The sequence below is a fragment of the Seriola aureovittata genome, chromosome 1 (genome assembly GCF_021018895.1).
Source record: "Seriola aureovittata isolate HTS-2021-v1 ecotype China chromosome 1, ASM2101889v1, whole genome shotgun sequence".
Classification (NCBI taxonomy): Eukaryota; Metazoa; Chordata; class Actinopteri; order Carangiformes; family Carangidae; genus Seriola; species Seriola aureovittata.
Window position 1 is genome coordinate 33,722,024 of NC_079364.1, and position 72,089 is coordinate 33,794,112.

Here is a 72,089-nt window from a genome sequence, read left to right on the forward strand (position 1 = left end):
AAGAAACAAAACTATATTGTGTGTTTACAAAACTAACCAACTAACTCAGATTTAGTACTCTCTACATGCTGTACACTCACTGGCACGGTGCATGAATTTCAACAGGAAAGTTGTCTCAAATTGAACAGTCACTGAAAATGACAATGGCAACATGTGACTGTCTCCCATGTGCTTTGCTCACTTGACTTGAAAATTAACATTTCACTTCCCTGTGTGTCCCTCCTTTGTCATGTGACATGGCAATTAAGGCGTCATCGGCACAAATGGAGTATGAAAGTTTGAAAATATGTTGGTGGTCTCTCTCTTCTGCCGAGCCGTTCATCATTTTACACTTGAGTGAACCATATTTCCATACTTACATACAGTATGTTGCTGTACTTATCAACATGGATCAATGTGAACGCACTTATGCATTCAAAACAGTAAATATGAGTAAGAAGGTGCATTAAACTGAGACACAGCTTTTGTCTTTGTCCATTTATGTCATAAGCCTTGTATTCTGGGTGGATACGAAATTATCTTTCAATCTTTTAGCTGTGCTAGTTTTACACAGTGTCACCATCCATCCACAGCTGGCATCATGGCGGTGACAAAAGTCCAGAATCCCATTTGAGATAACTTTGAATATGACTGTCACAGATGAGAGCGAGTGCCTTGTAGTGGAAGGTGAGGAAATATGTGGAACGTTTCTCAAGAGGAAAAATCCCACAAATCTCACAGTCCATTTGAAAAACATAAGAAGGCTAACCTAGCTTAACTTGATAAGGTAGGGGAGAGGAGAGAATGCTCATCACTGCATAGCTTAGAACACTGGGATCACACAGGTACTAGGGAGAAACAGGTACAAAACAGTCAGCACTAGATATTTATATATGATGTCACTGTTTACAATAGGCAGGGACCACATTTTTTCCATGTGTAATGAATAAAAAGAAGTGAGAGTGGACAACACTGTGTTTAGAGACGTGACATCCATGTTATCTCATGAAACAAGCTGTGAAAGAGAAACAAACACTGGTGATCACACAGCAGCCTATGCAGAGCAGACAGACACACAAACAGGAAGTGGCAGGTTGACATTTATCTCATGCACATGGGAATCATTTCACAAGTAATCAGATATGATGACATTTATGTTCCCCTGCAGGAGCCGAGACACAACATGAGATATCCTCTCTGCTGTGAGGACACAGGAGTTATACTCTCAGTTATACACTAACTGTCTCATGTGTGGCCCAATCTGTGACTCAGATGCTGGTCTAAGGTCACCGCCAACATGAGATAGTGTTTAGTGACACAGATATTATGACTTATGTTATAGTCTGAGACAACTGGAAGGAAGTTCCACTGGGGACGAGGTTTGGTTTACAATTGCTAATTTAAACTGCAATTTGTAATTTCGCAAAACTTTTTATTCACCTTAAAAGCACAGAGGGGCAGGAGGCACCAGACTTCTATTTGAGACAGGCCTTTGTTTGTGATACTCCCACCTTTTTCCACAGTGCAACAACAGAAACATGTCTTGCTGTCCTGCTGTGTTGTCTTAAACTTTCTCTTCTCGAGAACAATACTGTTTTCATTTATTAAATACCCCCAGTTACTTCAACTTGTCCCAAGCTCCCATCAATAAAACTTTATCCTGCGGAGATATTTCACATTAAAATTGGTCAGTGGCATAATACCTCATTTCCTTTCTTGGCTTTATCTTTAGATATCTACACGGAGTGTTGACTTTCACTGATGGTAACCTCACAGAAATCACAAAACACTAAGAAGTGATGTGAACTAAAACTGTTCTGCTATGAAAAAGATAAATCAGCATGACATGACTCCATTGTTGTCGTAATGAAGCTTAGTGAAAGTTCAGTCAGTAAGACGATCTCCTCACACGTCTTCTAAGTCACAAGCACCGTTTCCCGCTCATAAGCTCCACCAGCTCATTCTTGTCTTCATCAAATCACAACCTGGCACGCTGGCCTTTAGCCAATCACCTGTAAGCTATCAAACTTTAAAAGTGTTCTCTCTCTCTGCTGTCATTCAGAACCTACCTCCACCCTTCACCAACTTGCCCATGAATGCCTGACCATCTCTAATTAAACCATCCAATGAGAAGTTTGCCTCTCATGAAATCCTTCCATCCTCAAGCGCCATCCATCATCACCACCACCAGTGTCTCGTCTCTGGGGGAAGTTTTCTCTAATTGGAAGGACCTTAAACCTATGGACTGCTTTCCATGATGATCCACTTCCTTCCGGGGTCTAAGCGCCAAAGTCTATTCTTGTTGTTCACAATGAATCCCATTTAACTTCAAATTTCTCATCCTCTTTTGTTCCTTTATAAGTCTCTCCTGATTGAAATAGAATCAGAACTGCGGAAATGTACATTATGGTGAATGTACTGTAAATAGGGATGGTTAAGAGAGCTGGATCCATTTTTGCCTTGCTCTATGACTCAACAGGCACTGGACTAATAACATATACTAGAGGTGCTCCAATCACGTTTTTTGCCACCGATATCGTTACAGATCATCTTTGAGTGAGATCGGCCGATCTACGGCTGACATAGATCATTTTTAGGGAGACACTGCAGGGCTCCAAACTGTGAATATGTAACTATTTTTTGTGAGTGTGCGAGTTAAAATGACACATGGTTGTTGCATGATCATTATTCATTAGGCTGTTTTGGTGCCCTGCGTGTACTGCATTGTAGGTGAAAGTAGTTTTTTTTCCTTCACTGGCTCAGTCAGTCTGACTACCTGACCTTTCATCAGAATGCCGCTGCAGACAGGGACGGACTGAGACACTGAGCTAACTCAGTACCCATGGTTGCGGTATGAGGGCAATGCTATGTTGTGTGCGTAATATAAGCAATGTGGCCCTTTTCATTGCAGACAAGTCTAAACTTGTTACCAAGTCAACGCAATTCAAGCGTCAACTCTGCAAGGACTGAGCCCCTGCCCTCTCTTTTCAGGGGGATAACAAAATGGTCATCAGATTAAACTCTGCCTATAACAGAGCCAGGGGTTAAACTGAGCTCCGTCCTCTTCAATATCATATTGTCATATCACACTAGTAATTTCTAAATCTCCCAGTAAACCTAATAGCACGTGAGTAGCATACAGTCTCTAACAATGTGAATAGCGTAATTAGATACAATTAGACATAAAATCATTTTGCATTTTGCTCGTGGTGAGTTCAAAGTTGCTGATGACAGCAGACAGAGACAGACAAGACAGAGAAACAGAGTTCTTCAGACCATCAGGGCAAAGTGAGAAATATACATAAATCTATTATTGTCATTTATTCCCATGATGATGTGTGTGAGTGGGTTACTATGGTTACCACAACGCTCTGTGTAACTCTGAAACTTTGTCATGATTCAGTAACAGGTTTTTAGGTTAGTATGCTTTTACAAAAATCATGAGTCTTATTGTATCTCATTACTAGTGCTGACAGATTAATCTTATTTTCATTATCATCGCGATATGAACATGTGCAATAAAGACAGAGTTTTCAAGGCACAGCGCCTGAGCCAAAAGAACCAGAAAAAACAACCACATTTAGGTGTCGGGCTGCAGCCTCTCACACACACACACACACACACACGTTGGCGGGTGGAGACCAGTGAGGAGTGAACTTTTTACTGGAGCTGACAACAACTACAGTCGTAGCTCTGTGACTGTCATCAAAACAAAAAGAAATTAGCGTCCTTCATCACACCCAGGGTTATTCCTGCATGGAGAATTGGGAGGCAGCCGCTTCCGTCAAATTTCGTGCCATCTCTGCCTCCCGACAAAATTCAAATACTTATTTTCTCGTTACTCGGTGGATTTGACGTTTGTAACTGCAATTGCAGCTGTACGCCATTACGGTAATGTAGTGGCGCTGTATCGTAATACGTGTAGGTAGAGCCATCCGAAATTGCTGGAGAAGAAGAATATGAACGCGCTGGTTTTTCTGCCTGCGACCTGATTTTGCAGCTCTGCAAACAGGTGAATGCCACCGGTCACCTGCCATCCGGCCACAGGTCCCGTATAATACGGGATCGCTCCGTATTTGAAAATAAAAAGATTCTAGCACTTGTTTTCTCGGTACTCGGAGGATTTGAATCAATACTGGATGCAATTTGTACCGTATTTTCATTCATGTTATGTCCTCAAAGTGCTGTGAATAATGTAATGTCAAGTAAAACTAAACCAGTTGACACCTTCTTTCACATAAAAGGTGGCAACCCTACAGATGAATATTATCTCTTTTACATCCAATCACACCCAGCTTCTTGAAAAGTTTCCTCTAAATCAACATTACATCCCATCGTGTATGTTTTTTTTTTTCTTGCAAAAATGCCTCTTTGCTCTCTTCTGTTGTTTGCCTTTTTTTTTCACTCAAAAAATGCTGTGATGTAGCTTTGTAAGAGATGGCAGGATTAACCAAATGATATGCCAGACAGCTGACATCATGTATTGCAGAAAACTTCTGTTAATCTTACAGCTTGTGTTGCACAGAAAATCTAAGTAACCACTAGTTATTTTCTTTTGTACTTAATGATTAGACTGCTTTTGCAATGTGACAAAAAAACAGTTTTGAAAACATGGTGCCATGTTGTGTCAAGTGTACATACATAATGAGAATAGCTCATAGCTCGAGTGTCAGGAAACGTGGCCCCCTGAATAACATAGTTGAATAGCCCTGGCATACGTTATATCAGTCTCAAATATTTTGTAAAAGTTCCACGCGGCCGACATGTTTTGATTTGGTAGCCTGTTGCACACTGGCGCATTGAATCAATGTGGGAGGCAGGACTACACTACACACCGTATTAACCACAGGTGATCGGTTTTAAGGTGATCGGTGACTAGGAGCATTTATGCCGATCTACCAATCACATATTTTTTATGAAAATCGGGGCATCCCTAACATATACAAACATGATAACTCAGTGGTGCTCAGTGACATGACAAAACAACTGCAAAATGTAATATTAGCAGGAGTATACTGATGATGAAGTACAAGTCCTTCAGCCCTACCCCATCAGGTTCTGTGACATATTCACCTTCAAGGGGCATTAAATGCATGAATATGCAAAACATCAGCAGTTTATTCTATTGATATTCACTGAATAATAAAGTAGAAGTCATTTTACTTTCACAGCGTTTGTAGTTTGTATTTGTACAGCTTCTGCAGCGCAGCCACAGAGCAAAGACAAAGTCTGGAAGCTCTACTACCCTTCAACACAGCACAGTGTCCACAGTTTAGGTTTGACTGTTAATTACTGTAGTTTCTATTAGTGTCAGCGTTATAATAATATAATTATAATAAGTTATAATAATTTGATTGGCTGAGACCTCACCCACTGGAGCCAATAGAAATATCTGATTCAGTCACGTGACGCTAACGCCACTGGCAAAGAATGCAGGTCAGAATCAATCAATAAACACACAGACAGAAAGCAGCAATGTGCCAGAAAAATTGTAAAACTACTCCGAATACTTAGTAACTTTTAACGTTAGTGTCTAAATATAAGTCAGTGACGATCAGGGGCTTGATTGAAAGCGCCGGTCGTCTAGTTTAAGGAGAAAAAACAGCACGTCTCCAGCACAAATGGTTGCCATGATGCTCCACAGACAGCGTAAAACTTGGAAGCGTATATGCTCCCACGGGCTTAAGGGGGGGTTAAAACAAACAAATATGACAAATTATGCAATGCAGGGCCTTATTCCCCGACAAAATGTGGCCCAGTCTTAACTGGTAATCTGTGTTTTACAGTCCAATATAAAGTCTCTAAAAGTGCTGGAGCATCGCGGTAGTACTGCTTTGATAAGCCATTTCTAATTTGCAGAGCACCATGTTCTTCGGTCCCTGCTTAAAATATACATCTAAAGTATGATATATAAAAATACTTTAGATGATCGTGGGTGAGGATTTTTCGCTTCAGCTTGCTCCTCGGTGGAGTCCATGCTCTAACTAGGTGCAGCCATGTTACTTACTCCTTGCAACGTAATCCGTTATGTAAATACGTCGGTATACATAACGTGCGTCAACGCGTCGCCCCAGCCCTAATACATTCTGTTTGACAGCAAAGATTCTCTATACAGAAGATACCACATTACAGGCAGCGCCAATGGTATGAAAAGGTACACAGTTCCGGCCTCCTAAGTGGGCGTTGTCCCTCAACCCCTCAAGTGAAGGCAACTGGCATGAAATGTGACAGTAGCTAATATTAAACTCTATCCCTGTATAGACTTACCTCTCTGCATCCTCTGGGAAAGAAAAGACAGATCCGTTTTTCTTGTTATTACAGCCCATTGCTGCACAAAGCTCTGGCATTTTTAGTACTAATCTATGGATTATTTATCCCTGCCAAAAGATTACAACAATAGACAATACAAATACAAATTTACGTCTTTTTTGCTGCTCTTTTGTATCTACTAACATCTGATCAGCCCAGTACAAAGTCATGTCAATTTAATAGTCTAATAATCTGTTTTAGCAATTGTTAAGCAACGAAACAAGTTTTATTTAAGTTATAAAGTTTAATCCATGGTTTCATGTCAATCAAAAAATAACTAAACTATAATGGTCCATCTAAACATCTCATTATCGGTTGGCAAACGATGTCGGCAGTTGACAGATCTTGCGAGAGTATGGCACTGAGACAGAGGCAGGTCTCCAATAAAGTTAATTTCTCTGGATTTGTTGATCTGAAAAAATGTCATTTTGATGTCAGAATGTTCCGAAGACGTGTGGCTTGTGAAAACTGGGTCCAATACTTAATTTGGTGACTATGAAGCGAAAATATCTGTGACAATCTGTGACCTGCTGCTGGTCTCCTAAAGGGGCAGGAGGTGGAGAACCGCATGTGACACAGATACAGGAAATAAACGGAAATGAAGCATCTTAGTTTCTCTACTGTCTCTGTTAAGTTAAATCTAGAAGATTCAAGAGGCCCTGTCTGAAAGTCATCTGTCACTGAAACTCAACAACTACCTGCTGGCTATCTGTCCGAACCTGACATGACGTGATCTCCTAAATCATCTGCGTAGAGACAGTTAGCCTTCTTGGGCAGCAAAATAACTCCACTTTCTTCAAACACCAAAGTTCTACAGAGGGGTGATTCTCCTTCAGCTAAAAAATCTTGGGCCAAGCATAAATTAGGGCTGAAGATGCGGGCGTTCAGTTACACTGTGGTACGGATGACCTGACTCACCTGCTAGCTGACCACTTTACACCTTATATACTGCATTCTTTAATACTCATAACTCCATAACTCCACAGAGCAAACATTGGTATGACAACAGATTAACTAGGTAATGACAACAGTTTATCTCATTTGCAGAATCGTCATTAATTAGCTACAGCTCAGTAAACATGTCAGGGATAGTTGTAATTGTAGTTGGAAAAAGCTAAAACTTAATCACCCCCTACAACTTGTTGAGACAATTCAAATTAGTTACAATTAAATTCAATTACAATTAAACAATTTTAACTCTTGCAATTTGAAACCTGGTCTAAGGTTTGATCTTTGATGATTCCAGGCTGAGCTTTACACGTTTTGCCTGTTGTATATTTGTGGTTACAGTTATTCATGACTTGTTTGATGCCTGCAGTCACACAGGGAGTTGAAATCTTTCAGAGACTAATCATCATGTTAAGACCTGTCAACCCTGGGAAAATATTGTGAAAATATACTGCTGTGTACACTGTCTGTGTACACAGCAGCCTTCAGCCTGATAGGCTATTACTTGTAACGTGTAGCCAATCAGCCGGACATTGCTCCAGACCAAAGAGTGGTGACAACAAATCGAGACAGACGGCTGCATTACAGCCAAAGTAACACAACACACAAAATGCTGAATATTGCCACTGATAATCGGCCAGGCTGATAATCAGTCGATTTCCATACATTGTCAGAATGAAAATACCCAGAATGAACTCCATAAGCAGACGACTTGATTACAATAAGCTAATTATTTAAACAGTATTTGTATATGAATGATTCTGTCCCAGACTTTTTGATCCATCCATCCAACGGTTGATCACATTGTAAAACAAAGATTCTATGACATTTATATATTTGTTCATGTTTTACAAAGGGCATAAACTGAGCCATACAACAATGACATCAATTACATCCATACAGGGTTAGTAGCATACAGCTGATAAAGCTGTTAAAAATGTATTTGTATTAGATCTCTTGGATCGCGATATAACCGCTCTTGCGATAATAATGTGATAAATAAATAATATGATAAAACACGATTTTCTAACCGTTAAGGCTGGGATTACACTCTGGTCACGTGACATGCAAGCGAGAGTAAAGCAATCGGCTAAAAGAGGGAGAAAGAACTTGGCACTGCAGAAACATTAATGTCAAGGAAGAGCAGTACGTTGGTTGTGTGGAACTATTTCAGCTTTCAAAAAGAAGATGCAGCACAGCGTCAGGTAATGTGCAGAACCTGCCTTGCTACCGTTGCTATGTCACGGGGCAACACTACTAACCTGTATCAGCACAACAAAGTCATGTACGATAGTTACATGGCTAAAATGCCAGAATCACTGACCGAAATGTGTGAAAGCATATGAAGCACCTCCATATGAACGTAATTCAAACGGCACGGGGAAATTACAGAGTTCATAGGGAAGCATGGTGACCAATTCTGGGTTTATGGCTTTGATAAATACACTGGATAAGCGGTACAGCATGCCCTCCCACACATATTTTAGCCAGGTTGTCATACCGGAGCGATGTAAAAAAAAAAAGCAAGATGAGAGTCACAGCGGAGCTGAAAACAGCGAGTTTTTCGCTACGACAACTGACATCTGGTCAAGCCGTACAGCAGAGCCGTATCAGAGTCTTACAGTGCATTTCATTAATGAAGACTTTGACCAGCTGGGATCTCCATGAAGAGAACCATGTCTGCATAACAACAGACAATTTTACATACTTACAAGACTGTAAACAAATCAGTCAATACACTACTGTGATTGAAGTAGTTAAATAAAATTATGTCATTCATTTCAATTCATGCATCATCTTATTTCATCATGACATATAGGCCTGGCCTACAGGAAAGAACAGTTTATGTTTCATCTATCTAATATTGTGTTAGTCATAATATAGAATGAATTATTGCTTGTGTTTGTTGAATAATACAGAAGATAAGGAACTCTAAAAAAGAATCGCATATTAAATCGCAATCGCAGTCACAATATTGGTAAAAAAAATTACAATTACATTACTCTCCCAAATCGTTCAGCCCTAATCAGTACCCAGTAAGCAATATCTCTAGTGGAAAAATGTAGCCTATTCAATTGAACAGTGAAGAATGAGGCTTTGTAAAAAGAGGTTAAACTACATTATTTCCTGAAGCTCCTCTGTGGCCAATGTTGAAATCATAATTGCACAATGTGCAAAATGTAACATTTGGCAGTTTAGAGGGGCAGAAACGTGGACACTGCTCCTGATACCTGCTCTAACTCGGTCAGCGGGTACAGCACTTGGATCACAATGTGGTCATCTGGGACTCTAGACTTATACACAACTCTTAAAATATGTGTATCCGACTGTGCTTCTGGTGTTTGGGGTTTCAGTCAACATACAAGTTCTAACACTACATCACAGAGCTTTTAGATTTATTGGAGCCCAAAGATGTCCTTCAGCTCTGCTCATTAGTGGAGATGTGTGAACCTCTACACATCAGACATAAGCAGGGCTGTAAACTAACGGTCGCCACTCGCCAAATGCGACTAAAATATTCCCCTGGCGACTTAATTTTGGAGGGCTACATGCCATGGGGCAGGTAAGTGTTTGTCACAATATAGCAAAACATTGCTGCGATAAAATGCGTAGACATTTTTGGAGGTGCACGTTGACGGACGCAGAGGCTCTGTGTCGGGGGTTCACGTCGACGCAGAGGCTCTGCGTCGTGACGGCGTCGACTTGACGCAGTAGTATAAATCAGCCTCCATGCGTCACCACCAGCCCGCGCAGTGTTGTTCCGGCGCAGCAATGTGGAGGCACATACCCGGTGTGAGTGACCCAAAAAGAAAGAGTATAGAGGAGAAAGCAGCGCACCAATTAATTTGTGGTTGGCAATAAAACGATGAAACTCGAGACCATCCGAGAGCACGAAGGAAGAAAAATGTCACGCTGTTTGCAAATCAGTGTCTCGGGCTCAGTCCGAGCATCTCTTCACTCAACCTGCCGTGACTGCTCTGACGTCTTTATCAGAAGAGACCAAAGATCATGCACTGATCCACTTTGTTCTGTTCTATTTTTTTTTTTATTTTCCTTGAATTTTGTTATTATCATTTGTTATCAGAACAGGAGGTTAACTGGTACTGGCACTGCCCATGTTCGCAATGTTTTGAATATTCAAAATATTAAAAATGTATTTTGAATAATATTTTGGTCTCTTTCCTAATATATATATCGCTATATAATACTGTTATCTCAATGAAAAGTACTGAAACAGATGTATATGTAACAAAAAGAGGCAATTTATTACTTGGCTGGTAAAAAATTTACTTGACCGGTAGATTTTTTCATCTACCGGTCCCCTTGGCGTCGAGCCAAAAAGTTAGTTTACAGCCCTGGACATAAGTATTAAATACTTCGCTCTGGAACACACCTGTGAATACGTCTGACACTTCACTCGGCTGTCTCCTGGCTAATAAAATGAAAATCCTTATTTTATTTGAACGATTTCTCTTTTATCCTTCAGAACATGTGACTTTGTGAAATGGTCTGTTGATATGTGGTTTTAACAAAAGATTTTAAGTTATTGTCTCATAAAGAAAAAGTACAGGGTAGAAGCTGATGTGAAGCATAATTCAAACAGAAGACAAAGATCATTATGTGCACCATTACATTGAACCACCATCAGCCCAGAGAGCTGCAAGTGTAATGCCAATGAGGAGGACACACTGGGTTTGTTGTGTGTGCTACAGAAGGTAAAACAGAGAATAAGGCTCACTTTATGTTTTTCTGTCCTGCCTCCTATGATGTAAGAGCTGTACTTTTTAGTAAAATGACCTCTATCTATGTTCATTTTTTTTGGCCTGATGTTTATGAAAAACTTGAGCTGTGCTTTAGAAGGGGAACTTTCTTTCTTCTTTTCTTTTCTAGGTTATTTGCCCTGTTTGGGAGAGGAGAATATTTTGTTTATGACCAGGCTGTAAAATATCATGTCATTTTGTAATGAAATGAAGTGTGTGAGAACTGCAACTATATTTTGGTGTCTAATGAAGGTTGAACTAAATAAATTATATAGCTTGGCGGCCCGCCCAAATGAAGTCTCTGTGTGGGAAACACTCCAGTGTCTCCCTGGGGGTATTCCATCAACATCGCTAAGGAAATCTGTGCTTTCTTGAATAAGCCGATTTAGAATTAACTCACTTCAGGCTCAAGCCGTTCCATTAACAAAATTTAGCCGAGCCTAGTCAATGTTAACTTAAACCACGCTTGAACAAGCTGCATTACGCTACACTATTTAAGCAGTCCAGAGCAGTCGATTGTCCAAAAGAAGGGAAAAGAAGAGACGCCTTATTCTCAGCAGTGGAGCAAACCCTACTGATTAGGGTTACCACCCATCCTGTATAATACATGAATAATCTAATGTATGCAAGTAAAACTAAACCAGTTACAGCTACAGGAGGACTGGAGAAGTTTATCAATGAGCAGTAACTGACGAGCGCTGCATGAGAAAATACATATATGCTCACCTTCGTCAGGTGAAGTCAGTAATACAGTGCTCCTATAGCTCACCTGGTAGAGCGCATATAATCAGTTCACACAAAACTCCAGTGGCATGGGTTTGAGCCCGACCTGTGGCATTTCCTGCATGTTATCCTCTCTCTCCCTGTGGCTATCAGAATAAAGGCAGTGAATGTTTAATTAATTATATATTGCTAAACGCAGCTGATATTATAGTCTTTGTTAGCCTATTTTACACAATAACCAATGTAGATAACGAGGCAATAATCAGCGGATTGATCATGCTAATATTCCATCCATTCACTTCGATTTTGGAGCTGAAGGTTAAGATAGTTATTTATTTTGTAATTCCAAATTATGATTGATAGACTATTAATATGACAATGAACAATTTCAAACCTCTACATAAATAACCATATCAATCTATCCTGTATAATTCATAAACATACAGCTACACATTTAAAGAAAACATGTTTTTTGTTACTGAGGAAAAAAGTATAAAGTATAAGTAACTATCCTTTTGTATTTAAGAGCCACATCTAATGTAAATCTAATGACTCCTTTGCTTTGCTGCTAACAGCTGCGGGGTTGACCCATGTATATCAATCACACTGTTAAGTGACTAACCCTAGTTTCCAAACACGGACATGAAAAAAGTGATGAGAGCGCAAAAAGACACTTGATGGAACTGTCTTTTGAGATTCTGTTTCCGGTTGTTGGAAATTAATTAAGCAATATCACATGATAGAGAGTGATGTTGTACTGAATATCAGCATGGCTATGATTCAGTTGTAGGTACGAGGCTGCAGAAGACAAATGCTTTTATACAACAGTTCTACGAGTGCCATATTAGTTAAGCATCAACAGATTATGATTTGTTTGTTTATTTCATCATTTATTTGGATACGCCGACACAAATAGTTCCGCAACTGGACTGGTACTGGACTGTTGCTAAGCAACACATAAACATTTTCCGGACTAGCACAGTTCACACTAGCTTGCTGATTTGTTTACATGTTACCTCAGGTGTGCGCTGAACTATCCAGGCTTCTTCCCTTCATCTTCTCCTGACAACCAGACATCATTTAATACAAATATTATTTCTGGAAGTATTTTCATCTTTTCAAAGTTTGTTACAATCTAAGACAGATAACGACCATGAATGTAATGCTGATTAACAGTTAATGGAACACCTGTAAAGCGGAGTGATACATGTAGTTCAAATAATAACTCCCTCTTTCTGAACACCTCCAAGACCAAGAAAATGGTCATGGACTTTCAGAGGTCTGGGCCCACCGTTCAGCCAGTCAACATTCGAGGGAAGGACATTGAGGTGGTGCACAATTATAAATACCTAGGTGTGCACCTGGACAGTATGGACAGTATCCCTGAACACGGATGCCATCTACCTGAAGGGGCAGAAACGGCTCTTTTTCCTCAGGAGGCTCAGGTCCTTTGACGTCTGCATTGAAATGCTGCACATGTTTTATCAGTCAGTGGTGGTCAGTGTACTTTTTTATGCTGCAGTCTGCTGGGGCAGCAGCATGTCAGACATAAACACAAAGAGACTGGATAAGCTGGTCGAAAAGGCTGGGTCTGTGCTTAGCAGTAGTCTGGACTCACTCAGGACTGTTGTGGAGAGACGCATGCAATGTAAGATGGAGGCCATCTTGGACAATACCAACCATCCTCTCCACAACATTCTGGCAGGACAGAGAAGCAGCTACAGCTGCAGAAAACGTCTCATCTCACTGTGCTGCAGAACAGAGAGGTTCAGGAGATCCTTTGTTCCCACTGCCATCAGGCAATACAACACCTCAGCCAAAGGAAGTGGACTAATCTAATTATTATTGTTTATTTATTTTTAGCTGTTTTTTATTATCAACAATGAGCTAATGGACACATGAATTTCCCCTAAGGGATAAATAAAGTATCTATCTATTTATCTATCTATCTATCTATCGCAATCAGGATATTTGGCATAGATAGGTTTGAAATTTTGCAAACGTATCAGGAACACCTAACAGATGGACCAGAAGCCTGGAAGAAAAACCTCATGCCAAACTCCAGTCTAATCCAATCCATTTCCACCTGAAAATCTGGTGTTGGCTCACCAGCAAATGTTCTTAAAGGTTTAAACAACGCTTGAGACCCTGTGATTCTATGAGAGCCAGTGCTCATTTAGACAAACCGATGATCCACCAGGCAACATTTGTCTCCAATGACATGTTATCTAAATGTTAGAGCTGGTTCACAGTTACTCACGGCCACCCACCCTGGTGTATTATGGGGCAGGAGACTTTGGGAATAACAGGCCAATCCCTACCCAGTGGTATTCTCATAAGTAACGTTAAAGTGTATTGAATTGGACTGAATGCTCAGTAAGTACAACCTCTGTGTTTGAAAGTGTTATGAAGAGGAGTCTGGGTCAAAATTTAGAATGGTCCTACGTGTCTTAATTTGAAACACTTGACTGTCTACAGAGGGCAGCTCTGTAACTACTCCTCCAGAAGGCGAACAATATACACCTTCAGATAATGAGAGACCTTAGATAACATCTGGACAGGTTAGCTTAAACCGACCGTATATAAACCGCCGTTAATAGTTACTACAGCTTACATGTGGTCTGAAGGTCTCAGATTTAGAGATTCAGAAGCGGTTATCGCTCCTTTGGAGATCATGATAAGTAAAACAACAACAACATGTTAATGCAGGTGTGTTAAGTGTTGTAACATAGCTAAGTAAGAATATTATCATTAAATAAACAAAGATTTTTCATTTAATACACTTTTCTAAAAGCTTTCCCCCTAATGGTATAACCACAGTATTTCCCACTGATTCTAGTTTGGGAACAACTAGAACCAGGTCAAACGTGAAATGTGACGTGCTGTTAAATTGAGAACTTAGAGGTCAATAATAGAACCGAAACATCCATGGGAGTTCAGTTTTTCCTAAACGCTGTTGAATTATGTCAAACCACGAATGTGTGATTCCCTGTGTGTGAGAATCCGTTTAATTTTGAGATTTTTCAACGGAGTTTGGTGTGACGTTGCCTCCGTACAACACCAACTTATCCGAATGAAAAAAGTAACGATACACAGAGGGCTTAAAATGCATTTCAACTGCATCTGAAATGGCGATACAATGTCACACAGTTAAAAGTAAGAATTCAAAGTTGGTTACTTTTAACATTTTCTAATCACCTGAAACCTGATTTCGTTTACCGTTAGCTACATGGTCCACATCCAATCAATTGTTGTTATGAACGAGCAATAACAGGCGTCTCCATACCTGACTGGCTTTGTGGAACTGCTTCTTTAGTCCGGCCACAGACATCCTGTAACGTGTGACGCTTCACTTCTGCATGAAATGTTCCTCAAAATACGAAATAAACTGGTGATATCTACGTTAGAGAAAGCTCAAACCCAGTACACAACACCGCACTTATCAGTCACCACCGTTCAAGATTGCAGCAAGACCTGAGTCAAGTTCTCGCCGCAAAGCTTGACAATACCGGAAATACTTTTATCATCTTCAAAATAAAAGTTTCATCTCAAACACTGAAAATTGGCGCCTTACTTCCTTAATGTTATTGCTAATTTTTTGCTATTGTTTTACTGTGTGTCAGTGCGACTGGTTTTGTGACCAATCCACTTTTACTGTTTTCCACTATTCTCTATTCTCTATATGGTTGGATATATGTGATTTCTATACAAAAGCCCTTTTTTGTAATGTGAACTAGAGATACAGTAATTACTTCCTCAATAGAAGGTCCAATTGGCTGAACATACTCCATACACTAACACAAATAAGTCTGTTAAAAAACTACACTCTTGGGCCTCTCCAATAATTGCAGAGTAGCCTACATACTACATATAGCATTTAAATATCATTGTGTAATTTTCGCAAGGATACGTAACTTTTTGAAAGATTGTCGAACACTGGCCCGTTTCGGTTTTATTTTGAAACTACTGACCGGAAACGTGATGTACGTAGTCTTGCTTCATTTATCGAGTGGCGGAGGAGCAGAGGGTTTCCTGAATCGCAGAGATGTCGCCACTTCTAAAAGCCCATTGGCTGACAGCTGCTCGTGCGGAGGAAACCGCGGTGGAGAGGAATGATGACTTCAAAAGCGTCGGAAATATCTTGACAAACAACAACTGCTGGAAAAAAAAGACAGGGTTAAGCTAGCTCTGTAGTCGATAAAAATGACTTTTTACAGAAATAAGTGCAGTCTACTTGTCAGTGAAGTAAGAGACTCTGTTTAGTTAAATTCACAAAGGGTGGAATTGCCAGGCTCTTTAAGAATTTGTAAGTAGTTCATTAAACCTTTTTTTTGTCAAAATCCTATCAGATGGAACACCACAGCCTCATAGTTATGCTGCATACCACATAGCTGCAATGTCCTTTAGGTGCAATTTCACCTGCAGATCTTTGTTGTATGTCATGCCTCCTTCTTTCTTCCATACTTTCCAACTATTGTATATGATCATAGAGTACTTTCAACCTTCACAATACTCACACATTTTTGTCTTAATGTCCCATTTTCTTTATGTCTTCTCATAAGTTAAGACACTTAATAAATATACATTAGCTGAGCTCTCACACAGTTTCAAATAATAATGGGCCAAAATTTGGAGAATAAACCATTCAATTTGTCCACCTGTCGTGGACATACATTACAATATTAAGATGAAAATTGTTTCTGAAAGCTATGATTTGTTAAACAGCATTATTTGTTTTCTTTCAAGATATAAAAAAATAAAATATTGTACGTAAACCATCTGTTTTTAATGTTTTATTTTGGAGAAGATTGATGCAGTTTTTGATTTGCATATTATTGCCCCCCACTTAGCTACTGAACACACTAGATTATAGGCTACAGATATTTCACAGGATGATTGAATTATTTTAAAAATGTCAATATGACAGGGTAGACCCATGCATGACAGGGTGGGCACAAAAAGAAAACAAATTATGAGAAAATATTAAACTGAAACATTTATTCAACTATTAAAATGGATGCATTCTCAATCTATTTCAAATAAATAATTTCCCCCACAGAATTGAATTAGGTATATAAAAAATGTGATGATTCACATGAACACACATTCTTGAACAAACATCTTAGAAACTTAAAAACAAAATTTTTAAATGTGATGATTTGACTATATGTTACACACACTTTTAATAAGCACTGCATGGACAGAGCAAAATGTCATGTATCCTCTTATACAAATCTGAAGAAAACTAGAACATACACTGTTGCTCATGAAGTTGGAATTAAATATTTTTTTAGCGCCAAACAAATGTTATGCATGAATTCATTTCACCTGGGTAATTGGGACACATAATGTAATCACTGCACCTGGTCAAAAGTGATTACTGATGCATTTAAATGGAATAAACAGAGGATTGTGTCTGAAAACAACATTATTCCAACTTTATGGGCAACAGTGTATATCTCAAGAGACAAAAGCTTTTTATTCCTCCGTGCCTGCGACTGCCAGAGCTAGAGACTCAAAATGTCTGCAGTTAAAAAGTCCTCTGAGTACCTTATATGTTAATGTATGCTCTCATACAATAGATTCTATCCTTATCCAACATATTAATTTTCCATGTTGTGATTAAACTTGAGAACATGTTCATATTTTGTCAACATTGTCTTAGAACATTTTTCATCTCCCTGCATGTACATTGAGATAGGTCCTGGTGGTTGTAAAGCAGCCTCAATGCAACAGCTGGAGGACAAACAGTCCTCATTTTGAGTAAAAATGACTCCTGAAGTTCTGCTGAGGTTAATTTGACTTGAAGCCAAATCAAGTTGATAGTTGATCTTTCAAACTTACAGTAATTTTAGTCTGTTAATGGCAAATAGCCTGGTGACATGGCAAGTGGTGTATACGGAGGGCAGGCAGGCTCTGAGGTGGAGACTGGCAGCAGAGTGGGGTGGCAGAACACACAGAAGAACACAGGAACTCTGGAGACTCTGAGGCTGGCAAAGCCGCGAGGCCCACTGGCAAAATCTGAACACAAGAAAAAACGCAGGTAAGGAAAGCTCAAAAGCTGTATCACTGCAAGGCCTGCGCACTGGCAGCAACAAAACCTGCAGGCAAAAGACACACTAAAGAACACTGGAAACTAGAGCATGAGTAGCACTACCGTCGGACAGAACTATCTGGCACAGGAGTGGAGTCAAAGCCTGTTCCTCCTGTTCACAATAATTTCCTTTTGATTTCAAACTTCTCATATTAGTCTCTCCTGATTCAAATGTCTAAAATGATAATCGTCTTGAGTCCTCAGCAAAAAGAGGAACAGCTGGGCTTCTGTTGTAGACAACAGAAAATGACCAGACTCCATATTATTTGTTTCTACAGCCAAGAATGTAAAGGCTCCTAACTAATCCACAACCTGCCCCTTTACTTCCAGGACTTTAAGAAGAGGGTGGGTGGTATTGCCAGATGTTCCCTCACAACAGTTTTAAACATCACAAGGGCTGTGTCATGTATGTTTTAACATGTTTAGTTTAACTTAAGATCTCATGGTCTAAATGTATTTTATTTATGTTCTGTGCCACTTGCACCGTGTCAGTATTTGGTTGTGTTTTCTCACTTTGCTGCATAATTTCTAGACACTGTGCCTGTTGTTGAAAAGTTTCTTTTCTGAGAAAGGTTGTAACTGAGTAAAGGGACCTGAAGTATGAGCAGCAGCCATGATAAGAGCTGCTCCACTTCTCTAAATAAGGAAAGGAGCTTCCTATTTTATCTCCTTTAGCGTAAGAAACGCCTCACCTTCCTTTACAAAAGAAGAGGAGAAATGCCGTCACACAATTCCTTGCTGCAAAAATTTAAAGTGACACACTGTTGTAGTTTCACCACAGCAAACCCACGTAAATGCAGAAACAACAGAGCAGCTGTTTTATGTTTCTGACACGATCCAGAACTGATGGAACTCCTTGTCTGAAGCCCAAATCCATGATTCATTCTCTTTTAATCATTAAGGAGTCATCGTGAAGAACAAGCAGGTTGAATCTATAGTTAATAATAGCAATTTCTCTACTTAACAAATGTATAGAAATGACAGGACAGTCTGTACTTATATCTGAATATAATTTATTCTGATCTCTTGCTCAGTTCATTATTTCGACTGAATTATTATTTTAATGGCTCAACCTTTATTTGTATTTTTCCTTCATAGTATCTTATTTCAACATTTCAATCCTCACCTCACCTAACCTTATCAGGAACATGTGATTGGCCTTCTGCACCAGCAGGGGGCAGCACACGACTGCAGAGGAGCAGATATCAGAACCAGTGCAGGTCTGGTTCCCAGCAGCAGGGGGCAGACTTGCAGCAGGTCCCACTGTGGTGAAGCTGGATGATTATTAGATTTTAATTTGTGTACACAGCTGAATGAAGGCTGCAGGCCATCAGACTGGTTATCATCAGTCAGCTGAGATTTTATCTGTGAATTGAATGTTGAATTTTGAATTGAATTTAGTGTCTCTTCTTTATTGTATAAAACTTCACATATTAACTAATGGTGGATGTAAGAGCTATGCACAAGATATAGTGATTTCATGGCAGGATGTATTGGGGGGGGGCACTTTATCTCCTCTCCTCCTCCAGCTCCTCTCTTCCTCCCTCGGCCTGCAGAGTATTTCGAAGAACAAAAGTCATCTGCTGTCCATCTGGCTGCTGAGCTGTTAATACCCCCTCATATTCTTCAGCTTCCCAAGCACCAAGCCCCCCCCCTTGACAGCTTCATCCCCATCCCAGGACTGAGAGGTGGGATCCGGTGTCAATGCCCCAAAAAGACCCCTCTCTCTGGAACATGTGGCAGGATCAGCCTCAGTGTTGTTCGCAGGGCTCAGTTTCACTGTTTAGGTTCTCACAGTAATGTGCACATATCCACATATCATTCCAGGTGCTGCTTTAGAATCTAACTTTCAGGAAAGCAATCAGGTGATGTGTCCTCATGTTTGGTTTACATCACACTGAAGACTGTCACACTGAACTGAAGAAGTTTGAATCTTTTCCTGCTTTCCGCTTTTACCTCACAGACACTGCAGCTCTGGGAATGATCAATAATGAATATTTTTTATATTAGCAATAGATCAGTTGACTATAATAATGTAATGTAATGTGAAAGGTGTTGACTATAGAGTTATCAAACAGCTCCAGCCTTTTAGCCCCTTTCAGCTCATTGTTTTGGTTTTACCGCTGCAGCTCTGACCTCTGACCTGCACAGCTCCAAATGCAGATCAAGTCAGGAACATTCTCCACTTTCAGGAGCATTCAGCAGCTGAAGACCCAGATGTTTTTGATGGAGACCAATAAACAGACGAGTGGAGAGTTAACACTGGATAGAGACATGATAACACTGCTCCATGTCTGCTGGATGTGTAATTAAGAAATTGTTCGGATTGAAAAAATAATTCAAGACAGGAAATTTACTCCCAGACCACAACTCGGGCGGCTGTGGCTCAGGAGGTGGGGCGGGTCGGTAGTTTGATCCCCTGCTCCTCCAGTCCACATGTCGAAGTGTCCTCAGGCAACATACTGAACCCCAAACTGCTCTTGATGGCTGTTCCATCAGTGTAGGCGTGTGATGTGTGATGAGTGAGTGAATGGGTTATTACCCAAGGAAGGCTCCGTGCTTAAAGATGGCGGCAGCAGCACTGGCATTGTGGATACACAAAAACATGAGCAGTTCTGTAAGGTCGACATAACAAAACAGGTGAGGTAAGTGATGTGGTCTAGAGAGTCTGACAGGCGTGTCAGCTCGTTCCTGCCTTCTGTATTATCGCTGGTCAAGCTGACTGTTCACAGACTGAAATGAGCTCAGGCCTCCAGGAAACGTCCTGCTGCTCTTGGCAGAATGTTCTTTTATTTACAGCTGGTTTCACTGCCCCAAGTGTACAAAAATAAATAGATAAAACTTTAAGACATTTAGTCTAATATTTATCTATTGTTTAAAACAAATGAATAAAGCTGAAGGATGAAAGGATTTTTTTCTCACTTCTTTTAAGACAATGACAATAAATTCTACAAATTTGAAAAAATCTTTGCACACTGACAAATATCTTCAGTCATTTGAAGATAAAAAAATTTAAAAGAGGCTCAATTAGATTAATTTCTGTCAGTCGAATCTAATCCTTACAAGAAAAGAAGAAAAACCCATGTGTGCAGATCCTCCACAGGTAGAGCAGCTGAAGCCATAGATGTCTGTAAACAGGATGGATGTTCACAACGGACAATTCACTTTTGTTTCCTCTTCCAAATAATTTTGACTGAACCAGTTTGAAGGGATCTCAGAAACCTGTTTGCAGGTCAGCCCAGTGTCATCACATTCAGTCTGAACTCAGCTTTAGGACAGAGGTAGGGTCGAATAGGATCAAGACAAGATAGTGATGAACAGATTCAGGCTTCAATGTTCCTGTGTATCTTCTAAAAGTTTTACATGTTTTCTTTGGTCTGTGGTCAGAATCAATCTGTTCCTAAACACTGCAGGTTTATTTCAGCAAACTGTTGCAGGGAAGGATCCATGCTTCTTAAAAATAGCCATAAAGATGCAAGTCGTTCCAGATACAGATACAGCTCTGTGGAGGAAGTTGAGCAAGTGCACCACCTCTTCAGATGAGCCAGGTTCTCTGCTGAATATTGTCGCCTACATACAACACACAGGAGGGACTGAAATAACCCATTGTGCCCTCTCTGAGTGGTACTAGATTTCTGCAACGTACCAGAGAAAAAGGATGGGGGCCACTTGTCAGAACTGGGTTTTTCAGCTCATAAGTGATGAGGAACAGCTCTGCCGGCCTGCTAATGTACAGTAAATGTGATGGGTGGGTTGAATTGTTGAGTTATGCAAGGCTTTCAGCACTCTGTAATAGTGCAATACTTTGGCATGTTGTGTAACAGATTTGTCCTCCTCGCTTTTTCAATATGGGTCCAACAATACTTCCACTGTCCCTGGTCCATTTTCATCCATGCCCTTTAACTTTGCATAGCAGCATCGCAGCGATTAATTCAACTCTTCAATAACCGTGAGAGCTTTTTTCAGGTCATGTAGTGTGATACCATTTTGAGGCAATGCAAATTTTACTCTCTGCTGAATGTGACTACAGTGTCTCTTCCATTTTATTGAGCCAGAAGAAAAGATCACAAAATCAAAACACTAGTAATTCAGTTCCAACAAATAAACTCGTGCCTGCTGGAAGTTTCTCACCTTCACTTCTTCTACGCTCTATGTGGGTCTGTGTTCCACTCTCCTTTTAGAAACAGGTGTTAAAAACAAAGAAGTGTATTTATTTGACCTTTATTAGTGCCACGGTGGGGAAATTTGCAGTGTCACAGCAGCAAAGTGGACAGTACAAAGTAAGAAAAACAGATTTCCAAATGATAAATTTATTGACGATAAAATCATCTGAAGTCTGTAGTTAATGAAGCTTTAGAAGCAGCTGAACATGTCTGATGGCGAACTCTTCTGTTCTTGGTCAGTGTGTTTCAAACACTCATAGAAAGATGATCTGCAGTGAATCACTGTCAGATTCACTCAGTCGAGTCAAAGTTGATAAAATAAAAAGCTGATGACTCCATTTGATTCCTGCCTCAGTTTTATGACCTGATGTGACCTGTGTGAGTGTCAGTGGATCCACTGCTGATTACAGCTGTAGAGTTAGCTCGTAATTATACTGTTGGTTTTAAATTTTAATGGTCGACATGAAATGCTCCAAATTTATGTTAAACCATCTGATTCATGCATCTTCAGAAATAAAGTCACAACGTGGACACATTGTCATCACTGCCTTCCTCAGATCAAATGAGTGTTCAATATATGTGACATTGTGGGTGACACCATTTTATCCTGTAGTGATCACTAGTCTGCAGTGAAATACAGGCAGGGGGTGTATTATTAATAAATATAATGTTCAGATGAAGTGTGTCAAGAATCTCAGTGTAATAACTGTAGGCTTTGTAGTTTACGTGTGCAGTCTCATAATATAAAAACTGCCTGTTTAAGTTTCTGTTTTCTGTTGGTTTTATTTTTTGTTATATGAAATAAATGAAAATCAAAGCATTTTTTTAAATTTCACTCATCACTTTTTGATCATGAAAAATTCCTTTATCTCAATTTTATTTTTTGTGTTTTAAAATGAAAATCAAACTTTTTAACACCTGTTTTCTGAGAAGGACCAAGAAACACTGTGAGCAGCAAGGCCTGATAACTTCTGACAACAAGTCCTGCTTCATGAGCCATTTGCTCTCTTCAGTTATAAATCCTGATTTTTCTTGAAGCTGATGAAGTATCCTTGTGAATCTGTGGGAAAATCCCACATGTTTTCATACAATGACATGACTGAGTTTTCTCTTGTAATTCATCAGAAATCTTCATTCATTTTAAGGATCAGTTCAAATTGCAGCAAAGTATATTTACTTACACACCGTGCCACCAGTTTTCATAGGAATATTACTTCTACAATAACAGAGACAGATGTTTTAAATGTTGTTTGTTCCTTCACCTCTACTACAGAGCAAATATTTTGACATTTAAAACCAAAACTAGCTCATGGCTTGATCCTGCAGAAAATATGTGAATTTATACTTTAAGAAAATGACAGTTGTATTTTCGACTCTGTTTTAACTGACGTGTTAAAAAGGAAATGTTTTGCAGTTGAGCCTGTGTGTTATCCTGCCAGCAGCACTGTAGCTTTCAGTGTGTGTTAGAGGCTCATCAGTGTTGCTCCGCCTCACGCTCCATGTTACAAGGCCTCGAGGGAGTTGCCTGGATCAGATGATACTGCTGCCGTCATGAGCAAGGCAGCACCAAAATCCTTTGTTTGCATCAGCATACTTAAACACACTCACACATCACATGTGTATAATTTTGTATGTATATATATATATATATATATTTTTTATATATATATATTTTTTATATATATATGTATATAAATAAAATTATATATAAAATTACACACTTATTTAAACATGTACAAATAAACACAATCATTAGATTTATCATTACAAGTGAAAATATACACTATTTGTGTGTGTGTGTGTGTGTGTGCGTGTGTGTGTGTGTGTGTGTGTGTGTGTGTGTGTGTGAGTGTGTGTGTGTGTGTGTGTGTGTGTGTGTGTGGAGCTCAAGCTCTGTGTAATAAATTTCACTCACTCATAAATGTAATGATTATGTCTATGTTTTGATGGACAGAAGATTGAATAGAAAGAGACTTGCAAACATATGGCTTTTTATTTAATTGGAATGAATATTGTAACATTAAATCAAAGGAAACATGAACACCATCAGCATGGGTTGGTTTTCACTCCTTTTTTTCTTTAACAAATCCAAACAACAAACAAGTGGGATCTTCAGTCTAGATCCACTGCATTTAAATACAGATGTAAAAAATATTCCAATTACAGAGCAATTCTAGAACAGTAAACCATGGTGAAATAATCAGACATGTACAACACAATGTTCTTGTTTGTTCATTTTTGGGGAAAAAAAGAAAAACATGTAATGTTAGTGGTGAACTATTTTATACAGTATATTTTTTGGTTTCTTTCAGATAACAAATTACTCTATTCACAGAATATACAGCTCAATAAACATTTTGTTTACCAGGTCTTTTTAGGGTGTGATCACATGTGGGGCCATTATCTACTATCATTTTTTTTTCATGATCATTTCTCAGTGTCTGACTTATTCATAGTATTTATACACCTCTAGTCTTTTCTTCGGCTGTTGGTCCAACAAGAGCAGGGTCTTCATCAGGTCTGGTCCCATTAGCAGATTTTACAAAAACACAGCAGAACATTTTTTTTCACCCTGATCAGTCAAAAGTTGTTGTTGTTGTTGTTGTTTTGTGAATCTTATTTCATTTAGATCAGAGCCCAAGTCTGAATACTGCTGTGAATCACACAGTGGATGAGAGAAGACTGGGTGGGCCCTCTTAATACTGCATCCCCCCTCACAGTGTGAAAGGGTTTCTGTACACACTTGTGGACTGAAGAAATCTTTGGTAAACATCAGCAGAATGCAACAACCACAACAGTAAAGACAGATCAGACAGATCAACACCACACAATAACTTATTGGTCAAGCTCACAACACAATAGCTTTTTAACACAGACTCTTTTTGAACTGTCCAGATGATGAGATGATGAACAGATGTTTCTTCACTCTGCTTCTGATCAATGCACAGCTTCACAGGGAAGATTTGACATCTGACGACAAAACACCAGATAATAAATCAGGTTCATGACTCAACTCTCACTTGGACGGCACACAGAGAAAATCAGTTCCTGCACTTATTTTTCTTTAAGGTCTAAACTGGGCTGTAAGGCAAACCAACACAGAGAAATCAGCTTCACAACGAAGGATGGAGACTCAGCATGGCTCCACTGCTCAGGCCTGAAAATGAATTTAGTGACAGCTTCAGTTGTTCTTTATGCACCGTGTTGATATGGAAACACACACAGATGCATGATGTCAATGAACTGAATCCTGATTGTACTTTATTTTTTTCTATTTCACAAAATATAACAACGAGGATGGAATAGAGTCCAGACTTTAAAAAGTGCTAATTGGTGAGCCTTTTCTGTGCCCAAATAGAAAACAACAACAACAACAATAAGACAATAAGAGTGGAGGAAATCAGTCAGATCCCTACTCCTGGTCCATTGTGGCCCCTGAGCTGAGAGCCAGGTTCCTGTGGAGGTTTGGGTTCTGGCTGTGCCTGTTTCTGCTTCTCACAGAGGAGAAGGACGTGTCGCAGCCTGGGACTTTACACTTGTGAAGCAGTCGTAGATGGACAGTCTTGTAATGGGCTCTGAACGTGCCCTTGTTGCTGTAGACCTTTTGGCAGACATGGCAGGTTATCGGAGATCCACCCCCACTTCCCTGAAGCCCACCTTGTCCTCCCCCAACGCAGCCAAGAGTCTTCTCTCCCACGAGTGCCAACTCCTCACCCCCGGGCCGTCCCACGCCAATCCCATCGCAGCTTTCATCACTGTCCTCCATGGGGAGCGTCTCCTCACCCTCTTCAATTCCTTCCCCTTCATCGCTGCCGGCTCCATCTGAGTCCCAGGAAGATTGTGCACTGCTGCTGCCACGAGGGGGGGCAGAGGAGGAGGTGCTCAGGTCAAGGACTGCCCCATCCTCCCCAGCTCCACCACCTTCTCCTCCTCCTAATCCCTCCATTTCTCCTAAGGGTGACACCTCAGCACTGTCTAGTGCAGTGGACATTTTGCTCATAGGGAAGACCAGGCCCATGCGGTTGTGTCCTCGGAAGATGACGGAGGTGTGGCTGGTTGGGTCTCGATGGGGCAGGTCTCTGTCCCGCTGGTCCTGGCAGTAGTCCAGACCAACAGAGTCTCTGTCTCTGCAGTGAGATGAGGGCGGGTAGAGGATGTTGGCTGGGCTGAAGGATTCTTTGGTCAGTAGCTTGTGGTGCAGGTTCAGATTTGCGCTGTGTCTGCAGACAAAAACCAAATCTGTGTTAAAACTCTATTCATAATATACACATCATGTTTTACCTGATGGAGCTTAATGATCAGCTGACTGAGGCTGTCCACCATAAAACACCAGAGCAACAGAAAAATGCAAGAAACTCAATCTGAATACGTTTATCAAGAGAAGAAACAGTATGAGCTTCTCTTTAAACAGTGTTCTGTAAGTCTGTTTCTGTGTATGAACTGGAATGATCCAGATAATCTGATGTGAAAAGCAGCTCTGCTCATAGTTGTGTCTGCATATGCAGACATGTCTACACCTGTGCAGACTCAGATTAGGTGAGTTACCATTAACCTGCTTAATGCACAATTTGACTATTGGACAAAGTAATATTTCACAAAATTGAAATGGAAAACAAAACTGCAGTGGACACCTGGCTTCTGTCTTTAGGACATCTGCTCAGAGTCTGTGAGGACCTGGGTAGATGATAACATTGACACACCGCCGGTGTCGTGTGGGCGTGGTGACTGGCGTCGCTGAACTGCTTCAAAGAATCTTTTATGCGTGTTCACACTGGCTGCGTCATAGAGTTTGCAGGTTACTTGATTTCTCTTCATTATAAATTCATTTCTGATTTATTTTTGACAGAAAACATCACTAAAGTTCTCTGTCTCCACATACAGCTCCTTAAATGGTTGAAAAATATATTTGTATTTTTTCAAGTCTGTGGCATATTCAGATTCAGACTAGACGTAGAAACCATAGTGGAAGGTGTTAGTTTTATGTGAAGTTACTGGTGTGATGTTAATATGACATCAACAGGTCTTTTCTCTGTCTGTTTAGAAATCAAAATGAAAACGAAGACGTTTCGCACACGTATTCCTGGACTTACACCATTCTTGCAGCTACATGAAGGCAGAAAGTATAATTTGATTTTAAAGGTCCAAACTAAAGTAGCTGGTTCTAGCTCCTCATCCCTGCCTGCGCATTCCACTGGTCTGGTGCTAGATTGCTTATCTCCAGGGTGTTTTACCTGCCAACTGAATTAGGATATGAACACTCACAGCACTGCCTCTCACCTGTCACGGCTCCTGCGGGATGGGAATGTAGCGTTGCAGCCGTCCACTGTGCACATGTGCATCTCCTTCAGGTGGACATTTTGGTAGTGCATCTTGACGCTGTATGGGTTCTTAAAGGTCTTACTGCAGATTTCACAGTGGTGCGGTAGATCAGCGTCGGGGTTGAAATGAGACAGCCCTGAGTCACTGTAGTCCTCTACGCAGCCGTCAGATCCCTCCTTATCACGGTCTATGAGCTGGAGAGCGCCCCCGTTTGTCAGCCTATGCTCACCCTCGTCCCATTTGTCATCTGCTATCAATGAGTTTGTGCGCATCCTGTTTTCATTGTCGTTGAGTTCCTGACAGAGTAAGTTGTTGTCACAGTGGTTCTCCATCAGTCTGTTCTCAAAGGGGGAGGATGCACAGGTGATGACCCCTGCTTCAGGTTGCTTCAGCCCGTCATCTTTGTTGTTCCTCTCTGTCGTGTCTCTATCTAGAGTTTGGTCTCTTTCCCTCTCCTCCCCAGTGTAAGCACCTCTCACCTCCTTCTCCTCCCCAGCTGGTTGTGTGCACCCCTGCCCCTCTGCCTGGCCGCCGTCACACTCTTCCTGGTCCCTGCCCTGTAAAGGACCATCATCCTCAGAGCTGCTCCCATTATCCATCTGCTCATCTCGCTCCACTGCCTCCTTCTCTATCTTTATCGGCATGCTTGACTTCCGCGACTTTTTCTTTGGTATTGGTTCTGTCATGCAGTGTTCAGGGGCTGTGATGGGTTTGACGGGTACAGAGGAGGACAGCAGGGGAAGGGAGGGGAGCGCTCCTGGGGTGTTGGCTAGCTCTGCTGGAGTTACCAAGCTGCGGTAGAAAGGCAGGACTGGCTGTACTGTTTTTAAGTTGGGGAAGAGGATGCCGCTCTGGCCCATACTGGGGAATGAGCTGCTGTGGAGCTTCGAGCCAGTGTCCACGTGGCTCACCATGTATGAGGGCACTGATTTATGGCTTTCTGCTGAGCAGACAGGGATGGGGGTTCCATACTCAGGCCTCTTCTCTCCTTGAGAGTTCTCATCAGCAGACATGCTGCCCCGCAGGTCTTTGTCCCGGTTGTTGCGGTTCATCGGCATGTGTAGTCGTGGGTTTGGGTTGGCACTGTGGCGATTGCGGCTGCGCAGCGAGCTGAACACCATGTTGCAGCCCTCGATGGTGCACTTGTGCTTAATCTTCAGGTGCACTGCATTGTAGTGGATTTTCAGCGTGCCCTTGTCATAGAATGTCTTCTCACAGGCATTGCAAAAAACACGGCCCTTTTTCAGAGAGCCCCCCGCACCTCCTGAGACCCCTCCACCGCTGCCTCCGTTCCTGTCCAGTGAGCGCAGTTTGCCATCGGGTGACATCTGTGTGACATCAGAGCTCATGGATGGTGTGCATGGTGTAGAGGGCCCATCTGAGTAGTTGTCGCTGGTGGAGAAGTCCTCTGCCTCCATCTTTGTGGTGGTGGACAGACTGTCCATTGGCTTGTCTCCACTTCTGTCCAGATCAGTGAAAGAGACAGAGCTGGAACCAATCAGGCTGCTCTCTGGAGGTCGTGACAGAGGGAGAGGGTTATCCCTCCCCAGACCGTCCCGCCCTTGATCATCTCGTCTCTGACTCTGCTGCTCCACTGACCCGCAGCATGGCTGCTGGTGCTGCTGGTGCTGGTGCTGCTGCTGCAGCGTCCCTGTTGGCGAGCCCAGGAATGGTGTGGGGACAGAGCCTAACAGCTGGAATGGCAGCATGAAGGCCATGCTGTTTATGAAGTTCTCAAAGTGGTGCATGCTGTTGCCACTCAGCTTATCCACTTTGGATGTGGAGAGGTTGGCAGCAGTGCGTGGGGTGTTGCGTTCAATGAAAGTGCGGATGTCTGAGTTGGTGCGGGTGCTTGGAACCAGCACCGCCTGGCCCTCCTTGTCCTGCAGAGCCATCAGCTCAACTATGGACTTGGTCTCACCAAAACGCAAGAACTGCTGCAGCGTGGCAATCTCCTCCTCGAACGTCATGATGGCCCACCGGTCCAGCACCTTCCCCGCCACGTCCTGCAGACAAGGCAGGAATACAGGGAGAGGCAGCACGGTGTAGGATGGGGGAGGGAGGGTGTGAAGTAGATTGAGAAGGAGAGGGAAAGTGATAAAAAGAGAAAGGAGAGAGAGCAATTTCATCATTAGCATCATAAGTGTCTGTTGGGTTGCTCATACATATTCAGTGGGTTAGATGACACACCCTATAAAACAGAATGGCAGGGCAGCTAAATAAAGGAATCAGATGGAGTGTTAATACAAGCGGGCAGCACAGAACCCTGAGAATCCTCATTACACACACACTGTTTCATCTCGCAGGTCATTTCTCTTCATTTAAATCATGTAGGTTTACCCACTGCATTAGAAGCAGAACACGTCTCAGTGAGAACATGCATACCAGCATGCCAGCAGACACGTACACTGATGTACACACTCCCAAAGGCAAGCAAAAATAAATATGTGCGCAAACATACCACACACATATACACCGGTAAGGGAGGGGTGATCAGAAGCAGCCTGACATTGATCAAGCGTCTCCTCTCCCCCTAAAACCAGCAGTAATCACATGTGAGTTCAGGCGTCTTTGAAAGTGAGGAGCGGCTTCGTGCCATAACCGTGATTAATATTTCATCACAGAGCATTCATTGGGCGCCTGTCGAGGATTCTGACTCTACGTTTGCCATTAGAAGAGCTAACATGAATTAAACGCAGCCCAACTTGAATACTTGATGATGTACTAATCGAAATGAGAGCTCGCGCTGACACGGCGCCTGAAGCCCGGGCCTCAGCCGGCTCGGCTTTGGCTTGAGACGAAATCTGAAGGAGAAGACATCATAGTTAAAATGTGGCCGGCACAGTCTGAAGAACCCGCCGAGCTGCTGGAGCCACAGCAATAAGCGGCCACATCACTGGGACACCAAGAGAGATCACCCCCATTCTCTCCTGTCTTTAGACGTGCTCTCCTGACCCATGTTCTCCTCAGAAATTCCCTCTGTCACTCCCATCACATACTCTCACCCCGAGTTTTAGGCTCCCATGTCGGCCTCTGGGCTGTAAAGAAAAAAACTAAACACTTTGATGGAATTGTTTTGAGATGTAAATGAATAATTCAGCTTTGTGGGGAATTGTTTGTTTGTAGCTGGAGACAGAATGTGTTAAGGTTAGCTTAGCATAAAGACTGGCAAAACAGCTAGCATGGCTACGTCCACTGTCCAAACACAGGGCTCCCAACACTTCTGAAGCTGTTCTACATGATGAATCATGAACCTGCGCAAGAGCAGAAATGTAGCAGCAGTTTGTGATTTTATGTTGTGGAACTATTTCTTAATGAACAACAGTGTCTGTGGATCTTAGCACTTTTTTGTAGTGTCTCCAGCTGTAGCTCACATTGCCCGATATTTGACTGGTGAGTTCAGATTCTGGTTTTGGTCTCTGTACAGGCACAACGCCCGGGTGTTGGTCTAGAGGTTTTCTCACCTGGAGCACGTATCCTCGTATGTAGTCCTGCAGAGTCCAGTCGAGGGCGTTGAGGATCTGGATGACCTCCTCCTGCTTCAGGACAGAGAAGAGACGGTCCAGGAGGATCTTGAGGCGAATGGGGATGGCTTGGGTGCCATACAGCATCAGGCTGCAGATGTCGAACACCACGTTGGAGTGCACGATCTCCACCTGGCTGCTCTGGTACATGTGGTGCACCCTGAGCTTGCTCAGTGCTGGAATACACACATCAGAATTTACTGGATTAGATTACATGAGTCTGTTCTGATGCCTGTGTTCACAGAGAGGGGGGGAAACAGCAGCTTCTCAAAATGTGAGTGAGAGGAAGAGGAAGTATATAATTTATAAATTCAAGTAATACAGAAAATGTAAAAAAAAGAAGTGGTACAAGAGCAAAATTATCCATCACTGTTGTCTGTTGTTGGTGTGCTTATTTACAACATTTAAATTTCCACTCTGTCTCTGAAAACAACACACGGAAATAAGTTTAAATATTGGAAGACTGTATGAGCAAGAAATAATAAATAAGAGAATATTATCCGAAAAAATAAATGACACTATAACTGTGTTATACTATACACTATAACTCCTTCATTAATATTATAAAATGTCAGTGCTTCACAGATTCACTGATACTTTGACTTAACGCTGCTAAAATGTGTGTGTTCATCATCATCAGTGAATATTTTTAGAAACAAAATTAAGGTGATGATGATTTCATGCAGCACCGTCATTAAATGAGTTGACAAATTACACAAAATGTTGGAGACATTAGTGTAATTACTGTAAACAAATGAGCCTGTTGCAGCAGCTGTTTTACTTCCTGTCTCTCAGAGAATAAACAAGAAAGAATCCTGTTTACGACTGAAAGCAGCTTCAACACAGTGGAGCCACATGATGGGCCTCTTTGTCAGTACAAGTATGCATGTACGGAGCAGGTAGGCTGGGTGTTACAACGAAAGTGACACTGATAGAATAAACGTTTTAATTGTCCTCAAATTTTGTCCTTATTTGTCATCAAGTCACAGTGAAGGTGAACCGACAGTCATGGATCCAATGTGGACAAATAAATCTGATGACTTTAAACTTCCAACCTGAGTTTGGTCGTATCACCAATGATAGAGTTACGACTCTAGAATGACCAATGATTGTGTTACAACAGTAACAAACTCAGACGCAGCCTGTCACTCTGATTTTGAATCTTATTAAATCTATTTGAAAGAAATAAAATACAAATCTGAAGCAGAATTCATTATTTATGTAAATATCTATTATTAACTGTTGCTGTGTTTAAAATTTCAAAATGGTGCTAAAATGGCAAATGCTGCATAACAACCTTTTAAGAAGGGATTTAATAGAGGAGGCTGAGTTTGCCTGTGTGACAGTGAGTCAACAGCTCAGGGGCCCCGTAGGGCCCCGTCAGAAGATCTCCATCAGCCATCAGGACCATAAGGAGATCAAGGGAGCCTGACCATTCAGCAAACAGTAAAATCTTCAAATTGGCTTTCTCCATAAAGGGCTGACAACTCTGGAACACATCACCAGCTGAAATAAACTCCACATATAGATTATAGAAGTCAAGAATTAGCAACAGCGATAAACCCTCTGTGCAACACATTAGTTTCTATAAATTATATTAAATTGCAACGTCCCTATCAAATAAATAAATACACACAAAAAAAAAAACTAGAACAAAAACTTTCTAAAACTCACAGGGAACCAGTGAAGGGCAGCAAGGATCGGTGTAATGCTGACGCTTTAATGAGAAGGAGCTAAAAGACCCCTTTAACACACAAGACTTAATTGTGAGAGACTTGCAGAACAATAACTTTGTCTAACCTGTTTGCTCTGGATAATCCACAGAACTCCTGTCAACAGTTTGTATTGAATCTTTCCATTGATAAAACAGTTGCTGTCGAGTCATTTCTCTACATTGTGGGTGCAAATTAAAACCATCCACCTCCATTGTGATGGCCTTAGACCCTGGACACATGAACAGTGAGCTCTTACCGTGTGCAACCCAGCCATGTTTGCAGTTTTCACACTGTCTTCTCTTCAGCTTCCCAGGCTTGAAGCTGTCACAGTTACAGTTCACCAAGGTGCAGCAGATAGCCTGTGAATAAAACACATACAACAATCAGTAAGATAAGAAGAGTCAAACAACCAGTCACACTTACTGCCTGTAAGAGTCGCCAATTAACCTAAACCTAACCTGCAGGTCTGTGGATTGTGGGATTCCTCCCACAGTGGGGACCCCGACTGAACAAGGGTTTAAACCCACAACCTTGTTGCTGTGAGGCCACACTGCTCCACCCCAAAATGAGAATATTGTAAATGTCTTGTGTCATTTTATTCACATTTCACCAAAAGTCACTGCGATATACAGTATATGGTATTTTTGGAAAGTGTGAAACCTTCACAGTGTGAGCGGCTGGTAGAAAGCGCCGCTCTGTTTAGGCAGAGCTCTTCTAAACATCTGACAGAGACTTGACATTATTGATGTTCAGCCCACTTTATATTTTGTATATATTTAAAGTTTTAAAGTCACATTTCTATATGTGCAGGACAGTAGCACTCTCATCCTCCTGTAACTGTGTGTGTGTGTGTGTGTGTGTGTGTGTGTGTGTGTGTGTGTGTGTGTGTGTGTGTGTGTGTGTGTGTGTGTGGTTGTAGCTCTGCTCATCAGACACAGCTATATGAAAAATGTAAAGTCTACAGTCAAGATCGCCACAGAAACTGAAAGAAAGAGCATGATTGCCTTAAGTATTTTTGCTCTCCCTTTGTGTATCACTCAGCACTCAGTGCCTGGTTTACCCTCTGAAAGAAAGAGTATTCTGACCTGTGTGTGTGTGTGTGTGTGTGTGTGTGTGTGTGTGTGTGTCAGTAGTGCTGCAGGGCAGGTCTTCTCTACAGTAACAAGAGGTCTCAGACACACCTGGACCAGCAAAACTATCTCAATCAATCAATGCCTAAAGGCACACAAAAACAGACACACACACACACACACACACACACACACAGGTCAGAATACTCTGTCTATTAGCTCAATTGCTAATGGGTTTTATCTTTTGAGGACGAACATGCAGAGGAGCAGAGTGGGCGGAGCTGAGCTGGGCCTCAGACAGAGACTTGGGGTGAGCGACAGTAACGGGTCAAGTTTTGTGTGCAGCTGCTGACTTGGCACCGACCATGCGTAGAGGACTCCGCTGCAGTGACACACTGAAAATGACTCTGCTTCCCCCGTCTCTCCGCCTCGGACAAAAAAACATTTACACACCAGGAATTGAGGGAAAAGCATCATCAGAGTCATGATCAAAGCCGCGTTGTTAGCGCCACATGCTGAAAACCTCAGAGTGGCTGCGCTGCGGCGCCGCTCTCCCTCTGCATCTATAATGCATGATCAGTGGGGTTTTAGTATACATGAGCAGCATGCTTAGCTCCTCGCTGGAGCTTACTCCCTCTCCACGGGCGGAGAAGGAGCAAAAGTGTGGGTGGGTGGATGGGTAGGGGGCCTCCTCCTCCTCATTTAGTCGTTTTCTGGGTTCTGTGCTCGAGGCTGGACTCGTCCTTGAGATCTGGAATCACATTATTTCACCTCACAATAACCCCTCATCATTAGGACATATAAACTGACTGCAGATGAAGGTGGCGGCAGTGAGCTGGCCTTGAAGCACAGTGTGGTAGCTCTGGCCTTCAGTCCCATGACATCCGTTTCTCTCTATCACCCTTTCTGTCGGGTCTCATCTCCAGCTGGGCAGCTCGGCCTCCTCTGGACAGTGGTAAGGTATAAAAACCCTTTTGCTCATCTCTGGGCTTCATAATCCCATCATTACAGAGCACCGAGAACCAACACGACCCAATTAGGCTAATCCCATCCCACTGTGGGCACATACACACCTCCTGCTGCTGCTGCCTCTAATACACATCTCAGTCAAATCACGTGCACACACACACTGACACACACACACACACACACACTCACACAACAATGTACAGAGTACTCGTGGACATTTATCTTAATTAGCAGTTAGAAGTTAGCAGAGAAGAAGAAGAAGAGGAGGCCAGCACTACAGTGGCTCTTGGTGACCCACCCCCTATCCCACACCCCCTCACCACCTCCTCCTGACTGTTGTCACACCAAAGCTGTGGCTGTTAACACACATCAGTGAAGTCAATGACACAAGGACTAATTGTACAGAGCGATGTGGCTGGTCAGTGTTTCTGAAGCCAAAGCTAACACAAGGTCACCTCCTTTATTTCTGTGATGTACAACAGTGTTGCCACAAATCACCTCACCACCACCTCTACACTCACCTTCAATACATTACACATGCCTCTAATTAGCATTTTCATAGTGCACCTACATGTTGTTAAATAAAAGACAAATGGTGCAGGTTTGTTTTCGGACGAACAATTAGAAATGCTATTTTAAATGGCTGTATTATTAATTAGAATCATTCTTTACATTTATGACCAAATACACAAATAGACTGGTGTGTTGAAACTGGGACTGGGAGTTAGCGCAGCGTTAGCATTGTGCCTGAAAGGCAAAACCCGGGGCACAAGAGATGAATTTTAATGCTGCTGCTAGAGAGTGTGTGGTGAAACTTAAAGGCAACCAGATGAGCATTAACATTTTTATGAACTCAGAGCTGCTCTCGTCTGTGAGGTCAAAAAAAAAAAACTTAACTTCAAGTACTGTAGGTTTACTCAGGTCATGTGAAGAGACAACTGAGCGAACTCCAAGCAGAACTGTGATTTTGTAACGTGCAGGGAGGAAATAAATGCTGTTGAAATCACATCCATCAATATCAAAGAATAAAAATACATTTTGAAAGTCACTGCATCTGATACTATGAACCTACACTACACAGCCTCGGTTTCTCTCCGTCTCTTAGTCTATAGTGTCTCTGTTTGTATGAATTTGTTTGGTGCTGGCAGCTCCACTTTGTGAATTCACATATTCAGTGAATATGTTTACTGAATATGTGAATTCTGCCGTCAGTCTTCAGTGGCTGTGTTTGTGTGGTTGTTGTTGTGGAGCGTGTGCAGTCGGAGGTCAGGCTGTGTGGGACGGATGGAGGTTAAAGAGGGAGAAGGTGAGGTTAAGAAAAGAGAAAAGTATGAGGTTAAGTGAAGTGAAGGCAGGGGCCACATGAAAACAGCATCTGTATATCATGACAACTCCTGAGTGATAACACACAAACACACACACACACACACACACACACACACACAGACGAGACACTGGTGATGTTTGTGATGGATTTGACTGGCTTCATCAGGTTTAACTATATGTTAACATAATGATTTCTAATTGAATTATTCATGACATGATCACTTTTGCTCCCTCATTCCACTCTGTGCGGTGTAACACTACTATCTAACAATTCTGAAAACACAGTAATAGAATGTAAATGTATGTAGTGACTGGTAGATGCACAACTTCTGGATCTAATGTAGAAAAAGCACAATTTACAATCTGAGCCAGAATCAGACAGAAAGAAAGAAAAACAACTATGTTCTCCATCCCACCGCTGGGATAACAGCCATAACATCCTTCAGACACACTTGCACGCGCGCGTGCGCACACACGCACATACACACACACACACACACACACACACACACACACACACACACACACACACAACACACACACACACACACACACACATACACAAGCAATAGAATGAAATAGTCTTTTCTGGCTCTTAAAATAAAGTCCTGCCATATGTTGTGAGCAGCCACAGAGCTTTAGAGACAGAGCAGAAGTGAACAGCTGCCTGGACAGAGACGGCTCAGGGATGGACAGGACTTGTTGGCCTAATGCGGTGGAAAACTAATCAATTAGCAGCAGCCCTGCACTAACTGACACTCAGTGGGGAAATGAGCAGTGCTGGTGCCAAAGAGTGAATAACAGCCGAGCTCTCAGCAGCTCTGAGGACGAGCGAGCCTGATGGCCGACTGAGACGGGATCAGATTTTACTATCAGCCATTAATCAGTTAACAAGACAATTATGGCTCATGGGAAATAAAAGAAGTGAGAGTTTTCCTGCCGGGAAATAGAAATGGCTAAGATTATTACCATTCACCTGCAACTTAAAACTGACTTTTTGAAAACAGGTGACTTTCCTCAAAAAAACACATTCTGAGATCAGGTGTCATCAAATTAACATTTTGATTTACTGTTATTATTATTACTAATAATTGTTTTCTTTAGGATTTTGGAGAGTTTGTAATATTCACTTTCCCATAAACACTATGCACATAAACATTAAAATCAGTTGATACCATTTTTTACAATGGCACCTTTATGAGAGTTTAATAAGATGTAAGTAATGATTAATAAATAATTTACTCATGTTTTATAAATAAGGTATAAGACATTAATGCGAAAAAAAATCTGAATTTACAGGTTAATGGTTTATGACTGATAAAGCATCAATAAATTATTTATTAACCATGAATAAAACAATTAGTTACAATTTATGAAACCTTTATAAAGGCTGATTTATCAGATAGTGCAGTCTGCGGAATCAAATAGTCATTTAAAAAAAAAAAATAGATTAATGGATGAAATAAAAAAAATCAAATTTTCACTGGTTCCAGCTTCTCACGTGTGTGAATCTGCTCCATTTTTTTCTGTTTTATATAACATTAGAGTTGTCTTTAGATTATGATTTGTTGAACAAAAAAGTCACCTTGGAAACTTGTTACTGACATTTCCTCTGTTTTCTAGCTTTTGACAAAACACATAATTGATTAACTGCAAAACAATCAACAAAATAATTTATAATAAATTAATCATTGTATAAAATATGACATTTACAAAAAAAAATTGCTTTTCATCCATTTAACCTATGAATTTATTTTAGTCATTACCCATTTTAAAAGTTATAAAAGGGACATGACGTGAGCAGTTTACAGAATATCAATTGAACTGAAATAAATTTAGGATTGTAATAAAAAATCCAACAACAACAGCAACTGAACAACTAAACCTGTTCAACAGTTTCATTATTCAATATTAAAGGGCAGCATATATTGAAATGGTCAAACTGAAGGAAAACAAAAAGAAGAATAAAAACTGATCAAGAACAGCTGAACATTCACACACAGCAGAAATAAATGTTGTCTCCAGCCTGAGCACAGAAACACTCAGGAATGTGGAGGGAGGACGGTGCTGCTGGTACCACTCTGATTTCCTGCTAATAACACAGACCTCCACCAATAAAACCTCCTTCCAACTGCGTCTGCACCATGTGTGTGTGTGTGTGTGCGCGGTATGAGTGAAGAACATAGTCTCATGAATAAATCACGCCTTGGAACAAATTGTGTGTGTGACAGCGAAGTAGTAAAATGTTAATTGATGACAAGTGTTAGTAAAAGTGAGGTTAGAAAACATGAGCAACTCAGCAGGCGACGTGATCCCGCCTCAGCTGATGATTTAACGCCATTGCACTGAGGAAGAGGAAGCAGCAGATCCAAACTCTTCACTTGTGATTTTCTCTAAAATCATTACATCAAGTTTCAGATGAAACACTTAGCTTTTTATATACAGACCCTGAGCTATGAAGTCGTCCAGCCTGCGTCCATTTAACAGCTGCCTTTAAAGTAAACTGCATTTCAGTAGTAGTTTTTAAAATTAAATTAAATTAAAAAAAAACTGTGTGAGCGTTCCTTCAACACAGCACTGAGGCTGAAAAGTAGAAGACAAATCCAGGAAAAACCTGTGCGAGTGCAAGTAGTGACAGGCTGAGTTTGAGCCTATTAAGAGTCCATACAGCCCAAAGACAGCGTGAAAAACTCATTATTTCAAACTGATCCAGCAGTCAATCACCACACACACACACACACACACACACACACACACACACACACACGCACACACACACACACACACGCACACACAGCAGAGAAAACAAACAAAAAGGTAGCAGATCTTTACCTGAGTGTCCATGAGAAAGTGGTTGTCTTCTTTAAGGAAAAAAAACCTTAAATGACAAAGAGATGAGCTTGTGGGGTGGAGGTGTGGGGGGTGGGTGGTGGAAAAGTGAGCCAACGTTTGGTTGGCTTCCTGGTGTCTGTGGCTCCCTGTTAGGAACTTAGAGGGAGTGTTTGGCTCAGAGAGGGAGTAAATGAGGGAACATGTTAGTACACTGAGTCTGAGAGAGTTTGGCTCCCAGCTACGCTCTGATTAATATCAGATCTCCCTCTCTGCTCACCAGCCTCTTGACAATGTTGTCACATCTGGCTGACAAATCCTCACAAGCCTTTTTGGTGGCAGCGCAGAGCAGGCTGCTGCGTGTGTGAGTGTGTGTGTGTGTGTGTGGAGTTTGGGGCTGTTAAGGGGGTAGGTTGGGGCCAGGAGGGCGGATCACAGCTCAAGGAGACACTGAAGGGGGTAAAAGGCTGGAGCAGATACACACACGCGCGTGTGTGCGCGCGCTCACACACACACACACACACACACACACACACACACACACACACACACACACACACACACACATCCATCCTCTCATGGATGGACCATCATGAACCTAATGAAGCTGACGAGGTTGGCAGGCTACAGTCGCGACTCTGACACACAAACACAGCACCCTGGGGCCCTGCAGCACTAAAGAAGAGCAGAGAGACACCCACAGAAAGAGATGGAGGTAGAAAGAAGAAACAATAGACAGACAGCCTGAGCTGCAGCAGGAATGAAGATGGGACATGACTGTGTTAGAAGAGAGCTACACAAGGCCATTCAACTGTCTCTTACACACACACACACACACACACATGCGCGCGCATCTACATCACTCTCATGGATTGGTAGAGTAATGACCTCACTCATCAGAAAATGGAAACGGCGACTTGTTAGAGGAAGAAAATACAAACCTCACTTGTGGCAGAGCTCAGTCATGATTCAATACATTATTAAATGTTCAAAATATTCGTTTCATAATGGAGATTTTTAATCTGAACTTAAACCTTATTTACCTTAAACCACTGATGAAATATTATAGAATCACAGCAGCCAATGAGATGTATCAGTGCAGTCTTATGAACATCAAAGTTAATAAATGTCATCAAAAAGTCTGAAAAAGTCAGTGTCTCAGATTTATATGAATTAATATAAAATGTGGTAAAACAATTCAGTCCTTCTTTCCTAAATGAAAGAATCAGCTACTGCAGCTTCACAGCTCTGATCATCACACAGTTTCTGCTCAACCTGCACTTAATTCATCACATTTATTTTCACAAGTTAAACTGCGGCCTGTTCAGATGCTGCTCCGCTCTGACATGCAGCCATCTAACAGGGAATACACCACAACTGTTTCTCCTCCAACTGTTTAACACACACACACACACGCACACACACATACAGGCACGGAGAGCTTGTTTTGCTGCTACCGACACCACCACTACACAGACAGCTCAGCTAATTGTTACATTATGGCTGCAACAAAACATTAGGCTATTATTAAATTACATTCCAATAGGCTGTGGCCAGAGGCTACAGGAGGCCAAAGAAGGCTACACAAGGCCAAAGGAGGCTACAACAAGCTACAGGAAGCCGCAGGAGGCTACAAGCTGCTCTGCTTTCCAAAACTAATGACAGACAGATGGACAGATGTGTGGATGGAGAACAGGCCCAGGTAAGACCTGGGCTCTCTCTGCTAAAGTTTACTAAATAGAGTAGAAAAAAGAAAGATAAATGGAAAAAATACAGACAATAATTTAAGAAAAGAGGATGAAACAGAAGAGAAAAGAAGCATTTTCTAAAGCGAAGGAAGCCTGAATGATTGTCAGTTTTTATGGACATTGTCTGTGGTGTTGTTGGAAGGCATGTGAGGACAATCGCACAGAGAAGGCGGCAAACTCATCTCATTCTGACTTCTTCATTAGTCACATAAGACAGACACATTTCAAGAGTCTGAGAGCGACTAAAACACAGACATGTTTGATTTTTGGATCAGTTTTCAAAACTTTCACAAACTCTCAATTTCTAGACGCTGGATTTGAGTGTTCATTTATTCTTTGATGAGACTGTCCTTAATTTAAATTCACATTTAGTCAGTTTTAGACTATTTTACTCTGACATTTCACATTTGAGAACTTTGGCCCCTTTTGCAACATGAATAAAAAAAAGGGTTAGTTTGCAGGAAAAAATAAATTCTCAAAAAAACAAACAAACAAAAAAAAAAAACTCATATACAAGACCTGAATTTTGGCACTTACACCAAAAAAATGACAATGAAACAGAAGCCTATAGATAACTGTGTAGCAACAAATCCTAAAGCAAATATATATACATATATATATATATATATGTATATATGTGTGTACAATCAAAACTACACCAGCATGTCATACATAAACTAACAAATGCACATCTACATTATCATAAATTATAAAACATCTCTACACATCTCAACAGTAAAGTCTGCTCCTGCCTGTCACTGCGATCCACATGAACTCCCTCCAGTTTGTCTTTGTTAAAGCCGTCCTGATCCTGTGTGGAGGCAGTGTGAAAGAGAAGAGCTGAGCAGACAGAGAAGAGCAGTGAAAAGCCGTCTCTCTTACCTCGGCCATTATCATTTAGTCAGATGTTTCCAAGGATACCGTGGAGTTTGCCATTCCCTGCGAGTCCCACAAAACAACTGCCTACAACTCTCCTGCCCGCACAAGTACTAACGCAAAAGAGCCATCACACCCAGCAGCGTCTCCTCCAACAACACAGACACACATGTACTCTGCTGCTCTCTGCTCTCACACACCAAGACACACCGAGCCACCAACACTCACTCTACTAAAGAGAGAAGTCACTGTGCTTTTACTCTCACTACACACACACACACACCAAACACACACACACACACTCCTCTGCTTTCTTTCCTCTCATGCTGTCGTGGACTGGCTCTAAACTACTCAAGATGTTGAGTGTGTGTGTGTGTGTGTGTGTGTGTGTGTGTGTGTGTGTGTGTGTGTGTGTGTGTGTGTGTGTGTTGAAACTGGGCACAGGGGGCTGGAATGAGATCCTCCCACTCGGCATTCTCACCTCAGGAGCTGCCTGCTCCCTCCCTATCCTGTGCACACAACACACACACTTGCATGCACACATAGAGGTGTACATGCTCTTTCACGCATGCAGACACACACACACACACACACACACACACGTCTACCCCCTCAGAGTCACAGGGCAGTCCCCTCACAGCTGGCTGGAAGAGGGCATGACACTCATCTTTCACAGAGATTTGATCAAAAGGAATCACAAAGGCTGGAGGCTCTCCTAATGCAGTCAGGGGAGACTCTCCCTCTTCTCCCCTCTCTCTCTCTCCGTCTGAGTAATGCCCTAAATGAACGCTACCCCTTTCAGTGCACACAGCCCAGTGTGTGTGAATGTGTGTGTGTGTGTGTGTGTGTGTGTGTGTGTGTGTGTGAGTGTGTGTGTGTGTGTGTGAGTGTGTGTGTGTGTGTATGTATGTGTGTGTGTGAGTGTGTGTGTGTGTGTGTGGATTCACCTTAACACAGTCCTGTGAACAGCCTCCATAACAAGTTATGCCTTGTGCTGTTAGGAATGTGTCAGTGTCTGTGCTGAGTGTTTCTCTGGAAGAGGGGGACTTCACACATGACAAAAATTAAACCTGTGTTATCTTTAGGAGTATGTGCTCCTCGGGATGGGATCAAACCTCAACACTGTTTTAGAACAGACTGAGATGATCATTAAAAACTTTTAAAGAATGCTTTTACAACAGCATCTCGACTTTAACTTATTTTAAGTTTGCAGGAAAAAAATGTAAATATATCTCAACGTAAGGAATCAAAAAAAGAAGAAATTACTAACGTACAGCCCCTTGTTTTACAGCTACATACATGTGGCAGAACAAATGCAGTACCCATGGTAACAAAGGAGGCATGTGTTTGGAGCTTCACATAAATCATACAGTGAATATAGGAAATAAAAAAGAACAGATCCTGTTTTCCTCCAATTGAATCACCATAAAAACAAAAAGGGAGTTTTGCCATGTTGATTGGATGGAGGATAGAGATGGAAGAGGTTCACATCATGTTTGTGTGACTGGTCATATATTAAAAATTATATATATTATATGTTAAAATAAATTAATTTTGGGATTAATCATCTTGAACAACTAACTTTGGGTGATTAGAGGCATTCATATTTTTTTTGTTTTTTTTTTCCTTAACCTTTCAGACTTTTCAAAAATACATATTGAAGATCAAGATCAAAGTCAATCTGTTAACTGACTGAGTTAACCACAGGTTGACTCTTGCCTTTGATACTGTTACACCTTTAAAAATGGTAACTGTGACACAAAGACATGAGAGAGGAGCTTTTAAAGTAAATGTAAATATGTTTGTTTTGATTTCCATAAGTGTGTGTCTGCTCAGCTCATGGTGAATTCATATAGAGGAGAGCTTAGTTTACTGTTCCGTTTTTGTGCTCTTTCTTCCCTCACATCTCTCCTCTGTGTCAGAAGCGAAGCTCTGATGATTTTAGCCATTAGAAGCATCTGTTAATCCACAAATTACACAGCAAGTTTAAACAGGTACACCTGGTCTCTACCCGTGGCAGCTTAAGGGGGGGGGGGGGGGGGGGGGGCAGGTGGAGACACACTTTAAAGGTTCACTGAGTAGAAAGTGCAAAACAGAGTTTCCTTCGTTTTTTTTTTTTTTTTTTTTATGAAAACCTTAATATACCCAGAGATTCAACTTCACAGCATGTTTCTCACACTCCTCAGATTCATGTATAATCTCATTTTCATACTTCCTGTCTTTCTCTGGTCAGTGCCTTGCTCAAAGGTAACTCAACTGAGCTGAAGTGCTGCAGCGAGGGAAGAATCCACCCACATTCTCCTGGTGAGGAGCTCAACCTGACAATTCTCCAATCACAAAGTGGCTTCTCTAACCTCCAGGCGAGCAACACCCCCCTGACTTGACATTCAGAAATTTGCCGAGCAGCCTTGCTAACTGATAAAAATGCAGCTAATGGCCCTTGAAGTTGGACATTAAAACTGCATTACTTTCCACAGGAGATCAAAGCTGTTCTTATTTGTGAAAAGCTCAAAATGTTATGAGGTTACATATATGGATAAGAGACATCCCGTCAAGGCATGTAACGCCCTCCACTCTCCTGCAGTTGTCCGGGCAGGCAGATCGTCTTACCAGCCTTGTATTTATTCCATACCTAAGGGATGCATACCAAACACTGCCCCAGACCTGGCCTGGATTAGGTCTGCGCTGCTTGTCAGATTGTTGCTCCCTGGGCTGGAGCACTGCAGACGTGTTTGCGCCCCTAGCAAATAAAATACATGTGCAGCAGAACAGGTCATGCTGCCTACTTACATGTCTGTTATTAGCCTTCCTGCAGGGAAGAGGGAAAGGGGCTTGAGTGGTTGAGCAGATGAGCAGCTTTGGGAGACATTACACACTCCCTTACACTTTCTTAATTTGATGAAGCCAAGTAACATACTGCTGATGTGTCAACCTGCAGTCTGGCTTCATTGGTTTGTCAGTCATAGATTTACTAAACTGTAAATACCTTTTGTAGGAAACATGATTGTGACTGGATACATTTAAAACCTCATGAGGAAATGTTGGTAATTTACATATTTGTAAAATGTTCACGGACTACTTGTTTGTTTTCCACCATATTATCTGATCTCACAGCTTTATTAAACTGTTTCCTGGTTCTGTTCTGACTGTCACAGATCCTGGATCAGGTCAGAGATCCTGGTCTGGTTATATTATATAATAAAGAAAAAGTTCACAAACCTTTTTATTCACCTTTAACCTAAACCACCATGTTTCACTAACATGACCTAACCAAAGAGCAGCTGTTGTCTAAATCTAACCACATACACATCTGGATGCAAACCCTGGTCTCTGGAGCAAAAGTTTCACACACCCACCAGCCACACAAACCAAGAGATGCAACACTTTGTCCATTCAAATAAATATGTTGCCAATGAACATAATGATGATAAAGATGAAATGAGATTAACTTTCCAACAAAATGTAGTTGCTGATGTAGTTTAAAATGTAATTTCTGGGGGACAGTGTTGGTCACCTGTGAATTATGTTTTTTTTTTTTACTATTTGATCTTCACATGGTAACTGAAACGTTGTCACAACCATAAAACAATCACAGAAAAATCTTTTAATTTTTAATTTCAATTTTATTGTTGATACATTTTCTTGATTAATTGATAAATCATTTGGTCTATTAAATGCCAGAAAAGAATAAAATTACCATATCAAATAAAGAAAAGAGAGGCTTCAACCAAAAATGTTTTCTGGCTTAAATGTTTTTTAGATTATCAAAAGTATTGCTGATTATTTCTTTGTCCGTCGACAATAGATTAACTGATTAATCATGGATGTAATATCTAATTTCAGTACAGAAATCTTGTCATCCTCTTAAATGGCCTCAGTCATGTATATCGGGGTGGGGTCAAATCTGAAAATCAACATGTGAAATTAATAATTATAATCAAAGCTGTAAAAAAAAGAGAAAATAACTATGATTCTATGAGGACCATTTCTTTTTTAATATTTACATATTAGTACATTTTATTAATATCAAATTAATAGGGCAGTCTTGTTTAGCACTGATTTCACTCGCACTGCCAGTAGTCCCTTGTTGCTGACCTCCGTATCGAGCAGAACCTGTCCCAATATAGCACCACTGCAAGGGAAGCAGTGTTTTTTTTCTTAATCTTTGTGTGTGTGTGTGTGTGTGTGTGTGTGTGTGTGTGTGTGTGTGTGTGTGTCTGTGTGTCTGTGTGTGTGTGTGTGTGTGTGTGTGTGTGTGTGTGTGTGTGTGTGTGTGTGTGTGAGATCCAAGTGTTGACCTGCCTTTCCTCACTTTAGCTGACAGTAAAAAAGGCCAAAAGGGGAGCTATTGCCTCCCCGCTCCCTGCAAACTGTCCGTACCAGGCTCCGGTCACCACGCCAAATGGCCCGAGGTTTACCTGTCACTCCTTGCCATCATTCAGTGCAGTCACTGTAAATCACTCAGAGCACAGAACAACCCATATAGAGCAGAGCAACCTGAGCTGATGAAAGTTGTGTGTTACGACATTATAGGACTCATCTGTTTACTCTTGTGTGATGCAGTCCTGCAGCAGTGTGTATGTGGTTATGTGTGAAGGAGATGGAAAACGATGTAACAAGAAAAAAATTGAGGAGAGCGCTTTCACCATGCAGCGAGAGGGGAGGTCAGGACTGTTCATGTGTGTGGGAGGCGCAGGGCTTTCATAGAGATTGGTTTTATATAAAACAGCATTAGTGAAAGCAGAGCTAGCCACTGAGTGCACTTCAAATTTAACACAAGACCACAGGATATTAGTGCTTACTATGAATATATTCTTCTCTCTTTAGTTAGTGAGTGTAGAGTGTAGAGGACATAGAAGTAAATGTAAATGGGAGACAGAGTGATGGTACCTTACTCCAAGCACACGTGGCAAATCAGCTACACAAATATGTAAAACAAAGTTTGTGGATGTCAGTTTTAAAAGAATCACTGATTACATTTAAGAAGTAGCATCTTTATTTTTGTTGCTAGGATTCACTGCACACATTTCTGCACAAAAATCCCTTGACAGTGACTGTGTCCAGTGTTTCATCTTCCATGGATTTGGTTCCTTTAGGTGGCGTTTAGCTCCGTCTCTGCAATACATTCCAGAAGCTGCAGAGAAACTGAGCGCATGACACATAGCTTCATGCGCACCAGAGGATCTGCTTTGTTTGGAACAAAGGTAAAAGCTTTAATAAATATGAACTGTTGTTGTGTTGTTGTGTTGAGCCGTCCAGCACTGCACAGAAGAGGGGGTTTTTGTTCAAAAGGCCAAGACCACTGGAACACCAAAACTTTAGCTTGTGGGCTAACAGGTTAGCATCTAAGGTAACCCGATTAGTAGCATGTCATCACAACTCTCTTTTCTTCCACATCCACAAACACTATCTTCCAACGTCAACTTATTATTATCAGGAGATATCAAGGGTTATTGTTAAAGAACAGAAATAAAAAATAAATGATACTGGATTGTTCATCATTATCATTATTATTATTATCATTATCATTATCATTATTATCATTATTATCATTATTATCATTATTATCATTATTATTATTATTATTATTATTATTATCAATTATATTATAGTTATTGTTAGTATTATTGTTATTCTTCTTATTATAGATTTTTTATAAATTTGCATTGTCATGAATGTCTCTGAGATTTCCTTGTTTCCAGAACAGAAACTGAAAATACATTTTCAGATTGTTCACTTGTCCACTCACTCACTCACTATATAGTGTTTGCTACGTAGAAGACTCACCAAGGGTTGAGTGCAGACAGTAGTTGGACACTACTTGGATAGTAAATTGCTGCATCATGGTAGGCTATATCATTATCTCTGTCACATAAACAAACACCAGAGCAGCTTCATCACATATGAGGCAAAACACATATAATGTATGCTGTCTCACAATAGGTGCAATGTTTACACAGCTTTCATGTTTTATGTTTGTTTTAAATTTGTGTTGTTCTACAGAGGAATCTTTCCTCTGTTTTTGTCAGTTTGAGGAGTATTATTCTCGCCAGGCTCAAAGTGTAATAAATTTACATTAGCTAGCAGCTGACATTAGCGCCTAACCTGTTAGCAAAACTACTTTTTCTTTTACAGTACTTACATTAGACAGGCTGCAATGGATGATGGTCTAGCTCGATCGATGTACAACTGCAGCTGTGTCCCAATTCGGGGGCCACATCCACAAAGGCGGAACTGAAATAAGACGCTCTGGTATATAGAGGATTTTCGCTGTGCGGCAACAGCTGTCCAGATGTTCCTTACCATTGCCTTGCAAAGCACAGTTACTGTCACCTAGCCACTTTGACAATACATACCTTTTTTTAAGGTTTTAAGGTCCTTGGTTTTAATAGTTGTACTGTTAGCTGTTGAACTGAGCAGAAACATAATACGTACATTTAATAGTGTGATCCTCAGGCTCTCTGTTTGCTTTCATTACCAGTGCGCAATGAATCTTGGGATATGTTGGGCCACGAAGGATCCACCTGTTGGATCAAATGCAGACTTAGAAGAATGTGGCCCCTGAATTAGGACACAGCTTACATTTTGGTATGAACTATACAGTGGATAAAAGTCACGGTTGAAAATTCAAACAGCACTACAAAATGGATGATTCACCATAGTGGACTCAATAGTGGGTGAGTGATTGTTCTGAACAGAGCCTGAGATTTAAAAAAGTGGGTAGACTTACTAACTAGCAAGTTGTGTGTCATTTAGCTTAGGTTAGCCTAAACCAAAGTTTTAACAATTCAGTCAGGAAGCAGCTCACAGTCAACAAGCGGTGTCCTCTGTGTGAACTGGGACAGGCCTCAATTATAGAAAGTATAAAAAAGCTAGATAGATAGCTACATAGATAGTTGATTTATCCCCTAGGGCAAATTCAGGTGTCTGGAAGCTCATTAGTAATAATAATAATAATAGTTAATGATAAATAATAAACTATAATAATTAAATTAGTCCACAGTGTTCTACAGCCTGATGGCAGTGGGAACAAAGGATCTCCTGAACCTCTCTGTTCTGCAGCACAGTGAGATGAGACATTCAGAGCTGTTTCTCTGTCCTGCCAGAATATTGTCGAGAGGGTGGACTCCAGACTCCTGCCAAGCACAGACCTGAGCCTCCTGAGGAAAAAGAGCCAGCTCTGCCCCTTCCAGTAGATGGAATCCGTTATCAGGGACCAGTCCAGTTTACTGTCCAGGTGCACACCTAGGTATCTATAAGTGTGTACCACCTCAATGTTCTTCCCTTGAATGTTGACTGGCTGAAGGGTGGGCCTAGACCTCCGAAAGTCCATGACCATCTCCTTGGTCTTGGAGGTGTTCAGAAGGAGGCAGTTCTTGTCGCTCCATTCACTGAAGGCCATCATCAGATCCCTGTACTCCTCTTCCTTCCCATTCCTGATACACGCCACAATAGCTGTGTCATCCAAGTATTTCTGGATGTGGCAGGACTCAGAGTTGTATTTAAAGTCAGCCGTATAGAGGGTAAACAGGAATGGAGCCAGAACAGTCCCTTGTGGAGCCCCAGTGCTCGAGTGCTTGAGAAATCAAAGATCATAATCCTCATGTAACTACCTGGCTCATCCAAGTAAGAATGGCCTGGTGGAGCATGTAAAGGATGGCATCTTCCACTCGAATATGTTCTTTGCAGGTGAACTGTAGGGGGTCTACTGCATGTTCAACCTGTGGCCTCAGAAGGTGGAAAAGCAGCTGCTCCAGGGTCTTCATGATGTGTGATGTGGGGGCCACTGGTCTGTAGTCACTTATCTCAGCCGATCGTCCTACTTTAGGGATGGGAACAAGACATGATGTTTTCCACAGGACCGAGACCTCCCTGTTTGTAGACTTACACTAGAACGGCCATGACTGCTTTTCCAGGACGTAGCCTCTTGAGCTCCGCCCTCACCTCTTCTGTTGTAAAGGACAGGAGACTTGACCCCAGTGTGGAGGGAGTTGCAGCTGCAGTGTCAGGTTGTGGAGGAGATGCTGTAGGAGAAGCTGCAGCTGAAGCAGTGGGAGAGAACAGGTGAGGCTGTGTCAAACCTGTTGTAGAACAGGTTGAACTCATCGGCCTTGTCCACATCACCTGATGTTGCCTGGCTGTTCTTCTCTTTATAGCCAGTGATGGTCCTCATCCCCTTCCACACCTCTCTGGTGTTGTTGTGTTGCAGCTTGCTCCTTCTTTTTGTAGTCCTCTTTCTCCTGCTTTAATCTCCTCTTCAGCTCATGTTGCACACACCTGAGCTTCTCCCTGTCTGCATCCCTGAAGGCCTCTTTTTTCTGGTTGAGGAGGGTGTTGATGTTACTGGTGATCCAGGGTTTGTTGTTTGGAAAGCAGTGTACAGTTCTTGCTGGTATTACAGTGTCCATTCAGAAGTTAATGTAGTCCATGGTTCAACCAATTCCCTTTTCCCTTGTGGGACAGTCAACATACTGAGTGAAGCCAGTCAGGTGAGAGGTGAGAGTGACATGGTTAAAATCCCCTGATATTGCAATGAATGCATCAGGGTGCTGGGTCTGTACTCTCGCAACAGTCACATCAGTCAATGACGTCACACATGACTATTGCAATTTAGATTATAAATGATAATCACAGAATGTTCTATTTTTATGTATTTGTTCCTATAAAGATAGACACCAGTTAAGATAAATCCAGTAGTGGCAGTGAGACAGTGCAGCGTAGTCACGTCTCCTTTACACTCATTCTGGGATTGATGATCTGTGGGAAGTTTAATAGGAAGTACTTATAATCTTGTTGTACAACTACTGACAGTGTTGGAAACCACTGCCATCTATCTGTCACACTCACTTTCTATGCAGGCATTAAACATATGAGTCACCATTAAATGTTCATTTCCATCCAGTTGTGAGAATCACATGTACGGTCATCTGTGATGGGGATGTTCTCCAACATGACTCATCTCAGCTTTTGGGTCTAAATTAGAGCTGTTGAAGTGGAGAAGGGTTTTGGGTGGAGGAGTGGAGGAGTGGGGCATGTTCTGGAAAGATGTCTTCCCAATATGAAGAAAACTGATGGCGGCCAGCTGCCTGTCTGTTCAAACTACCACTGAAACAGTGTGAGGATGTCTTTCAAAAGGACACATTGGACACACCTGTAGGTAAAAGCATTAGCACAAACTCCTACAAACACACACGCACACAATCACAACTGAATGCCGAGCCCTAACCCTAAATCCATGTCTTAACCTTTAAACAGCCATTTTAACTTGTTCGATCCCCACAAAGCTGTTGGACCCCACAAGTATAGGAGGGTCCTGGTTTTCATATCGAACGAATACAGTAAAACAAGTCCACACGCGCGCAGGCGCACACACACACACACACACACACACACACACACACACACACATGCACACACACACCAACACACAAATATGTATGATTTCAAAACAGACATATCAAAATTTCCTTAACAACCTAAGATTAGGTACTTCTGAAGATGAAGTTTTGCAATATTTCTTCCAGAACACTGAGTACTGTAGAAACAGGTAAACAGTAGCTGTGTCCCAATTCAGGAGCTTCATCCCTCTGAGGCTGCAGTTGAAGACCGACATCACAGGCTCCTTCAAATAGAAAAAGAAAAGCAGCCTTCTCTGCCTGGGCAACGAAGGATCCAACAGGTGGATCCTTCGTGGCCCAACATATCCCAAAATTCATTGCGCGTCGGTAATGAAAGCAAACAACAAAACAGAGAACCTGAGGATCACACTGTTAAATGTAAGTATTGGGTTTCAGCTCAGTTCAACAACTAACAGTACAACTGCTAAAACCAGGGGCTTTAAAACCTCAAGGCTTTGTGAAAAAAAGTTACATGTAGTTAGGCAACAGTAACTGTGCTTTGCAACGCAACGGTAAGGAACAGCTGGTGACGCACAGCGAAAATCTCTGTATATCAGAGCGTTATATTTCAGTTCCGCCTTTGTGGACGTGGCCCCTGAACTGGGACACAGTTGTAGTTCTACATTGATTGAGCTAGACCACCATGCATTGCAGCCTGTCTAATGTAAGTACTGTAGAAGAAAAAGTAGTTTCGCTAACAGGTTAGGCGCTAATGTCAGCTGCTAGCTAATGTAATTTCATTACACTTTGAGCCTGGCGAGAATAATACTCCTCAAACTGACAAAAACAGAGGAAAGATTCCTCTGTAGAACAACACAAATTAAACTGATTACATCAACGATCAGTGATAATGATGATTAAAACACAGGAGGCATTTAAGTTAAAATGGACAGTGAAAATTAGATGATTTTTTTATTGACAAATACACTAAAATGTCTTTAGTTTGTATTGATCAAAACTAGACTAAAACTAATAATTTTCAAATGACTAAAATGCTAATAAATGTAAGTGTTCATCAAGCTTAATCAAAATTAGGTACATTGATTGAAGATACACATATATATATACACGTCCAAATCATCCACATTCCTTACCTGTTTATACTACAGCTGTGGACACTTCCTATATTTCATAGTGTGTGAAAAAACATTTATTAAGTGATTATACTGGTTATCGTTAAATGCCAAAATCAAAATTACTGAATAAGTGGTTATTCACTCTTTATACTGTTTCAACCTATTTCCATTGGAGTCAGTTCAGTGATCATGTTGGTAAAATGTTTAAATGCATGTCATCACATGACTGAGATATTGCATCAGATAAGATGGTGTCATTCCTACCACTCCTCAGGTTTTGTAACCTCTGTGTGCCCATCGCTGCCATCCCATGGTGTGGCAACAGAGCATTCAGCCGGTGGATAGTTTAATATAGCTGCTCCCTTTCCCCTCATCCTTCATCCCTCCATCCCTCCGTCTCCTCCCAGGAGTCTGGTATTGATCAGACATGTCCACATTAGAGGGAGGGGAGATGCTTTTATGATAATCCACCCAACCTCCCCACCACTCGTAATGGCTGCATTAGACACTCATCCACTCCGCACCCGACACCTGGCCCTCGCTCTCCTCGGACTTACTGTTTGCATTACAACACTGTTTAATGGGCTCTTTAAAGGGGCTGAGGGGGCTTGGGGCAGGGGAGGGCAGGAAACTTTCCAAGAGTTTCCAGTAGATGAGGACCTAGCAAGGAGCCACTGGGAAGGTCCAGTGCTAGAGTGATAGATGGCACCAAGTTGAAGTGGAGGGTGGAGGGAGGGAGAGTGGGGGTCCATTACCTATTACTGAATGCCCTCTCTGTCTAGCCACACTGCTTGGCTGGCTGTCTGATGGCTAACAAACTCTGGGAAGTGGAGCTTTGGATGAGTGTGTTCTTTGACTGGTCCCAGACAGAGGGCAAATCAATAGCTCTCTCTCTCTCTTTACTTTCCAGTCAAGACAATCCAGATACTTTCTAACACAAATGTAAAGAATCCGTCAATGAACGTGCCAAAGCTGAAACTAAAGATCTGGGTAGGACACCTGTGCTGGTACGCACTGGTGCTAACAGGAATAGTATTAGTGCATGATGGGCATTATTTACCAGGCTGGCTGCAGCAGAAAGGTGGGGCACTCAAGGAAAAAAATACAAGGCCAAAAAAAGTAAGGAAAAAAGAAGGAGAGAGAAAGAGCCACCTGGACACCATCAGTCTCAGCAAAGGTAAACATCTCGACATTCCTCCTGGCACACTGGCCTACAGGGGTCAAAGGTCATGATGACAAACGAGTGACCCAGGAGCCCTGAGAGGCCAAGAGAGAAGCCTCTGGAATCTCTCAGCAGGGGGACGGGGGACACAGACACATTCACCGGCCCAGGAGCCATGAATAAAAGGATAGCAAGCTACAAGGTCTCAGGGCCACTATGCAAGACTCAACCTGTTCCTCTTCCAAGAAAAAAAAACAAAAGCCAATATGAGCACACATGCACAAACAGAACACCAGAAATATGTTGGACTGATCCCCAGATCTCCCTCTCAGTCCCCACTATTTCCCTTTTTACCCCATATGGAAGTTAATGCTGAACTATCATATTTTTCAAGAACCCGAACTTGTCAGGTTCAACAGTGGCCCATTACAGATGTCAGACTGGAGCAAGCAAATGTGTTTACAAGTTAAATCACCTCAGATCAGAGGAAAGGATAGGAAACGGGTGTCACTGGAAAGCCCTTAGACAAATTGTAGCCTAAGCTTTTAGTTGCAGCAGGACTTCAGTTGTAACTAAGGAATGTGTAATGACAATATTTCATGTGTAAGGAATGGAGGGTATGTGAGGGGGTCTGTGGGTGGTGATGATAAGGCACAACTGAAAGCTGTATTAGACTCCTCCCAGGTGTCAGCTGTCAATACTACAAGCATTAATGTTTGTATTATGCTGGGTCTTTGTGAGATGTTTAAACACAAACGTATTTACAGTGTTCCAGCATTAGCCCCTCACACACAGCTTGAAGAGGGGACAGTAGCAGAGGCAGTTGTATTTTCAGTCAGTTCAACATAGGTGGTTGGACATTTACTTATGATATATTAGATATGCAGCACGAAAGGAGAAAACTGCATCAAACCTCAAACATACCCACAATGCATTTTGGTGAATGTAAATACAACTTGTGTTTGTTGATAAGAAAATTCCACAGGTAGGGTTGCCATAATACGAGATGCAATTTGTCCCATATTTTCGTTCATGTAATATCACTAAAGTGCTGTATAATGTAATGTCAAGTAAAACCAAACCAGTTGTAGCTACAAGTGGATTGGAGAAGTTTATTAATTAGCAATAGATCGACAAGCTCTGTGTGCGTATTTTTTCACAAAGGTGGCAACCCTATCCACAGGGCACCTTTATGTTGTGTCATGTGCATGCTTAGAAGGCAAAAGACTATTTAGAAAATGTCAGTTCTCCAACACTGAGCTTGAAATATTTGTAGACAAAAAAAACACTGAATGCAGGAATTAAGCTGAGGAAAATGTCTCTGATTGTTCTTCATAACTGTCCCCTTCATAAACATCCTCAAGCAGAGTGAGAATTATAGAATGACAATCAGAGAGTCAACTTTTTCTGTGGGTCGAATGGGAACCCTGGTACAACACAGGTGTGTGCTTCAGTGAACTAAAGTGTTCGTACAGTATCTTACTTGTTTAACTAAAGCTGTCAGACAGATGCAGTGGAGTAGAAAGAACAATATTTCCCACTGAAATGTGAGTGGAAGTATAAAGTAGCCGGAAATGGGGGAAGTACTGTACCTCAAAATTGTGCTCATGTACAGTACTTAGAGTAAATATACTTACTACTTTCCATCACTGCAAATACAATTACTGAGCCTTCAGCACACATGTATTTTAATATTGTTCCATTGTCCAACAGTTAAAACTCCTGAATTACTGAGTGAAAACAAAGGGGGTGTCTATTATACACACACAAAGACTATTTACATGAAATAACAAACTCTATATTGATGTCAAAACATGTCACTACAACAACTAATCCGCCATTGTCTCACTGCTCATGACTGAGCACCAGTATTTGCAAAGATTAGATCATATAGGACATTTTAGATAATGAAATGTCAAGCTAATATTGGAAATGAAAGGACATCTTATCAGCTAGCTAACTAATGTTAGCTAAGGTTAAAAACCAGCTATTGTTAGAATTCTTCAATTACTTGACACAATGTAATTCAGAAGAATTATGAATAAAGATAAGAAAGTAAAGTTTATCAAACAAGCTAGCTAGTTAGCAACATTTCAATTTCTCAATTTGCTTGTGCAGCTTCAGATCACGAGTACGGTTGCCAACAAGGGCAAACATGCTGCAACGGCCCAAAACTTTTTTCAGTTGGAGAAATGTGCTGCAAATTCTTTTGCCTATTCAAAAACACATAAATACAAAACAAATACAAAAATGGAACTGTGCTGCAAATGAGAAGACATGCTGCAGGAAGATGAAACAAAAACATTAACACCAAAAAAGGGGCAAATACAGAAAAAACAAACAACAAAACAACAAAAACACATGAACCCCCAAAACAAATGCAGCAGAAAACAACACTGCATATCCACACAACACAACAGAAGTGCTCCAGGCCTGTAGGGGGAACTCTAAGTGGAACATGTTGAGCATTCGCTTGAGCTTTGACCAAAGACACAGAAGATGCCGCATTACAGGCAGCACCAATGGTATGAAATGGGACACAGTTCTGGTCTCCTACGTGGGCGTTGTCCCTCAGCCCCTCCCTCAAGCCAAGGCAACTGGCATGAAATGTGACCGTAGTTAATATAAAAATCTATCCCTGTATAGACTTACCTCTCTGCATCCTCTGGGAAAGAAAAGACAAATACATTTTTTCTTGTTATCACAGCCTGTTGCTGCACAAAGCTCCGGCATTTTTAATACTGATATATGGATTATTTGTCCCTGCCAAAAGAATACAACAATAGACAATACAGCATGGATACAGTACAAATTTTTAATCAATGGTTTCACATATAAGTAAGTCAATCCAAAAATAACTCTTGTCCATCTAAACATCTTGTTATCGGTTGGCAAACGATGTCGGCAGTTGAAGGATCTCGCGAGAGTATGGCACCGAGACAGAGGCAGGTCTCCAGTAAAGTTAATTTTCACCAGATTATTCAAGGATTTTTATGGGGTATTATTGTGGGCTTAAATATCTGATTTTACATCAGTTTTTCTTAAAAATTGAGATGCATGTTGCAATGTTTTTAGACGTTTTTTTGCAATGAAACCGTGAGAGAAAATAAAAATAACAAAAATTGTCTTCATTAAAAATTAATTGTCTTCATTAAAAGTAATAATAACAATGATAATAATAATAATTTATTAAAAATTGAAGTCAACTTGTACCATAATAAATCCAAGTCATTGCAAGTGGTGACCCAGTCTTCATATATATATATATATATATATATATATATATATCTCAACAGGATAATGTATACTGTAGATATTTTATTTCATCTGGAAAAAAAAATAGCGGAGCGTTGTTCCGGTGGCTTCGGCAACTCTGCACCTATGGTTCCACCACAATGTTGCAGCAGTACAAAAAAATTTCACCCCACTTTCTTGCAAAACATCGGGGAATTGCTTTACACGGTCTAAAACAGTAATTTTGTTTGTTGGTTTTGCAGAGGGAGTGGTATGATTGATTGAACTCATGGGAAACTGAATTTGCGGAAACGTTGCACTTATTGGACAAAAATGCAAGGTTGTGCAGAATTCACAGGGATTGATTGAACTTGCGTTCCAAGCAACATTGCAACATTCTGGAGGGACTGAATAGTTCATTCAAAAATCAAGTGTCAAAATGTTGGGAAATCTGATGCCAAAGACTGATTCCTTTGTAGCTGTCTAATAAGAATAGAGTGCTTCAGAAGAGAGAGAGAAAAATAATAAACTGAACATTTTCAGCATCAGTCACATATTTTGCAATAACAGTATAAACTTGATCAGAACATTTACTTTTTAAAATTTGATAGTTTAGACTGCCAACTGTACTATCAAATCAAGTGCTGACATTATTATTCATCCTCTCATTATGTGCACCCTCTGAGTGCAGTGGACAGAGTATTCTTCTCTTAGTCCATCTGCTGTTTGTAAATCAAATGTGCATGAGTACGAACAGCAGAGTTACACACAGCTGGCAGGATGAACTGGGAGCCAAACACTTAGAGCCAGAACTGCAACAATAGTTGGCAAGTTGATCCACACTGTGCAACAATGCATGAACCTTCAGGAAATACAGAATGCAACTTCCAAGTGCAAACAGAAAATCATTATTGTAAAAAAAATATGGATCACCACCTCTCCATTGGAATATTATGGCTTCATGATGCTGGTAATTGATGCCAAATGCAAAACTAAAAGTCAAATATAGAAACACTACTAAATGTCCTCCTTTTAAATATTTTGGCTACAAACCAATGAAACAAAATGAATTATGGCTGTTGTTCAGTGATACACTCCTGGGATCAGTTAGCTACAAGAAGTAGTTCGTACTTGCTAACATTAGTATGCTACATACTCACCATGAATGTGTTAAAATCGTGAGTCAGTTCAGCATTTGCACTAAACACAATGCTGATGATATATTTTGCTAGTACTTGTGCAACATGTGGCTGATGGACGTGTTTCGTTTTTGGACGATGGAGTTCCATGGCACAAAGGAATAAGATATATTAGGCTTTGGATGTCCACACAGGTACTTCTTAATAGGATCAGCTAATTGTCGTTTGGCTCTGCAATTCTTTACAATAAGACACAGTATTACTAGCCTTAATTCTTGCTGCACTGCCTTTGATTGGCACATACTGCATCACTTCCTGTCAGTATAAAATGGTCAAGTACAAGGACACTATAGCTGTGTCCCAATGCTGGGGCTGCATCCCTTAGAGGACGTGGTCCACGAAGGTGTGGCCCTTCATATCAGTCACAAACTGTGAAGGCTAAACTGAAATGAGCACGGCCCCTGTTGCCTAGCAACCCTGACACCAGGTAACTTCTTGACTTTTAGACTTGAGGTCTTAAGGTCCTTGGTTTTAACACTTGTGTGATACTCAGGCTCTGTTGTGTTGTTAGCTTCAATGAATCTTGGGATAGGTTGTGTCACGAAGGATCCACCTGTTGGAGCTTTCGTTGTCCAGGAAAAAAAGGATGCATTTCTTGGCCGTATATGAAGGAGCCTTTGAAATGGGACAGTCTAGTCACGTCGGTGTGACACAAGTGGTCTTCAAATGCAGCCTCTGAAGAATCCAGCCCCTGAATTGGGACACAGCTTATAACAATTACAATTGGGTACATACTACAACTAGTATGTAGTGTGTACATAAGACACAACTACTATGTTTGTGACAGGCCTGCCAGATAGTGAGTTAATGACAATCACAGTTTATCTTCACAAGCAGTGTGGCCTGTCGCTAACAGAAAATGTAATTAAACCAGAGGTTTATGTGATGATCTACCCTCACTGTCCCTGAGCTCTGACATCAACGGCCTCTTAGTGGTTTCATAAGTACCGTCAGTTGTATTTAGTCTTTTGCTCTTTGGCTTCATCATCAGCTGGTTGTGTAGGCAGATGAGGCAGACCAGATACAATGAGTGAAAGGTGAGTCAGATTCAGACCATGGGAGTATGTGAGTGCTGTGACTAGAAGCTTAGTCCGTACTTGACCTGTGAACTCCATCCCAGCTATCTTACACACCCTGACAAACGCACTCATGTTCCCATCCACATTAGTAAAATACTTCCTGAGAAAGCTCATGGTAACTCATGGGCACAATGACTCACACTGGGACATCTGCTGCCTTTTCTTTCCCCACATCCAGCCTCTCTACAGACAGTTAATGTGGGACAGGAATGAAGAGGAGAGGGGAGTCATGCACCATTTAAGATATGAAGTGCACTTTAAGGGGTTGGTGTGTCAGTTGGAGGACTTGTGTTATTGCCAGTTTTGGTTTTCCCTCCCTTTTTGATTCTGTTGTGGTCAACTGCAGTTCAGATATCCGAGGGTCTAATCCGACCAAGTGTTACTGTCATTAAATTTCATTCAGTTTGGGTCTCTCTTGTTTTATTTAATTAATTTATGCATGTCAAGTTCAAATAAGTAATAAGCAACCATGTGATTTGGACTGTGAACAGCAGAATAATCTGGAATACCTAATAAAATCTTATTAAAATAGAGCTCAGCATGACATTACTGTATATAGAATCCATGAAGTACTGTAGTTTACATACACTGTATAAAAAGACACAACCTTTTTTTCTCAGTCTGACATTAAATCTAAACTTTTCCTGTTTGAAGTCAGTTAGGATTACCAATATTATTTATATTTACTAAATGCCAGAATAATGAAAGAGAATTTTTTAGACATTTTTTTATTACTTTCTTCAAAGTCAGAAGATTACATACACTAAGATTACTATGCCTTTAAAAAAATTGGGAAAGCCCAGATGATGATGTCATGGCTTTGGAAGCTTCTGATAGGTTAATTGACAACATTTGCGTTAATTACAGGCACACCTGTGGATGTATTTTAATGCACACCTCAAACACACTGCTTCCTTGTATGACATCATGGGAAAATCAAAAGAAATCAGCCAAGATATCAAGAAGAGAATTGTGGACTTCCATAAGTCTGGTTCATCCGAAGGTGCCACGTTCATCTGTTCAAACAATTATACACAAGTATAAACACCATGGGAATGTCCAGCCATCATATCGCTCAGGAAGGAGACGGGTTCTGTGTCCTAGAGATGAACGTGCTTTGGTGCGAAATGTGCATATCAACCCCAGAACAAAAGCACAAGACCTTGTGAAGATGCTGGCTGAAGCTGGTAAGAGAGTGTCATTATCCACAGTGAAATGAGTACTGTACCGACACGGGCTGAAAGGCCACTCAGCGAGGAAGAAGCCGTTACTCCAAAAGCAACATAAAAAAGCCAGATTACAGTTTGCAAATGCACACAGGGACAAAGAACTTAATTTTTGGAGACATGTCCTGTGGTCTGATGAAACTAAAATTGAACTGTTTGAACATTTGGAGGAAAAAGGGGGAAGCTTGCAAGCCTGAGAACACCATCCCAGCTGTGAAGTACGGATGGCAGCATCATGTTTTGGGGGTGTTTTGCTGCAGGAGGGACTGGTGCACTTCACAAAATAGATGGCATCATGAGGAAAGAACATTATGTAGAAATATTGAAGCAACATCTCAAGACATCAGCCAGGAAGTTAAAGCTTGGGTGCAAATGGTTCTTCCAAACGGACAATGACCCTAAGCATATCGCCAAATTAGTTACAAAGTGGCTTAAGGACAAAGTCAATGTTTTGGAGTGGCCATCACAAAGCCCTGATCTCAATCCTATAGAAAATTTGTGGGCAGAGCTAAAAAGGCGTGTGCGAGCAAGGCGGCCTACAAACCTGACTCAGTTACACCAGTTCTGTCAGGAGGAATGGGCCAAAGTTCCAGCAAACTATTGTGAGAAGCTTGTGGAAGGATACCCAAAATGTTTGACCCAAGTCATACAGTATAAAGGCAATGCTACCAAATACTAATGAAATGTATGTAAACTTCTGACTTTGAAGAAAGTAATAAAAAATTGTCTAAAAAATTCTCTCTCTCATTATTCTGGCATTTAGCAAATAAGAATAATTTTGGTAATCCTAACTGACCTAAAACAGGAAAAGTTTAGTCTGATTTAATGTCAGACAGTGAGAAAAAAAAGGTTATGTGTCTTTTTATACAGTGTATGTAAAATTCTGGTTTAAACTGTATGTATGGCCCATCCAGCCCTGATCAACATTTACAAGAGGAGCTGCCTTTCAAATAGGAGATGGAGGTTTTTGATGGGGAACCATTATGTTCATGTCTGTCCCCACTTCTGACAGCCATGCGATCTCAGTGAAAATGAAACTAGAAGACACACACTCACACACACACACACTGTAGTGGGCAGCTGCTTAGAGAGCCTGTCACAAAGCAACTCACAAAGTGAATAATTTAAACTATGAGCAGCACCTTTCAGAAGCTTTCACCTGGCATCATTGCATCAAACTGAGGTATGGGTGTCAACAGAGGGGACAGAAAGTGAATGTTGGGTGGGTCCTTGTTCAGTGTCATTTACCTCTGATATGTTTAAATTAAGTTTTGTCCATTATTTATACCTGCTCATCCAGTGCAGGGTTGTAGGACTATCCCAGCTGACTGTGCAGGAGGCTGGGTTCTACAACTAATCATTTCATCAGATTCCAGACAGTTGCCATACATCATCCACTTCAAGACACAAATGAGTCCAGGTTGGCATGAACTGACATGAAGACGCCTCCATGCAAGTTGACGGCCTCTCACCTTGAGTGAAAAGTTTGCTGGGATTCTACTTCAGACAGTAAACGTGTAGAGATGAGAGGAAAAAGGGAAAAACTGACAGGAAATAAAAGATCAGTCACACTGACGTGGTCTTTGTGCTTGTTAGCTAGATTACAGCAGATGTACAGTTGGTACATTAGCTGTTTGGGGCACATAAACAAATGGTTCTATATGAAAAATGCAAACTTACTGTGTTTTCTGTCTGAACACACTTCTAGTTTGTTCCCTCTTGTCCTTGGGAATAGTAGAGCAATAACTCAAGGTCTCTTATTTACTTCCTCCATGCTTTCAACCCCATCTCACAGTCTTAATCAGGGTTTGCATTTATCATTTTTAACATCTTGCAGAGGGGTCATTTAGATCATTATGGATTTTCCTGTCTAATTTAAACACCTAAAAATTAGACAGACGTGTTGCTTTGTGCTAAAGCTTTGTGCTGTTGAGAGAGAAGATGAATGGGTGATGCCAGTTCCACAGTCTTCCATATACAACCAAGGGTAGTAACAGCAAGAAATGTAGCAATATGCAAGCAAAAGTAAAGAAGAAGACCCATTGAGGATGCACACCAGAGGCACACCATTAGGGGAGGCAAACTAGGCAAATGTCGTAGTCGTCGTCGTCTCCCGCTTATCCGGATCCGGGTCGCGGGGGCAGCAGCCTCAGCAAAGAGGTCCAGACGGCCCTCTCCCCAGCCACCTCCACCAGCTCCTCCGGGAGAATCCCGAGGCGTTCCAAGGCCAGCCGAGATATAATCTCTCCAGCGTGTCCTTGGTCGGCCCCTAGGCCTCCTCCCGGTGGGACATGCCCGAAACACCTCCCCGGGGAGGCGTCCAGGACTAGGCAAATGTATGGGGCCCCAAAGGGGAAAAGGGGCCCACGATGGCCGCTCATATTGGCACATTTTCCAATGACAACTATAAACCCCCTTAAAAAAAAAAAAAAAAAGTGCAATGTGTAAGATCTGGCCAGAATTTTAGTTTAAAATGTTCAAAAAATGAACTAACACTGTCAACAGTGTGAAGGAGCCACAGTGATGTCATGACCAAGACCACCATGTGTTGTATTTCATAGATTTTTACTGAAATTAGCATGCTAACCAGCTAGCCTCAGCCTGAGCCTGAGTGATACATGTGGTTAAAAGTCCCAGTGCTGTTATACTCTATAGCAGCCGTCATGGAATGACTCTCATCCAATGGACTTACTTCAGAACTAACAGTTGTATAATTGTCTTTATCAGGACCAGAATTCCAGTCCAATCCTCCCCAACGATGGAGCACCTGCCTTTTCTTCTGCGTCTGGCTTCATCAACCATCAACAACCACATTACAGTAACACCTTGGAGTATTATCCCTGCACAGAACACATATTGTCCATACTTTCACTGTGCAGATAAGGCTGGACCCAAATGCAGCCAACACACGGGGATGAAGTGCAAAAATGTTTATCAACAGAAGATTTACGAAAACTGGTGAACCAACAGAACTGGAAACCGAAGCACGAGGGCACACAAGGAACAACAGCCAGAGACACAGGGGATAACAACAGCCGACATGAACAGGCAACATGAATGGACTGAAGACAAACCAGACATGAACAGACGAATTGATACAGACAAAGGGGAGCACAGAGACTATATAGACACAAGGGAGGCAAGGGTGATTGAACACAGGTGAAACACATTAGGGTGGGGCAGACAATCACCACACAGAAATAGGACCAAGACAGGAAGTAAAAACAGACACACAAGGAAACCAACTACCAAATAAAACATGAAGTGACAAAATCCAAACATAAACTCAAACATAAAATGTCTGCCATGGCAAACTATGACACATACTGTGATCTTTCTCACATCCCCTAATCAATACCTTTTGCACATCCTGCCTGAGTTTTGTCGTTCTAAAACACTTTTGTATATAGTTATAGTATTTTTGTGTAGTATCTTTTTCATTGTTTTATTTTTATATATATGTATCTATGTATATTTGTCTTTTTTACTGTTCTGGTATTTTACCTTTTTATTGTTATTTCCTACACATTTATTTATAAATTTATTTTCATATAAGTATATTTTATACGGCACCAAACACCAAGTCAAATATCTTGTAAGTGAAATCCTACCTGGCAATAAACCTTGTTTTCTGATTCTGCCTTTGTGATGATGTCATCATCTCTTCTCCATGCTGCTATAGCCAACAATGTCATTCAGTATCCCCTTGCCATCATATTTTTATAGGTAAATAAAAATATACTGTTTATTTACGAACAGTATTCATAATTTGTTTCAGTGCTGTCAACAATTTTAACTATATCAATAATAAATGCATATTTAAATAATAAATGATAAGAAACATATAGGGAACACAACAATATGATTAACTGAACGGGGGCGAAGAGGTGAAATGCTGCCCCCTATGGATTTGGAGTGAGTAGAACGATCTTACACATTACACCTTTAAACCTGTGCACTTTAGCTAGCTTCTACTGGTTGCCTGAATGTGAGGCATTCAGGTGTCTGCCAATACCCCCCCCTGAGTCTGATGCACACAATGTATTTTGGTGAGAAACAGTGAATGTAAACCTAGCTGTTAATTTACAAGTAAACCCCACTGGGAAGCTTCAAGCAGAACAATCACAATCACAGTGAACACACAATCTGCAAAGTTATCCTCGCATCCCTCCTGCAAATCAGAGATGTGGGCAGTAAGTCAGAGGTCTGGAACAAAGCTAACAGTTTTGTGCGTAAAGCAGAAGCCAAGAGGCCAGTGAAGACAGCTGCACTGATTACAAATTAAATGTTTCTTCTTAGACAGATAGACGACTGAAAAACAAGGCTGCCCTGATATCTCCCCGTTGCTCCTCCAGAGATTTCATGCATTTTTTTTTCAGGGTCTTTTTACAGGGTCTTTTTCCTGATATGCATTGAGGATATAAGGATTTGTTATTTGTCATAATAGGCTATATAAATAAAACTGACTTGACTTAAACACAAAGATAAAAAAAGAAAGAAAAACCCAATGACGATGCAATTTGAATCATACCATCACAGAAACAGAAAAAATGTGTATAAACCCTCAGTGTCTTTACTGTTGCTAAGAGATACAGTGAGAGAGAAAAACTGTTGCTTCCTTAGAACAATGTATTGTATAGTATGTACAAAGTGTTGTAGCATGATTAATAAATTCTGTTGTCAGGAAGCTGCTGGTACATTACAGTATCCTTTTTGTCTAAACAGCATGGTTACTAGTAGTTGTCATGACTCCCACTATCCGTGTCCTATGTGAAAATGGTCTGAGGCCCTCCCATACAGTACAGGAAACACAAATAACATTGTATCTATGATAACAAAGGTGGAGGACACTGACGGGGCCACAGGTGGGATTATTATGTTACAAATCAGCCTGACATTTTGGCAAACCCTTTCAGCAGAGAAAGCCCACTTTGACACATGATACAAGACAAAGATAAAGATGCACAGTCATGTGTAGGTGTTTAGGCAGCGTTTCCTCAGCCCAGCACAGCTCTGTGTTCAGCAGATTTATCAATACAGAATTAGAAAATTGTAAAGATGAACTCAAAGACATCAAAAACATAATTCTGGGAAAAAAAATCATAACTTCATGATCATCTTTGCTCTTGCTTGATCTTCAACGCCTCAGGTCATGCAAGCCTCCAGGGTATTTTCAGACGTAGGAGGTGGTGCTGAGAGGTGCAGGAAGGGGCGGGGGCTTTACCAACAGGTTCATCTTGAGGCCTTTGCTGTTGTGACATCTTGTGACCTCCCCTGGGCTTTGGGCACAGCGAGAGCTTGACAAGGGGGGAGGGTGGGCGAGGAAGAAGGGAGAGTCAGAGAGGAAAAGAGGAGGAGAGGGTCTGTGCGTGTCTTCATAGTGTTTAGTTGTGATTAGATTGAGCAGTGTCTCTGTGGTGGCTGTATATCCATCTGCCGCTCAGGGCTGAGCGGTGTGTTCCTGTTGCCACCCTCATGACCTCAGACCTAAACACACCAATTAACCACCACTGGACTTTCCACTTTTCCTCAAACTCTGGTCCAAACAAACACACCACTACATCTAACCCCCCTGCCTCTGTTCATCTTTGATCTGCTGCCTCTCACTCTGACCCACATCAGACAACATCACCCTCTTTTAGCCACAAGCAGAAGCTGGCAAGGAAACACATTCACTTGTAAAAACAGTTTCTGAGATACAGCACAAGAAAAAAAAAATCATGTATTCAAGAGATTCTGTAAACTGATATCTTTGCTGACATGTTGGCATTTATTAACAATAAATCATGTTCACAGCCTCTGCATGAATACATTGTTATTACCTTTATTTTCTCTTATTTTGAATGTCTGTAAGTTTCTGTCTGTAAGAGACTTCCATTACCAGCCTGTCTCCTAAGAATGGTATTGTATGTATTGTTATACATAATTGCTGAATTATGTTCCCTGACATGTTTTTCCCAAACATAGTACTGGTAAACCGTTTAACCACACAGAAGATGTAGGAGATATAGAAAGGCAATCAGTGTGGCTGGTGTGCATGTAAGAGCTTTAAGCCATGTTTGTGGTGCGCCTGTAGGAGTAGTGTCCACCACTTTGGTCCAGACTGACATATCTTAACAACTATTGGATGGGTTGTCATGAAATGTTATTGACATTCATGTTCCCCAGAGGATGAAGCCAAATCTTTTTTTTTTTTTGACAACTAATACATGGATTGGCATTAAATTTGGCACAGACATTTATGGTGCCCAGAGGATACATTTCAATGACTTTGATGATCCCTGACCTTTTTCTGTAGCATCACAAGCCGGTAAACGTTTTAATTACCTTGACATCTACTAAAGAGATTGGTGCAAAATTTGGTCCTGACATTCATGGTTGCCAGAGGATGAAGCTGATTGACGTCAGTGATCCTTTGACCATGAGGCTGACGTTTTTGTTTTTTAGTGATATATTTTGATAATAATGCATGTATTGACATTGACATTAAATTTGGCAACATTAATGGTTTCCAAAGGATGAATCCTAATTGATTATCCCCTGATTTTTCATCCAGCACCACCATGAGATATTTTATAGTTACATTTATGGTTCAGAGTGAAATGTCTGAACAACTTTCGAATTGTTTGTCATAAAAAATTATCCATAGATTCATGTCCCCGTCAGGATGAACTGTAAACACTTTGGTGATCCTCTAACTTTTCATCTAGCGCCATCATCAAATAAAAATCTTTATTTGTTACACAGTATTTGTTAAATATTAGCTTGTTAAAATTGTCAGTGCAAACATTTTAGCATGCTGACATAAGTATTTAGTTCAAATCACAGCTGTGCCAGAGCTGCAAGCTTGGCTGACTCTTTGACACATTTTTCAATTTACCATGATTCCTGTGTGGGGTATGGTGATTTATTGGTGAAAAGATTGGCCATTATTTAGATCTGTTTTTTGGACTATTTTTAATGTATAGTTTAAATATGACTGCTGTTTTAATAGTATTTTGATGACTGTATTTCAACGTGTAGCAGGGTCTATACATTTGGACATATTTCTTGGCCAATACTGAGCAGAAGCTTTAACATATTAATGTTATGAAGTTGAAGTTGTGCATATGCAATGCATAATAAAGCCCCTAGTCTAGAGGGTGAGAGAGCCAGTGTAGATGCTCTCAGCCAATGATGGGAGCGAGCTTATGAATATGAGAGCCTGCCTCTGAAAACAGCATGTGGTCTGGAGGGATAGACTGAGACACTTTAGAATAAATTATGTTAAATAAACACTATTCTCTTTCAATTAAACATCACACAGTCAATTCAACTTTAGACTCATATACTTTCAATGAAATAAAATGGAGGCAGAGTTGCTGAATTTGCACTTTAAGAGTGTTTTATTTCTCTTGTAATCCACTTCTTGTCTACCTTGCTGCCAGGGGGATGATGATTCAAGTGAACGCTTTAGAAGTGTGTGTGCATGTGGAAGCACAGAGACAGAGAGACAGATTACCTGAGGGCCTGTGTTGTGGCATGGCTGTGTCAGGGCTGTGTTGGGACTTGTAGCAGTTGAGTCTTGACAGTGAGCCCAGCAGCACCCAAGAGCCCCTAAGCATGCTATGGTGGCCGTTGTCAGAGCTGGCACGACGAGATGACAGCGCCATTCATCACTTTTTTTGGAGGGGCTGAGAGGGGGACAGTTTCTCTTGGAGCTCATAAAAGGGGGTTTGGTACAAAGGTAAATATTGAATTAAGAATTTAGAAAGGAAAAAAAAAGTTTTGACAGTGAATATTTCTTTGGTAGGAAGTAGTTCCAATGAAAACTGTGAGGTCTGTTTTGATCACTGATTACTGAGAGCAATCAACACGGGAAACCCATTCACATATAGTATTGGATTGGAAGCAGAATTCTTAGAGGGGTCCAAAAAAAAAAAATGGATTGTCATCCTGTTTCTCCACTAATGTTTCATTGTTTACTACGGTAGCACTGAGAGCAAACAGGCAAAACAACAAACAAACAAATTCATTCAAAACATCTTCATCAATTTGACAAAACGTGCTGCAAATACTCACAACAGAAGTGTTTCAAAGGGACACTAAAATAACACTTGCATGGATGTATTAAAATTAATCCATGTTCCACTCAAGTTCATCGCTTTTTAGTGTCCTGTGGTTTGTGTGTTGTGTTTTGAGTATTTGCAGCTCATGTGCTGTCAAATTGATGAAGATGTTCGTGTGTGTTTGTATGTGTTTTCTTAAGTTGCAGTGCTTTGAGCTCTCAGGGCCACCATAGTTTTCCTTTAATTTGTCACCCATCTTTATACCGTGAAAATAAACCATGTAGACAGTAGATAAGACACAAGAAACAAACAGCAGTTTCTTGCATCAAAATGCCATGTTTTTACCTCTCCATCCACAGACTGATGAGTCATGATGGTTTCTACATTTAGTCAGCAGGAGCAGCAGAAGCTATGACGTTTGGAAAGACAAAACAAAATCCATAGAAACTCCGTGGAACAAGCTGTTTGACTGCGTGCGTCCACAGCTTCAATTCACAGATGCTTGCTTTTCTTCCAGCCGCGCTTGACCCAAGATGGCATCAGAGAGGCAATTTGAAATGAATACAGCAAGGTAGAAAATTGGATTGTGGAAGCTGTTTTACAAGTCTGGGCTGATCAATGCTCACATGGCGCGCACACAGAAAATCTTCTCTGAGGCTATCATTTCAACATAAGAGAGAAGAGGTGCCTCATTAGGAAGGCTGGCGTTGCAGAGCTGAAGACTTCAGATAAACTTATCAGTAAACAAAGGGGGTGCTCGCAGGACTCAATACAGCCGATTTTGACTTTGTTTTTCTCACTAAAAGTCAGGGCAAATGTGTTTCAGGCCCTCAACATAAGCAGACAAAGAGACAATGGTAATCCCAGGAGTGTGTACCGGATTGTTTATTACACTGCCAGTCTCTCTTTTTGACACTGTCACTCTCACAGGCCCAAAAACTGACTCACCCCCAAGACGGCCAAGGCAATGAAGAAGAAAGGGTGTCTCTCTGACACACACACACACACACACACACACACACACATACACACTAATCAAGTCTCACCCCTTTATCTGACACTCAAAAAACTGACCTAACTATTCATCGTGATGTTTGTCCTATAAATTTAATTCAGCTGCACATTCACTGCAACATTTCAATTTTTAAAACAATGCTAAAATAATACAGAAATTCACATGAACACACACATGCACACATGAACCTCTTGGACTAAACTGAGCCTTAACTTTTTTCCCTTTTTCCTCAATTTCACTGTCGCTCACTCTCTCCCTCTTTTTCTGCTTCCTTAGTGAAATGTGAGACTTGAGCATGCAGCATTCCTGTCTAAATAGCCTTTAGAAAGAGAGCCTGAGTGTGTGTGTGTGTGTGTGTGTGTGTGTGTGTGTGTGTGTGTGTGTGTGTGTGTGTGTGTGTTTACCATAAAAACAACACATTTTCTCTTTTTCATTCTTCCATTAAGATGCCTAGAAAACAGGAAAAAATGGGAGCTCACTTGATTAGCCAACAGTCTGACACAGTCAGACACGTTATAGCTGCAGCATTGCTCACCAGATTCTAAACAGGAACACATTTATGTAAAACCAAAATCTGTACACACATGTGTACGGCCTCGGAGTGGCGTGTCAGCAGCACCTCTGACAAGTCCGCTGGGACGGCTGCCGTTAATCAGAGTGAGATGTTTATTTTCATCTATTTAATGATCAGGATAGACCCATTCCACATGGACACCAGCATGTTTTCCACCAACGTACATCTGTTTGTGTCATGATCAATCCACTCTGACACATGCAACTCCCATCAGCCTAACACCCCACCCCACCCCCCAACCCCACCCCACACACACACACACACACACACACACACACACACACACAGCTGGGCCTCCCCAACAGCCATCAGGCTAAGGGATGCAATTACCCAGGCTGCTTGTGACATTCCTGTTTAAGGGTCGTGAGGGGGGGCTGTCCCCCTCCACCTCTTCTTCCCCCCTCTTTGCGTACACACACACACACACACACACACACACACACACACACACACTCCTTCATGCATGACTACCATATTTACTTTTATAGAAAAAATATTTGTAGAAAATCTTAAGACTCCAACAATGATCTGCACCGAAAGCAGAAGACGATACAGCACAACAGAAAAGTGAAGGAAAAGTTCATATAACACATCACCATCAGAAATTGCAGCATATTGAAACTAATTCCTGAGGTCCCCCAATGAGGCACCACACAATCAGTCAGAAACACAACCATACAGACTATCAGACAGGTTGTATAGACGGTCACTGTTTTATTACAGTTTAATGTGCTGCTTGTTTATTTCATATAGTAAGAAATTTGTCCTCTCTCCACTACATGATTCTTGTACAGTGTGACACAGGCCGTGGTCTATGTGACAGTGTGCCCAGATGGGTTCTGATAGTCCAGTCCAAGTCAAAAGTCTCAGGCTGATTTTAAGTCCCACTCTCTAGTGTATGTTGTGTGACACTGGCCTTGTGGAGCTCTGCACTCTTTTACTAGTGTTTTTATGTCTGTGAGATTGTAACATTAAGGAAATGTCTGACGAGCTGAATGTCACTCCTTCCCTTATTATCATATTATTATCAACTTTATAGATAAAGGAGTGATGGTGATGCAGCACATGCTCTGAATTCCTCAGATATGTTAATGCAGCGCTCTCAGAGGTTTATTAAAAACATTACAGACTTGAGACTTGACTTGGACTTACATCTTTATCATGTGGACACAAACACAACTCCAAATGAATGCTAATGATGTTCATTCATCTCATTATTAGTCTCTCTATTATAATCATTAATCTTATTATTGTTATTTGTCTTATTACCAGTCCTATTATTTGTCCTATAATTGTCTTTTTATTATTATTACTGGTGTTATTACTATTAATCTCAATATTGAACCTGTATCATGTTATGATACAACCCAGCCAGTCAAGGCAGAAGGCCACCTGCCCTAAGCCGGGTTCTGTTCAAGGCTCCTACCTGTTAAAAGCAAGTTTTTGTTGGTGCTGTCACCAGGTGCTGCTCATGAGGAAAATGTTGGGTCTGTGTAAATCATATTATGAAAAGTGCCCTGAGATAACTTCTGTTATGATTCAGCACTATATAAATAAAATTGACTTGACATGACTGTGTGTCTTCCAGGTGAGTGAATAAGATATTGTGATAACATCTAAGTGGGGCAAATGTTGTAGGCCAAAATAAAAAGTTCAATTGAAAACATCTGTTGAAATACTTATAAACTAAATCTTCAAGAAATATTCAGGCCAGATTATCTAAACCACTTCACTTGCAGGTAAGACCAAAATCAAGCAGAGCAGGGAGTCAGTCCGGAAACTGTGATGGCTCTTTACAGCAGTTTGGCTAATAGTTTTACTGTTCATCTTGTTTTCTCTTCCAAATAAATCAGACTAATTTGAAGGTTGTTTTCAACCACGTGCTCTTGTTTCCTGCCATGTCAAACTGTCTTTTCATGTTTCCAGATCTCAGCAATTCACAGACTGAGCACAATATCATTACCAATAGAAATAATGGCCAAAACTATCAAATCAAAACCCAAATTGATAATAAACCAGAATTCTCCTTTAATTTTTCTCAACTTAAAAGAGATGAAAATTCATTCAAACTGATCCTGTGCCCTTCTGTCCTTTCTGGTCATCTGTCTTGCTAAACCATGTCACATGGTGGTGTACAGGTGGGGGTAATTGGGGCACAGCAGGGGTCAGTGAGTGGTTGGGGGCCAACAAGGTAGTGTGGGGGTGAGGAAATTGGAAAAGCATGTGGAGATAGATGTGACTGTGAGACAGATCCAGACACTTCCAGATGCCCGGGCACTGAGGGACCAAGGACCGCAGCAGAGCCACCCTCCCAGAGGACGTGACTCACCTGGAACGAGGGCCAAGCACTGCCAGATGTGGAGAAATCTGCCTGGGTCCCTCACACCAAGCCTGTCTAACACTGTCTCGATTGTGCTGCAGCATATGCTTCCAGTCAAGGGTGAAAAATGCAGGCACCAGCACATGCCAGAAGTCTTTCAAGCATAGCCCAGCAGTCAGCCTCCAGCCTTACACCCACTGTGACCCCACACACACACACACACACACACACACACACACACACACACACATCCAGTCAGTGTAGTGCAGACATGTCACCACACAGCAAGTCAAGGCTGGTTAAACTGTAAAGCAGCTAAAGGGACCCAGACCAGACACCCAACCCTGAGGATAGCACTACACACCACTCAGATAGACACACACTGAACATGGTCCACCTCACCTT

At 41.2% G+C, this 72,089-nt stretch overlaps 2 protein-coding genes across 5 annotated transcripts in view; both read right to left on the reverse strand.

The window, feature by feature from the left end:
* The window catches only part of sh3gl3a (SH3-domain GRB2-like 3a), a 64,402-nt gene extending 49,199 nt beyond the window's left edge, over positions 1-15,203 (reverse strand). For all 3 annotated transcript variants that reach the window (XM_056375139.1, XM_056375130.1, XM_056375121.1), the window contains exon 1: positions 15,007-15,203. In XM_056375139.1, the coding sequence (XP_056231114.1) occupies positions 15,007-15,051 (45 nt within the window). In that variant the 5' untranslated portion in view covers positions 15,052-15,203. The remainder of the gene's footprint in view (positions 1-15,006) is intronic.
* Positions 15,204-23,951: 8,748 nt separating this feature from the next.
* bnc1 (basonuclin 1) lies at positions 23,952-41,705 on the reverse strand. Of its 2 annotated transcripts, XM_056383464.1 has the most exons (6): positions 41,360-41,705; positions 38,733-38,778; positions 32,792-32,894; positions 30,761-30,996; positions 27,255-29,302; positions 23,952-26,197 (listed from the first exon to the last, which is right to left on the reverse strand). In XM_056383464.1, exons 2-6 carry the CDS (start codon positions 38,742-38,744, stop codon positions 25,390-25,392), a joined length of 3,207 nt encoding a protein of 1,068 aa, XP_056239439.1. In that variant the 5' UTR covers positions 38,745-38,778; positions 41,360-41,705; the 3' UTR covers positions 23,952-25,389. The 2 variants fall into 2 exon arrangements, with proteins under 2 accessions (XP_056239439.1, XP_056239430.1); XM_056383455.1 differs by lacking the exon at positions 38,733-38,778.
* Positions 41,706-72,089: the final 30,384 nt, after the last annotated feature.

Bases quoted from the DNA above. Each gene is read 5' to 3' on its own strand.
- bnc1 (XM_056383455.1), bottom strand. The intron at 29,303-30,760 runs GTGAGAAAACCT...CCTTGTCTGCAG, and splicing joins TACGAGGATACGTGCTCCAG to GACGTGGCGGGGAAGGTGCT. The intron at 26,198-27,254 runs GTGAGAGGCAGT...TTTTGTCTGCAG, and splicing joins TCCCGCAGGAGCCGTGACAG to ACACAGCGCAAATCTGAACC.